A 72,089-nucleotide genomic window follows, 5' to 3' on the forward strand; every position below is an offset into this window, starting at 1 on the left:
TAGAAAATGTTTAATTCTGTGAGTTACAGTTCTTCCTAGAATTATGAAAGAAGACTCAAAAAAAAAAAAAAAGTGAGAACAGGTAATTCTATATAATTAGTTTTCGGGTAATAGTAATGGTAAGCTATCAAGAAGAGGGTCGAACTCAGTTAGAGAATTTTACAGTTAACTCTCTCTGTCTAGGCAATTTTCTTCAGGTTGGAAACTAAGACATGTATAGTAACACAGGCGTTAACAATATTTGTTAAAGGTTGGCAAAGTGATTTTGTTAGGAGGTGAACATACTAAATGTAATAACCAGTTTCGTGCATTAGAGAATGAAAGAAAATGAAACCTTGGGAAGACATTTCAAAATTAGGCTATCTGTTCTAAGGAACAATAATAAACAAAAATGTGGAAATACTGTGCAATGTATAGACAGACCTGAAAATACGAAAGAGAATAGAACTGATTAAATTCCAGTATTATTTTTGGATGCCATGAAACACGCTAGAGCTAAGCCTTTCATTTAACAAAAAAAATATAAAGTAGAAAATGCCATCGTTTGTCTCGCTACGAGCTACGACAACCTTAAAATATCACCAATCGAATACAGAGTTTATTGCAAGGCTTTTTTTAAGGTGTCGCAAGAATGTTTCTCCCTGTATTAAAGTAGGGCTAGAAACATTATGGGCGCGGCAGGAGGTCTGCTCCATGAGTAGTGTCTGAACTGTGAATGAACCTAAGAAAGATGGGTTTGAAGCATGACTGTGTATATAGATTGGGTAGGGCTTGAAGCCCTTCAACGCTTAACTCTTCCATATTAAAACAAAGATAAGAATCTAGTAGTATATAAGAGCTATTGAAAAAGAAACTTAAGACTGCGATTGAGAAGCAGGGTTCGAACCCTCTCAAACTGAAAGATGCACGCAAGTGGAACATGTCCAACCCAAAGTTGAATACATAAAATACCATAAAACTATACATTTATTTGAATGCTAAACAAAATGGATTACATAATCAAACGTTGGATGAGACCAAGAATTCTAGAAGAGGAAGCTACATCCAGATTTCCAGTACAGGCAAGTCCGCTATGCAGCAATCTTTTCAACATGAATAAAAAAAGGAGACCACTCTGTCTATAAACTCAATATACCTTCACGGTAAATACAGTACGATGGTAAAGAGGAAAAAATATGCCGCAAGCATAATGTGCACAGTTATGCATTAAGATAATACAACCACAATGTCCGAGCAGTGAAACTCAAGTGGGACGCCAAACTCAAGTAAATAAGTTATACATGCCATTCAATGGGAACCTGGAGCCCTCGAGGGGATGTAAATACCCTCCACTCCAATATTTAACAGAATATAAAAAGAAACTAGAAGGTCTACCCTCCATTGGACACAGGAAAACCTCCGAGACAAGCAGACGAGGCCTTGGCCGAAAGGCTTTTCCATACCTGGAACCCTGGACATGTTGAAGGAGGGTTTCCTTTAGGTGAGTCTAGGCCACCGCATGAGGGACAGGCGCCCAGCCTGCATAAGAGCAAGCCACACAACAAAAAGTTAGACAACTGTGGAAGGAATGTGGATTGCGGTAGAAATATAGAAGAAAACCATCTTCGTTCTTTGACAAGAATTTACCCGCTAAAGGATGCTTCAACCAACATATGAACAGCTCTCGTTCCGGCGTTGTAGGATGCCCTCAAATACCAAACCAACCTGCAGTTTGCATGAGCCATGAACGGGTCAAGGATTCTTTCAGTAAATCGAAGAAGCGCTTAGCCAAAAGAAATCAGAACAAACAAAACTCTGTATCATTTGATTACCTGAAGGGTTTGGGTGACAAATTCGTCGGTAATTGAGTAGGGTCTAAAGGGTTGGCTCTCTGGAGCTAAATGCATGGACTTAACTAGAATAGGCCCACAGAGAGTTGCCTATCCAAATGAGCACTGTCACCCAAAGAAACCGGTAGATTAGGTCAGAAAATTGCGAATGGCTGCCACTGTTGGATGGCAGAGGGTGATCTCCACCGTAGATGAGGTGGGAAATACCACGCAAGCCGAGACACTGGATAGCCTGCCAGCCTCGTACAGAACGGAGCAGAGCAGGATTAATTACACACGGTAACAGATAAGGAAAGCCATGTGATGGCGAAGGGACAAAAGGAAAAGTTACCAACTGTCCAATTGTCGCGCGGACAACATGCGAGATACCAAATTAGTGATTTAAATCATTTCTAAATCCAGTAAGTTAGTACATAAAACAAACCAATATTGCATGTCAAGGGGTGCATATGGTGATACTATGTGATTACCAATAGTTGAATGAGATTATAACTATAATGTGTAAACCACAGTAACCTTAGGACCATAGAATAAAAATTAAAAAAAATAAAAATAAAATAAATTGTTACTTAGCATTGGAGTCATGACATTTAATTATTTTATTTTTAAATTGATATAAAATTTTGTTATTTCATATTAATATTTAAATATTTTGTTTATGTTTGAGAGTGAGCATAAAACATTTTTACATCTTTTGAGTTCTAATGGTAACAACAAATTGGGAAAGCATAATTAGAATAAAATTATTGATATTTTGTAATGCATTTAATTTAAAATAACTAAATAAATATATTCATTTTTGTTTTTAATTATAGTTGATATTGGTTTTTATTTAGAAAATATTTTATTTTTGTTTTTATTTTATCTTTTATTTTTAATTACTTTTACCTTCTTTTTTTTAAAGTTGATACAAAATTAGTTATTTCACATGAATATTCCAATATTTTATTTATGGTTGAGAGTGAAAGTGAAATATTCATACCACAAACGGAGCAAGCTCAATAAGAGTGAGATTATTAATATTTTACAATATTCTTAATTAAAACTAATCACTAACCAAATAAGTATATTCACTTTTGTTTTTAATCAAGGTTAACACTATTTTTTATTCAGAAATATTTTATTCTTATTTTTATTTTAAAGGAAAAAAATTGTAGATTTCCCTAAATGTATAATGCAGTGCAATACTAACTTACAAAAATTCGGAAAAAAAAAAAAAAAAAACAAAAACAAAACAAAAAACAAACAAACATATTTTATAAAAAATAATATTGAAAACAATATTTCCTTGATAAATTTAAACATACAAAATTATTTAAATTAAATTTCCCAAATAATTATCAGTAATAATTACAAAATTAATAACAATCAAATTTGTAAGTACATTCATTTTTTTTAATCATAGTTAACACTGTTTTATTTAGAAAATATTTTTATTTTTATTTTAAAAGAAAATAAATTACAGATTTCCCTAAATATAAATGCAAGGCAACACTTATTTAAGTAAAATTGAGAAAAAAAATACAAATTTTATAAAGGTAATATCTTTGATAAATTTTAAACCTATGCATTATTTAAATAAAAATTCTAAAATAATTATCAATAATAATTACAACATTAATTAAATCTGTAAAAAATATTAATATTAATAATTTTATGATTATTTATTTTTTTCAATAAAAATTCAATATTAAAAATAAATTAATTGCCTTGCCTGTGAGTATCGTGAGTGAACCAACTCCTTCACGGTATATGTTAAATATTTCTTTACCTTATTACAATGCGTTACCTAACCATTTCGCTGTGCAATATTTATTCGTTTGCACAGGTTGCCGGTCACTGCAGCTGTGTACCTTAAATTGAATTCTAAAAACAAATTAAGTGACTTGCCTGTGAGTGTGGTGAGTGAACCAACTCCTTCGGCGAGCCATATTTCCCCTGCTATTGGGCCATAAATGAACGGCGGGTGTATATGCCCACCGTTTCGATTTCGGCCTTAGCCAAATCAAACGGTCGGCCTTAGCCAAATCGAACGGTGGGCATATACACCCGCCGTTCATTTATGGCCAGATAGCATGGGATTTATTGATGCCTTAAATATTTCTTTATCCGAATTACAATGCGTTACCTAATCATTTCGCTGTGAATTAACTATTTCGTTGTGCATTTATTATTTTGCACAGGTTGCCGGTCACTCCAGCTGTCTACCTTGAATTGAATTTTAAAAACAAGTAATTGACTCGCGTGTGAGTGTCGTGAGTGAACCAACCGTATAGGTTAAATATTTCTTTATCGAATTACAATGCGTTACCTAACGATTGCGGTGTGAATTAACTATTTAGGTATGGTCGTTAAGTTTCTAAAATTGTGAATTCATTATTTAGTTATGGTACTTAAGATTTTAAATTTTTAAAGGTTTTTGATGCTACTCATTCTTTCAGCAGGAGCTGCCAAATTTGTGTAGTGTTAAGTGAGAGATGGCGTCCAACGCTCTAGGATTTCTCAAGGACAAGAACATATTAGTGACTGGATCAACCGGTTTCCTAGGCAAAAGTATTTTTGGCGTTATTAATGTTAAATTGATCTTTACATATATTTGGATTTCAGATAACAAATTGTTAATTACTGTTTACTTGGTGCAGTTTTCGTGGAGAAAATCTTGCGTATACAGCCTGGGATTAGCTGCATTTATGTTTTGCTGAGGGCTGAAGATGTAGAGTCAGCCAAAAACCGATTTAAAAAAGAAGTAATAAATTTCATAGGGAAATTCATTGAGAATTATTTTTTATGTATAAATTTGATTCAAAAACGGATGAAAACTATAGATTTATGCTAGTGAAAGTTTAATCCATTGATTCTTGGGTTGTGGTCTTTCTAGATTGATGCAACATCTTAATCCATAGAAATTGTAGCTTTATGGTAGTATGAGTCTCACCAATGGACTTTTGGGTGGTGGTTCTTGCAATTATCTTTATTTAAATTGTAAATTTAGGGAATATCTCAGAATGTAATGCTTATGGAAAATGTCAAACAAGATTCTAAGATATTTGCAGAATCTGCAATCCTGGTAAAAGTGGCCCTAGTATGATCTAGAATATTAAGAATCAGAAAAATGAATAGATTCAACAAAAGGTTATGGGAAATGTCAAACAAGATTGTAAGATATTTGCTGAATCTGCAATCCTCGTAAAAGTGGCTCTTGTATGATCTAGAATATTAAGAATCAGAAAAATGAATAGATTCAACAAAAGATTCTGTATAATATTTTATCAATGACGTTTTAAGAGGCGAATTATCCAGCTAAATTTTATATATTTGACTGTTTGAATGCCTCTAATCGATCTCCTCATTGCTCAGAAATTAATCCTAGACCTACAAACCCCTTTGAATGACAGGTTATGAGGCTGGAGTTGTTCAAGATTCTGAGGGAGCAACACGGAGATAATTTTGAAAGCTTCATATTCCAGAAAGTCGTTCCTGTTGTTGGAGACGTTGCAGTGGATCATAATCTTGGAATTGATGAGGAGGCCACGAGAGAGCATCTCTGGGAAAATCTCGACGCCATTGTTAATAATGCAGCAAGCACAGCGTTTGACGACAGGTTTGCTTAGTTCTAGTTATACCTAGGAAAGGGCTCTGCTTTAAGTAGGTGTTTATCCTAGCTATACCTAGGAAAATGTATCTCGGTTGCAAAACCTAACTTATTCAAGCAAACGCTCTTGCAAAATGTAGATATGATACCTCTCTCAACGTCAACACAAATGGAGCGAAAAATATGGTGGAATTCGCCAAACGATGCCGGAAACTTCAAATCCTTCTGCATGTCTCAACAGGTAAGGGAAGATGCTTGTACTCCTAATAATAGGGAGTTGTTCATAATAATAGGGAGTTATACGTTTGAACATTTAATTTTAAAAATAATAATTTATAAATGGTGATTAAATTTGTTCAGTTCAGATTCGCAATTGTTTATATATTCAAATGTTTTGAAATTGTTAAATTAATTTTTCGAAATTATTAAATTAATTTTTAATTTTAAAATTTGAATTTCTATGTATTTAATTTATTTATTTTTTCCAGTTTTGTAATGTATATAAATATATAATTTATTTATATTAATAATCATTTAATTTATATAATTATTATAATATATTTATACTATAAAATTTATGACGTTAAAGGTACTATTAGCTAAGTTGCAAATTAAATTAAATCAAATAATGCACCTTGTCAACAAACTATAAAGTGTAAGTGAAAGTAAATAGGTAAAAATTTAATAAGAATTTTTAAAATTAAAATGAGTTGTCAGAAATCAATCATACTTAATTTTATAAGGGTAAAACATGAACGAATATGTTTTCATAATTTGGATATATGTTTTAAGTTTTCGAAATTAGTTAAAAATTTCTACGTTCCAAATTGTTGGGGATTTTTAATGGGAAAATCCCAAAAACAAAGAAATTAAACTCCACAGAGGCAATGCTCTGTTTCACCTCTACAGGATCTTTTACACAGCGGAGACAAAACAAAAAAAATATTTGCACCAGACAGAGTTTTCACACACCACACATTTCTATTCATTAATAAAAGCAACTGCTGTTACAATCTTCTTCCTCTCTCTCAGAGGGATTCACCGAGAACATTTAACAAAAAAAACTCTGTCTTCTCCTGAGATTTTACACTGCTGTGTGTAAAAATCTCTTTTACATTCACTACTGTAAAAACAGACTTGAACTATAGAAAAATTACTTTGACTGCTGTGTGGAAATTATACAGATTTTCTTCACGCTGCTGCGTGGGTTACAATACATCGCACTGCTGTGCCTCACTCTTCAATTTCATTACTTCGCACTGCTGTGTATTACCATACCTCCTCTACATTACAATACACAAAAAAAATTACATATATATTCATGGCAATAAAACAAAAGGACTTACATACGTTTTCCACTTGCCATGCTTCTGTAAAATAAAAAACAATAAAATTAAATGTTTTTACCAGCCTTTACTTGTGCCCATACTCCCGCTGAAACAAAATTAAAAACTTCATCAAAACTTACCAACCCACAGTAAATAGCATTTACTGTTTTACTGACATTTACTGGCGGTAAGTAAAAAACTTTTACTTCACGTATAATTCATTCAATGCTGGCCCATACTTCACCCTTTGACTTTAATTAGATCGCATCGCAAAATCCATTTGGTCGGAACACAAAATTGGGGCACACCCATATGTTGCGATCTGCGATATGCGATAGGATCGCATCGCATCATCATTCGTCATCGCAGCGCATGGGACAAGAAGTGGAGAGGGCAGCGATCTGCGATCTGCGATGGATCGCATCGCAAATAAACTCGGAGTTGAAATTATTATTTTAACACTCCCCTTTAATTTCAACTGCTGGGTTATCAATCATACCCAAACATTTCCTCAAAAATTCAAAGCTCTTCTGATCCAATGGCTTTGTCAAGATGTCTGCAACCTATTCTTGAGTTCTGCAATGTTCTAGGACAATTTCTCCATTGTTCACCAATTCTCTGATATAGTGAAACCTTGTATCAATGTGTTTCGTTCTCTTATGAAACACTGAATTCTTTGACAATGCAATAGCTGAGCTATTGTCACAAAAAATCACTGTCTCTTTTGCCTGCTCTTGGCCTAAGCTTCTCAACATTCTTCTCATCCATACTGCCTGACATGCTGCTGCTGTGACTGCCACATATTCGGCCTCTGCTGTAGATAATGCTACAATGGATTGCTTCTTAGAAGCCCATGAAATGGCTCCTGTGCCCATATGAAAAACATAACCGGAAGTGCTTTTCCGATCATCTACACTTCCAGCCCAATCACTATCTGTGTATCCAACCAAATCTGAATGTTCTGAGGCATTATATAAAATTCCAAACATTTTGGTACCTTTCACATAACTCAAAATTCTTTTTGCTGCCTGCCAATGTGCCTCCTTTGGCCTCTCCATGAATCTGGAAATTAAACTAACAGCATACATTAAATCAGGCCTAGTTGCTGTTAAATACATAAGGCTGCCCACAATGCTTTTATACAAGCTAGGATCAAAATCCTTGCTGTTGTCCTCTCTACTGAGTTTTAATCCCATTACTGTGGGAGTGATCGCTACCTTGCACTCTTGCATGTTAAATCTGTCCAAAACTTGATTTACATATCTTGCTTGAGATATAAAAATTCCTTTTTCATTTTGATCTACTTCTATGCCTAAGAAGTATCTCAACAAACCCATGTCAGTCATTTCAAATTCATCCTTCATGACTGATTTAAAATTCTCAATGAGCTGATCATCATTACCTGTGAAAATCACATCATCAACATACAAAACAACAATCAAAATTTTACCATCTTTTTCTTTGATGTAGACTGTGGGTTCTCCCTCACACTTGTCGAATTCATTATCCAATAGATATGAATCTATTCTGTTGTACCATGCTCTTGGCGCTTGCTTCAGCCCATAAAGAGCTTTCTTCAATTTGCACACTTTGTGCTCTTCACCTTTCTTCTCATAGCCGAGAGGCTGTTCAATGTACACCTCTTCTTTTAACACTCCATTTAGGAATGCTGACTTCACGTCCATTTGGTAGACTTTCCATTTGTTTTGTGCTGCTATGGACAGCACTGCTCTCACGGTTTCCATTCTTGCAACCGGTGCGAAAGTCTCCTCATAATCTCTCCCATATTGCTGCTTGTAGCCTTTGACAACCAGCCTTGCTTTATGCCTTTCAATCTTGCCTTCAGCATTGCTCTTGGTCTTGTAGACCCATTTCACACCAATGACTTCTTTGCCTTTTGGTAGCTCAACCAAATCCCATGTTTTGTTTCTCTCTATGGCATTCATCTCCTCATCCATAGCTTCTATCCATTTCTTATCTTTAATAGCATCTTCGAAATGAATAGGATCATCAACATGACAATACAAGGCAAATAAGGAATTCATTCCTTCATTATAAATGTCACTTAAGTTTCTGTATTTCTTACCTCTTTCATTTGGTGTGCAAGTGCTTGAAGATGCACTTGAATTTCCTCCTTGTGGTGTGCTTGGAGAAGCACTCTCATTTCTCCTCAAGGGTGTTCCTTGCTGTCCTTGTGTTGGCGCTGCTGTTTGGGGATGTATTTCTACCATTTCCTCATCATCTTCATCATGAGACAAACAGTTTTTAACATTCACTGTTTTCTCGATGCTTCCATCCCAAGCTTCCTCTTCAATGAATTGAACATCCCTGCTTACAAAAAACTTCTTGGTGGATGGGATATACAACCTGTATGCCTTGGATTCCTCACTGTATCCAATGAAGAGACATTTCTCCCCTTTGCTGTCCAACTTCCTCCTTAGCTGATCTGGTATGTGTGCATAGGCCACACATCCAAAAACTCTCATGTGGGTGACTCCTTGTTTTCTCCCACTCCATGCTTCTTCTGGCACTTTGTTCATGACTGCTTTTGTAGGACACCTGTTCAAAATATACACAGCACAATTTACAGCTTCAGCCCAATAATCATTTGGCAAATGCTTTGCCTTCAACATGCTCCTCGCCATATCCATGATGGTCCTGTTCTTCCTTTCAGCAACTTCATTTTGCTGCGGAGTGTACCTTGCTGTAAATTGTTTATGAATTCCATTTTCTCTACAAAAACTTAGGAATTCCTTGGAGATATACTCACCTCCTCTATCAGTTCTCAAAACTTTTATATGCAGCCCGCTTTGGTTCTCCACAAGTGCTTTGAAATTTTGGAATTTCTCAAACACTTCCGATTTGTTCTTCAAGAAATAAACCCAAGTCTTTCTTGTAAAATCATCAATGAATGTTAGAAAATATTGGCTGCCTGCTAAAGATGGGTTTTGCATCGGTCCACATAAATCTGAGTGGATGATCTCTAAGGGTGCTTTTGCCCTTATGCTTTTCCCTGATGGAAAACTTTCTCTATGTTGTTTCCCTAAAATGCAACCTTCACATAGGCTGTCCGGTTTCTCTATCAATGGTAATCCTTTTACCATTCCTTTTCTGCTTAACAAATTTAGGCCTCCAAAATTGAGATGTCCAAACCTCAAGTGCCACAACCAATTTTCATCCTTTGGCACGCTTTGGAAAGCCTCTTGGGTAACTGCTGCAATTACATTTTTGTTTTTCAAATCTGCTCTTATTCTGAGAGGGAACATCCTGTTCCTCGTCATTTTTACTTCAACAATGCATCGTTTGCTGGGTGCTATATCCATGATGGTGCATACATCATTTTTAAAGAAAACATTGTACCCCTTATGGACAAGCTGTCCAATACTCAAGAGGTTACATCTCATTCCGGGGACATAGTAGACATCTGCTATGGTTTTCCTTTCACCTTGCTTTGTAAATATTTTAACTTCTCCTTTACCCATAACAGAAATTTTGCTATCAGTCCCAAGTGTGACTTGTGACTTCACACTTTGATCTAAAGCAGAAAACAAAGCTATGTTTCCTGTCATATGGTTACTGCAACCGGAGTCTAGAAACCATATATCTTCACTATTTGTTTCAGCCATGTTACAAGCTAACAGCACATTACCTTGGCTGACATTTTCTCTAGTAATATTCACACTAGATTTATTATTCACATCATGCTGCTTCTCCCTACATTCACTGGCATAATGCCCATATTTTTTACAGTAATAACATTGGACATTAGATTTTTCATACCTTTGTCCTTGAGCATGATGTTGTCCACTTTGTTGGCTGCTGCCTTGACCTTGGTTCTGATTTGGATTGATGCCTCTTCCTTGAGAATTTGCAGGACTGTTCCTTCTACCTCTGTTTTGGCTTCTGCCTCTTCCTCTCTTGTTTCCTCTGCCTTGACCTCTTCCTCTTCCAAAGGACATCTGGGTCTTGAAAGCTTTCTCTAGAGATGAGTTTTCATTCCTACTCAACCTCTGCTCATGTGTTATCAGTGATGCATGTAGCTCATCAACTGAATAGTTTGAGAGATCCTTTGTCTCTTCAATGGTGGTGACTATGGCATCAAACCTTGAGGGTAAGACCCTCAATATTTTCTCCACAATCCTTCTATCTTCAATGGTTTCTCCATGGGTTCTCATTTGTGTGATTACACCAATCACATGAGTGAAGAATGAGTCAATGTTATCTGACTCCTTCATGCACAGATTCTCAAAATCCTTTCTCAGCAATTGTAGTTTTGCTGTCTTCACTCTCTCCATGCCTTGATAGGCTGTCTTAAGGGTTTCCCATGCTTCATTGGATGTCTTAGCTGCTGCTAACCTTGGAAACACACTCTGGTCTACTACTAGATACAACAACACACGGGCTTTTGAATCCTTCTTCCTATTGCTCTTCAGCAGATCCTTCTCTCCTGGAGTTAATCTATTAAACTCATTTTCATCTACTGGTTCTTCAAAACCATCTTCAACTATTTCCCATAAATCTTGAGAGGCAAAGAGGGCTTTCATAGTTATTGCCCAATAGTCATAGTTCTTCCCATTAAACTGTGGGAGCTGGGTGTTAAACATACCCATACCAGTGCTGGTGCTAGCCATTCCTTGACTGTGTATTTAAAACACTGACTGTCTCTTTAGCAACACAAAAAAAAGCTTTGTGAAATACCGGAGTATTTTCCTGACTGAGCCTTCACTCTGCTTGAGAAGTTTTACTGCTGCAACAAGCTCCTCCCTTTAGCTTCTTTGTCACCTTCAAAGAGCCTAAGCCTGCTCTGATACCACTGTTGGGGATTTTTAATGGGAAAATCCCAAAAACAAAGAAATTAAACTCCACAGAGGCAATGCTCTGTTTCACCTCTACAGGATCTTTTACACAGCGGAAACAAAACAAAAAAAATATTTGCACCAGACAGAGTTTTCACACACCACACATTTCTATTCATTAATAAAAGCAACTGCTGTTACAATCTTCTTCCTCTCTCTCAGAGGGATTCACCGAGAACATTTAACAAAAAAAACTCTGTCTTCTCCTGAGATTTTACACTGCTGTGTGTAAAAATCTCTTTTACATTCACTGCTGTAAAAACAGACTTGAACTATAGAAAAATTACTTTGACTGTTGTGTGGAAATTATACAGATTTTCTTCACGATGCTGCGTGGGTTACAATACATCGCACTGCTGTGCTTCACTCTTCAATTTCATTACTTCGCACTGCTGTGCATTACCATACCTCCTCTACATTACAATACACAAAAAAAAATTACATATATATTCATGGCAATAAAACAAAAGGACTTACATACGTTTTCCACTTGCCATGCTTCCGTAAAATAAAAAACAATAAAATTAAATGTTTTTACCAGCCTTTACTTGTGCCCATACTCCCGCTGAAACAAAATTAAAAACTTCATCAAAACTTACCAACCCACAGTAAATAGCATTTACTGTTTTACTGACATTTACTGGCGGTAAGTAAAAAACTTTTACTTCACGTATAATTCATTCAATGCTGGCCCATACTTCACCCTTTGACTTTAATTAGATCGCATCGCAAAATCCATTTGGTCGGAACACAAAATTGGGGCACACCCATATGTTGCGATCTGCGATATGCGATAGGATCGCATCGCATCATCATTCGTCATCGCAGCACATGGGACAAGAAGTGGAGAGGGCAGTGATCTGCGATCTGCGATGGATCGCATCGCAAATAAACTCGGAGTTGAAATTATTATTTTAACAAATGAACAAAATCAATATTATATCATGGTTAAATTTATAGTAAATATTTTTTTTAATATTTAAAAATGGACTAAAAAAAAAAAAAAATATAAATGATTAAAATATAAATATAAATTTTTAAATATTTGTTTTATTTTTATAAATTCGATCATATATATTTTAATAAAATTATAATTTTTTGAAGTGTATAAAAAGAAACTGTATAAATTTTTAAATTTGTATTTATCATCTTTATACATTTCAAACTTATTATTTTAATTAATTTCTCTAACAAAATTAACACAAACATTCTTTGAATTTTTTTACAATAACTCTTATTTAATTGAAAATCAAGATTAATATTTTAATATTAAATAAAATACACACTTAAACTTTTCATCAAAGATACATCTGCAAAATTTTACAATAACAACTGTAAATCAATACGTTTCCAATTAATTGCGTCATCACTCTTTATAGTTTATTGTATTTTTTAACAAGATACATGATATTGTGTCATCAACATTGATGATCAATAAACATAAAAGTGCATGACATAATATAGAACTTTAAATATAACGCCGGAGAGACAAGGAAAACCAGATTGTTACATTATTTAGATATATTACATAACTTATAATAAAATGAAGTCGAGGCTTTGTTAATTCGAATTGCTTAAGGCTTCCATAGCTTTCTTCCGAAGAATGTTTCCAACCTGGTATATCGTTGCTTCAGACGCTGATGGACTGTCGAGAGGACTGGCAATTATGTGGGATCCGACTCGGGTCAAAGCAAAAGCCTATAAATGTTGTGCGGGCGTCCTTCTTTCTGCTTTGGTCAGGGGCCGGCCCAAGATCTTAAATATTCTGAACATCTATGCACCGTATAGGAACAAATCATCATTTTGGGATCTGCTGTTTGCATCGGAGATCCTAGATATCCAATCTCTTTTGATAGCTGGGGATTTTAATATTTCTTTGAACTCTAACGAGTGTTGGGGAAACTGCAGGAAATCTGATCCTTTTGCTGATAGGCTACGTGCGGAATTCCTTAATAGGAACCTGGTCGATGTTATCCCTCAAAAGATGGCTCCGACATGGAACAATTGCAGAACCGGCTCGGGGTACATTGCCAAACGTCTTGATCGTTTTATTATCAATGCCTGTATAATTGAGCAATGGGGAATGCCGGTCGCATGTACAGGTTATGATTATACGTCTGATCACCGCCACATCTTCCTTGAATGGAGGGATTTGGAACATAAGCTGGGATATTCGTTCAAATTTAACAGGATCTATCTTAAAGATGAATCATTCAACGCTCTTATTACCACAAAATGGGAGGAATTAAAACAGTTGGAGCGGATATCCTTCTCCACCTTTCGCGATAAGATCCAAACGCTGAGAGAAACGGCTAAGGATTGGCTAATTAAAAAGAAGAGAATGGATAAAAAGGCGCTTGAAGACATAAAGAAAGATTTGAGGGTTTTAACGGACTCGGTCCCCTTTGAGTCTTTGTCTTTCGATCAAAAAATCCATTTCAGATCCCTGGAGAAGATGAAACAGGCGTTGCTGCTCAAAGAAGAATCATCTTGGAGGCTCAAAAGTAGAGCGATTTGGCTCAAGGAGGGCGATCGTAACACAAGATTTTTCCACAATTTTGCAAACGCGTGGAGGATAAGGAACTTGATATGGAGGATCAAGGATGAAAATGGAACCTTCGTTCATTCCCAGCAGGATATCGAGATGGAGGCATCGAAGTTTTTCCAGAAGCAATATAAGAGGCGGCCTAATGAGATTAATGATGTATTTGGGATGGTTGAACAGGTTCCTATAATGTTCGATGAAGCTGCCAATACAGATTTTCTTAAGGCCATCATGAAGGAGGAACTTCATGAAGTCATAAAAAAGTTTCAGAGGGACAAAAGTCCTGGGCCAGATGGATGCCCGATCGAATTCTTCTTACACTTCTATGACTTGTTCAAAGTCGATTTGCTGAGCATGGTTGATGCGTCCCGTATGTCGGGGAATATCAATAGCGCCCTCACTGCAACTTTTATAGCACTTATCCCGAAAAAGGAGCACACTGACTCATTTGTTGACTACAGGCCAATAGCATTATGCAACATCCTCTTCAAAATCATTTCAAAGATAATTGCTGAGAGAATGAAGTCGATCCTAAACTCGTTCATTTCCAAGGATCAACATGCGTTTTTAAAACACAGAAATACCCTGGATGCTGTCGCCTCGACTCAAGAGTGTCTGTTTTCTGTTTTATCAAAGAATCTTGATGCTGCTATTTTAAAGATTGATTTGGAAAAGGCGTATGACTATGTGGACTGGGGTTTCCTCCGCATCCTCCTTGCAAAAATTGGTCTGGGGTCTCAAGGAATTAATTGGGTGATGGCCTGCGTTGAGAACGTTCAATACTCAGTAATCATTAATGGTCTCCCAACAGCTCCCTTTAAGGCGGAAAGAGGACTTCGTCAAGGATGTCCTCTCTCTCCTCTCCTTTTTATCCTTGTCATGAGCACTCTCAGTTCGCAGATCAACAAAGCTGCTGCAGAGCATCGTTATGCCCTGATTAAGATTTGCAAGAACATCTTTCTTTCACACAATCTGTTTGTCGATGACATTCTTACTTTTGCTATGCTATGCAAATCCAGTTGGTTATGTCTCTCAGGCATCTTTCAGAAATTCCAATCCGCAACGGGCTTGGTCATCAACAGAGCCAAATCCACTTTATATCATAGCGGTTCAAATCTGGAACTTGCGCAATGGATTGCTGATCTATTTGGTGTCAATTTGGCAATAATCAACGACGGATTCAAATACTTGGGCTTTTTCCTCAAGCCAAAGGCATATGGAAATCAGGACTGGGCTTGGCTCATCAACCGTTTTTACAGGAAGATTTCAAGATGGGAGATGCGATTTTTATCTCTTGGAGGCAGATTAATTCTCGTTCAATCTGTTCTTTCCCAGCTTGCGGTCTATTGGGCTCACCTCTTTTATTTGCTTGCTGCTATTGTAAGGAAAATGGTCTCTTTATTAGCAAATTTTCTTTGGGGAGGGCGTTCTCATCATTCTAAGATCCACCTGGCAAAGATGGATATCATTTCCAGGCCCAAACGGTCAGGCGGTTGGGGTCTCCTTCATATGTGCTCATTTGGCAGGGCACTCCTCTGCAATTCTCTTCACAGGGGCGTCTTTGGTAACGGCATATGGAGTGCCATCATCAATCAAAAATACTTGAAAGGAAGGCCTATGGTTTATTGGTACAGGAATAAGATTCTTGGTTCAAAGAGAGGATCCGCTATTTGGCTTGGATTCAAAAAGGTACAGGACCTCTTCTTCGATTTTCTCAGGTGGCGTTTTTCCTCCGGCTCCAATATCATTATAGGCGTAGATGCAACTGTTTATGGTCTGGAAAAAAAGCTCTCCCCTGATTTGATTTCATTTCTACACACTCGGGGTTTGTTCACTTGGGACAAATTGATTCTGTCATGGTCATCCTCCTCGCCGATCTGGAAGGGTGCTGAGGATCTTGGTCTACCTCCTTTGCTGCAACAGTCTTGGGAACTGGCGAAAAAGTTCTTTGTAGACAAAGGCATCATTCAGACAGGTGATACTGATGAACTGATTTGGTCTAAGCCGAATTCAACACACCCAGTACGTGTACAAGATTTATATGATGCTGCCTCGACTTATCAACAGGTGCGGCCATCTCCAATCTTCCCTTACAAATTTTGGAAAGCTCATTGCCCGCTTAAGGCAATTTTATTCTCTTGGCTGCTTTTTTCTAATAGAAACCTCTCATGGGAGGTCCTTCAGCGAAAGGGATGGTCGGGTCCAAGCAGATGTGTTATGTGTCGTCAAGCGCCGGAAACGAATGTCCACATGTTTTTCCAGTGCCCAGCATTGGCCCAAATCTGGTATGAACTTTCATTATCTCATGGTTTTTCTCAGCAGGTTTTCGCTTCTGTGCAGGAGGGATTCAAGTGGTGGTCAGCTCAATGTCCAGAATGGCGATCTTTATTCATCATTTCCTGTTGGTGTCTCTGGAAGTGGAGGAATGCCTGCATTTTCCAGGACTCCAAGGAACCTATTCTCTCTTCTCTCATTCACATATCTGCGATGCTCAATCCAGCATGTCAATGATGTTTTTCTTTTCATGATGTCCAGCAAATGGTTTTGCTTGGCTTTTGCTTATATCTTCGGATTTTTCAGGATATGTTTTGTCATATTGGGTTTTCTCATGGACTTATCTCGGCTCCTCTGCTAGCGAGGCCTGCTAATATCTCCTGAATGTACAGAACTGCTAATATCTCTTGAATGTACAAAACTGCCGGCCATCTGCCTCCCGACATGTTTTTGGCTCTTATGTGTCTGCTTTATATTTTCTTAATATAAAATATGATGATTTTCACTCTGAAAAAAATTCGAATTGCTTAACTTATAATAAAATAAAGTGGAGGCTTTGTTAATTTAAATTGGTTAACTTATAATAAAATAAATTTGAGGCTTTGTTAATTTAAATTGGTTAAATTAATTGCGCATTATCTTTTCATTATTCCATCGCTATCCTTCATGGTTAAGGTTACGATAATTTCATATTCCAACCTCATCTTTCATGCCTTGATTGGATTACACTTTTGTCCAGCCAAGATTATTGTTTTCTTCTATATGTGCAATCATGTAGCATAACAGGTATGTCCACAAAGTTTTTTCACATCTAAAACAGAAAAGTATTTTAAAAAAATAAGTTAAAATGTGTAAATAAAGTGAGATTTACAGAATTTGTATTTTAAAAAAATAAGTTAAAATTTGTAAATAAAGTGAGATTTACAGAATTTGTAAATAAAGTGAGATTTTTGTAAATCTATGTCTAGAACTAAAATTTCAGAAAATTTAAGCGGGATATTTGTAAATTTATTCCAAATACCATCCATTTATTAAAAAAAAGAGAAGAAGAAGGAATTACCATCCTCATACATTCACAGACTTAGACTTATCTTTGTTTAATGTGGCAAAAGCTTACGTTATCGGACATGGAAAAGGAAGAATTATGGAGAAGCCTGTGAAGATGGGAGAAACTATAACGGCCGGCAATGGACCTAAGGACGAAGGCGGTCCACCTTTCGTAGACATTAAAGCGGAAATTGATTTGCTGGAGAAAACACTCACCGAGATACATATGAACTCGTCTACCCGCACAGGCCAAGGTTCTTTACAAGATGCAGATACCAAACGTCTAAAAGAATTGGGCTTAGAGAGGTTTGTCACCCTCAGAAGCCATTTACTCATACTTTGCATAGATGTATAATTCTGAAAATGGGAGTTAGGTTCATTCATGGAGGTCTTAACAGGGCTAGGAGATTTGGGTGGCCGAATACTTACACATTCACCAAAGCCATGGGAGACATGCTAGTAGAAAATCTGAGAGGAAATCTTCCAGTAGTGGTTCTTCGACCGAGTATTATTGAAAGCACTTGGGCAGAGCCCTTCCCTGGCTGGATGGAAGGCACCAGGTATTCGTAATCAACCATATTTTGCAATCCAGAAAAATTAGTTTCTTTTGTGACATTGTTATCAGTGAGTATAGATTTGAATTTATTAAATAACCTGAAATTGAGCATGAGGGTTTCAACTGACATACATGACCTCGTCATGGCAAAACAATATTCACAATATAGATTATTAATGATTGCTTTGTGTAAATAACCTTTATAGGTGACAGTAATCATCACACTTTTCACAATCTCAACTCAGTGATGCCTGGTTATAGGTGACAGTAATCATCACACTTTTCACAATCTCAACTCAGTGATGCCTGGTTTTATCCAATTTTCAGTAGTAATCATTAGCCTGGTTTTATCCAATTTTCAGTAGTAATCATTACAAGTATCATAGTATGTAGAGTACTTAAGGATTGCCATCTTTCCACATTAGTTGGACAACATTGGACAACATCTATTATTAGTGCTAATTGCTTCTTGCAATAAGCAAAACTATACACGGATAGGTTGAAAGTTGAAACCATAACCCTTTCTCAATTTGAATTTAGGGATACATGATTCCACTATTTTACAGAAGCAATCACTGCAAAGATGTATAATGATTGCTTCTTAAAATGAACCCAGCTATACACAGCTAAGTTGAACCATCACCCTTTCACAATTCAATCATAGAAATACCGGTTGGGGAGAACCTAGCCTTTGTATACAATTAACATCACATTATTAATACTGATGATATGCATTTTTTGGAATGTATAATTGCAGAACCATAGACACTCTGATAGTAGCATACGGAAAAGGACGAATTTCATCCTTCTTAGCCGATCCAAACCTCATCCTTGACGTGGTTAGTCACTTCCTTCCACCATTTATCTTCAATGGCTTGCCCCCATATTATTGTTCATAACTATAAAAATATGTTTGTTTATTAATGATATTATTTGAAGAGCAGATTCCAGCAGATATGGTTGTAAACGCGATGATAGTAGCTATGGCCACACATGCTTCCCAGAATGGTCTCTTTATTTATCACTCGGCATCATCTACTGGAAACCCGTTGCGTTCCTCTGTTGCAACGGACGCCGCTTATAATTACTTTTCGAAGAATCCTTGTGTTGGCAAAGATGGAAACATAGTTCACGTAAAACCGCCGCTGTTTCTGGAGAGCATGAGCAGCTTTCGGGGATACATGTTTACACGTTACAAAGCACCACTACAGGCAAGCATCTCCTCCACATTTATTTTCAACAAAGATTTAGAAATTGTAATAAAAAATTCAAATTATTGTAATGAAGTTTGGAAATTTTCCTTTATCATAATGAAGTTGACATGGATTTATGGAAAACGTGAAGTGACAGAAATCTGCCTTAATGGTTGCAGAACACTTAGCTAATTAGAACTGCTTGCATTGGTCATGTTGAACAGGTGCTTGGTCTTGTGGACAGTGTCTTCTGCAACATGTTCAGAGCACATTACACTCGTATGCTCCGAAATTACAACTTCGCCATGTATTTAGCAGAGTTGTATGAGCCCTACGTTTTCTTTCAGGGAAGGTAATGCCCGTGTCTACATTATCTTTTCTTTTGGTCAAACATTGTATACGATTTTTCTTTTTGATAGCCGAATCTGTGGCCTTTTATCAGGTTCGATACAACCAATACTGAAAACTTGTTCAGAGAGATTTCGGCGGAAGACAGAAAAACATTCAACTTCGACGTAAAATGCATTGATTGGACACATTACTTGTCAGAGGTTCATATTCCTGGAGTAGTCAAACACGTGCTCAGGTAAGATTGAAATGGCGGCCTGGAATCCTCGTCCGGAGCTGGAATAAACGAGAAAGGAAACTCGTAGGGAAGCTGTAAATCGGCTCGACCAATGCCGAATAATAAAATTCTGTCTGTTCTCCCGTTGTAAAGCTTCAACGGATCTTATTGGGTGTATTTTTAATTCAATTGAATCGTGTCAATGTCGAAGCTGACCAGCAAATTGATCGTGTACATGTGTTTTTCTATGATAAAATAAAATATCCGTGTGCTTCTCAGTCGTCAGCACTGAAGTTTTCTCAGTTGTGTTAGGTTATTGTTGGCTCTGACGTTGTTGGCTCGTCGTTATAAATTTTTAGTGGGTTATGGTTGGTTCTTAAGTCGTTGGAGACGTTGGATTCTTTATATATATATTTTGATTATAAAATTTATTATGGTATTTATTTTATTGTCAGAAATGTTTACAGTTATATTTTTCGAAAATTTACTTCGCTATGATTATTTTTACATTTAATTATCATTATAAATATTATTAATGATATATATATAATAGATTAGGATAAATATTAAAAGTATGAGGGTGGAGGAGAGTGGATATTGTAAAAGTATTGTAAAATTGTCTAGGAAAAAGTTTTTTTATTTAGCATAAATTAAGTATGGATGGTTATTAAAATAGTTACTTCATGATATATCTTATATTGTCAATATTTTAAAAAATCATAACTAGCATTTGTATCAGATGTTGCAAAGGAAACGTTGTAAGTGGCTAGCATATATGGAAGAAGAGCATAGATAAAAAGAAATAAAATGCACATAAATCCATGACCTCATTAAATCTTCCCTACCAATCACATAGTCTCAATTTATCAGCTGCTCAATGTTTTAACGCAGTATTAGTGGATTCTAGCAAAGTAATTAAAAGAATTAGTCAATGATTGAAATTTCCATGGTTTTCTACAAAACTATTACCTAAGAAAGAAGTTTCATAATAGAATCAATGTTTTAGTTAACAAATGAAAATAGTTGAACAAAGATACAAATTAGATTACTGCAACAAATTCACTCACTTGAGCAAAGGGCTGAAAGGAAGGGCGTGGTAGAACAGAGATAAAAATCAAGCTACTTTGAGATTTATATGCGTGAAGCAGGATGTATGGTAGATCCTTGGGTAGTTCTAATATAAGTCTCCTTGAGCTTTGGCTAGAAATTCATCACTGCATGTACATGGTTCTTATTAGTTGAGTAATGTGACTTAGTCCAGTGTAGTTATCCAAAGATTGCTTTTGCATTAATTGAAAATGGAAGACTTGTGTGTGAATGAACAGAAGAAATTTATTCTCAATATGTATATGTTAAGCAGACCTCCCTTCAAGAGGAAAAATTTGAGAAGAAAAACCTTGAATCCTAGACCTCAATTATTTAATACCAGTGATATGGAAATCGAAATAAGAAATGCAGTCATAGAACATGATAATTACAATGCCATAAATGAAAGAGACAATTCTGCCTCCTTTTCAAATGAAGAAAAGTTTATACAACAACACTTTATAGCCTCTGAGAGCATCAATCTCATGGATGTTTCTCCCACATAGCCATACGTTAAACTGAGTTGACTCTAACACACTAGAAATAATGAAATCAAAGACTTGTCTTTCACCTTTTGCAAATAAAGGTCCCCTGTGAAATTTCAAGTGCTACAAACTAGGTATGAGTATCTATATTACTATACCCCCAACCCTCGAAAACTGTTATGATGATAATTGTCTCTTGTCCTCTTAGCTTGTTGCAAAGATTTAATAAGCATTATTCCATCTGCAATCATCTTCCGAGTTTTTCCTTGGTCATCTGATATCAAAGGTAATAGTGCAAGAATATTTAGACTATGGACAATCCCTATAATAATACAAAAACCACTAATGTAGTTAATTTTTTTCTCTTTCAGGGATTACCTAACACACAATTCGTCAAAACCATAGACAATCAGTCCTGCAAAAAGAGATTAAAATATCAATAATATTATGAATTATTAAATAGAAAGTTAATCAACTAAAGCGTTAACAAGTCCAAAGAATTCGGAAAAATAGATGCATGCCCTCAAGTTCCCCCTAGGTTAGCTTTTTGTGTGCTCCCATCATCTTTGGAGCAAGACCAATCATGACCTTCATCACTCAGATTTGATCTATCAACTTTCCCACTTGTAAGAGGCTAAGTCTAAGGATCTCCTAGCCTTCAAATGTCACATTTCTAAAAGATCAAAAGGAAGTTTTAATGCCTTGACTAAGATCTAAGTGGCTCCCTCTTCAAAGATTTTCATTATCCAAAATAGAGATCTTTATCTCTTTTCGTGCTCTTTTCTAAGGGAGATTCTTAGTTATAGAATCTATAGATAAAAATCATTGGTGCTTCTCTCTATCTAGGATCCTCTAATCTCTTCTTCACCACCCCCTGTCTACTCGGTTGTTCTACTTTCAAGACACTTTCAAGGAACTCCCATCCTAGAGCTCAGGATAGACTTCATCAGATCATCAAATAGAGCAACTCTAAGAGGTCACAATGCCAGAGACAGAATACCTCAGCATAAAGTACCACTCTCCAAGCTCAACCAAGAAACTAGTCTTCTATTTATAGTTTCTTCCTCCTAGCCTTGTGTTAGCAAAGATGGGTCTCGTCAATCTAAGGCTCCTCTAAGGCTCCATCGTGGGATTACACATTCAAGCTCCATCAACCACAAGCACTCTCCTAATGACCCTCTCAAGAAATGCATCAGATCCTTCATAATGATTGAGGTCTCGCATGATGAGACTTCTCCCCTCCCCTCTCTTCCAGCCTCATCTTCTAGTTCCATAAACACTTGACATGTACGTATGGAGATTTCACTACATATTCATTGTTTGTCTCTGTTGTTCTCTTTCTTGGAATATCTTTACCTTTTTGTAGTTTTATTATTAGATCTTTTCATGTTGCTATTAGGGTAGCTATAGGAGTTGCCTTTGCATTTGCACTACGAATGACATTGAATGGACTCTTTTAGTGCCACTGACTTAATATTTGTGATCATTCATTGGAGAATGAGAAAATTATCTATCTTATATTATCATGGCATCATAGAAATGTTGGAAAAAGGATAATGTAAAGAGAACCCTACCATACTAGTATGCAAATAATTATTCTTTAAAAGTTTATTTTTCTTTTTGGGGAAGCCTATTATGGTGCCTAAAGATTGAATAAAGGAAAGTATATTTGCAATTATAGTGTGCACACATGTATATAAAAGTGGGGTGCATTCTAAAGACCCACTGGATATGTAGGTGCACACATGCATATAAAAGTGGGGTGCATTCTAAAACCTTACTGAATATGCAAGTGATTGATAACTATGTATGTATGACCATGTGCATGATAGGGCATTGGGTGAAAAATCAAATATCTTTATAGGGAGAGGAAGAGTGTTTTCAATTCATATCCTACTTGTACATTCACGAGACCTTTTTCAGTGTCATCTCAAGTGAGGATTGATTTGGGTTCATATTAAAGAAATGTTAAAATTAAGTATTGACATATTATCCTGTGTAAGATCTGATATATATGGAAGCATTTAGTTTATTTTTATCCATGCTCTCATACATGATTAATATTTTATTTTAATCCATGCATTTAGATTATCCCATGTCTAATTTAATAGCTCTCATGGTGTATTGTGGTTACCTATGCATTTATGTTGAATCTCTTTCACTTTAAGATGCACATTCTTCTGTACATATCCATTTATTTTCAGTACTACACATCTCTAAAATCTGGTCCCAAAGACTAAAAATTATTATTTTCACTCACCCTCACTCGACTATTTACAAACAAGTCAAGAGGGAGTCTGAACAGAGAGATCTTCTAACTGTGATAGGGGTTGATTGTTCAAGGGATGGTCTATACCCTATTAGGATCAAACCCATCTGCACCAGTCGATTCCAGTTCTGGTTTGGCAAGTTATAAAACAACAACTAAAATACGTGACACACTAACTTTAGAATTTTAGATTTGCGATCCAGGAGATCTATTATAGCTCCACATTGAAATGAGTAACTGAGGGGGTGTATATAGTACTTTGGGATTGCTAAGGTAAAAACTGAAAATGTTGTGGTATCACCTGAAAAACGGTTTCAGTGCAATATATTAGACAAGGGACCGACTCAGAGCAACATTTCAGACTCGATTTCCTCTGCAATTTTTGAAGATGGAAAGAATATGATCTTGAGAGATGATGGAATTTTGAGATTGGAAAACGTATTTTCATATATAAAATTTGAATTATTCCTCATGCCAATTTTATTGTACTTACAGAAAAAGGAAGGAAGTGAAACACATTTCTTGATGGAATTTCTCTTTTCAACAAATGTTTGTAGCTGCAAAAAGACAAGTATTCCTGATCCTTCTAGATTTATAAAACCTATTCTAGCAAACCTTCCTGGCTCGGAACATTAGTTCCACCAAAGTTGTAGTCCATTCAGATCATGTAGAGTTTACATTTTCATGAGTAATAGTCTCTATGTTTAGAGCCAAATTCACATGACTTGGACTTGACAACGAGTCAATAAACCCATCTAAGATTGAGAACTTGGCGACTTGGCAAAACTCTTTGGGCAATAATTCATGTTAAAAATGATAAAAAATTATAAACTATCTTAAAGTTCACAAGAAAAGGAAAAGGATTACCATTTCATGACAAATCCATCATATTGTGTTGTAGACCATAGACCTAGATTTATGTAAATACTAAATAACTTCAATTCTCATAATATATAGCACTTAACATTGAACAAAAATATTTCAAATAGTTAAAATGATCCACAGTCTAAATTTTGTATAGAAAATAGATCAAAACTCGAAATCACAAACTCCAAAGTGGGTGGTGCTTCTGTCAGAGTTTTATGAGTTCAGTAGTAGAGAACACGATAGGAAAAAGAAATAAGATAGCCAAGATCCTTGAAGATATTATTTCAACTTAGTGTCATGATACATAGATGTGGAAGATATACATTATGTGGACGTTACGTAACTCCCAATTCATAGCCCTTGAGTTCCAACACCTAGCTTGTCTTCATTTTACTATATCAACATAAAATAATTTTATAATACAATTTTTTCCCACTTTAAAGCTCCTAAGTATTAAATATGACTATTATAATTTATTTACTCTAATATCCTTCTTTAATGGTGATATTAGAGATAGTTTCTCATCACATAAGAAAACCAGTTTATGTGGGCCAAACAAGCCGGAAAATGTGTCTACATCCCACTTCTGTTTAGTGCCACCAAAAGGAACTTGAAGCAAATTGCATTCCATGTAACCAACATGTTTGATGCAGGCCAAATCATGTCACCAACCGTTTAACCATTGGCTCAACAATCGAATAAAAGTTAATGTTGGTTGAAAAATTCATCCCTCTACCACTAAATCAATGATGCAGAGTATGGTTTTTCCATCGAACACACCTCTTCCATAACTTGGTACTCTTGTTTTGATTTACTGTAGAAGTCTTATCCTGCTTCATTATAGAAGCCCATTTGCATTCACTCTCCTTGAGGGTATGATTGCATTCATCTTTTTCATATATATCAGTAGATAAAACAAAATAAACACGCTTCTTACCTTACCTTTTCTATTTAGACATAGATCTCTTGGTTGAGGAAAGCTCAGTCTAGTTTTTCCATCGGACACACCTCTTCCATAACTTGGTACTCTTGTTTTGCTTTAGTGTAGAAGTCCTATCCTGCTTCATTGTAGAAGACAATTTGTGCTCACTCTCCCTGAGGGTATTATTGCATTCATCTTTTTCATATATATAAGTAGATAAAACAAAATAAACACACTTCTTACCTTAGATTTTCTGTTTAGACATAGATCTCTTGGTTGAGGAAAGATCCTTTAGTTACATGTACTCTAGAGTTTTGTAGTATCACTTGGGACTCTTGTTTTATCTTCCTAAACCTAACCCTCAAATCTTATCATTCCTCTCCTAGAAGATATTCTACCTTTCTTAGAAAGAAAGTGAGCTCTATCTTTCAACCTCTTCTGGAAAGGGAATCATTTGGGTCACTCCACATCCACTCATTGATTTTTCCTTCATTAGTGACCCATAATATACTAGGTCTCCTCGCATCAGTGAAAGTCCGCAAATAATAAGGAGCCTTAGCTGAGGTGACAGTGGGCTAAGTCTCCATTTGTTTCCCTTGGCCTAGCATTTTCCCTTTAGGAATCCCCTTTAGATCCCCTACTAGTTTGAGTGGTAACAAGGCCCTTATAGACCTTTTCCAGGGACTACCAATCATGGTGCTAGGATCCATATATTGCCTTTGAAGGTTGTTTTGCAGCATAGAATATACCAATATTAATGTCTTTGTGAAAACCATTTCCACTTTTCTATGGAATGTTTGACATTCATGCTTTACTTAGAATTTAAACATAATCTCTATGTGCAGATTGGCAGGCTGGAAGACATACGGTCTCAAACACTTCATGGAATTATTGCAGTGCAAAAGTGTTTCAGAGGTTATCAGGTCCGCAGTTATTTCAAGGAACTAAAGAAAGCTACAATTTTGGTTCAATCATGTACGCCCTCCATCTTATGCTTTCTTTTATGTAGGTAAAAGGAAACTTATACTCAGTTTGACTTTAAGAAGTAGGCATAAATGCCAGGCAACCTATATATTGCATTGTAAGATAAGAATGTATGTGTTGATGCTTGATCAAGTTCTGTGCTTTAATACTGCACTTCTTTATATGTGCAGTGTTGAAGGGTAAAAGAGCGAGGAAGGAATATGGGGTGTTGAAGCATAGAAACAAGGCAGTTGTCACTATACAAAAGGAAGTGAAATGCATGATTGGCAGACAACAATACCTTACAACTTTGAGATCAACAATTGTAATCTAGGCATGTAAAATAGAGATATATCCATCTACTAAGATATCCTCCTTTTTTAAAGAGATGGATTTTATGAATTTTGTTCAGGGAGGGGTATACAATTGCATCATTTGAGGCTAGAAATATGTTGCAGCAATGCGTGGTTAGCTTGCTAGAAGGAACATCGTGGTCAGATAATAGTCACCAGAAAGAATATCTGCAGTAAATATCTTTGCAGAGAGATACTTTGGAGATTTACGTAAGAATGAAACAAAAATCGATGCCAAAGTTAAAGGAATGGAAAGGGTACCAGATCTACCAAAAGTAAGTCAAAATTTATAGGCCTTAGAAGTAAAGGAACCAGTTGGCTTTTTTGGTTACTACAAAAGTTCAATATATCTGGATTTCAAGCTCCAAGTAAGGTATACAATTTAATAGAAAACTCATAGTTTTGATATTTTCTTATCTATTTTTACATCTATTTTCTCATAGAAGTCCTCTAAGTATGATTTGGAAGACAAGAAGATATTCCAGGGTCAACCTTATTTCATTTCATATTTTTAAAGTTGTGTCCTGGCTGTAGAGACACTTTTGAAAGAAAAGGAACATGAAAACGCTATCTTATGCCAAAAAATACATCAATACGAAACTCGATGGTCAACGTATGATATCAAACTAGCCTGCATTGAGAAAACGTGGCAGAATAATATGACTTCATTACAACAAAGCCTTGCTTCAGTGAAAAAATGCTTGGCAGTTGATAGAATGGTTATCCAACAGGAAAAGGAAAAATATTGTGATTTAGATATTTAGCCTGGCGTGTCTCAAGAACATGTTAGAAGACATATTCCAGCACGTGATGATGACTTTGACTGGGATGAAGCTACTTCAGCTGAAACAAAGACTCCTGGTCCTCATCACACACCCCAGAGTCATCTTCAGTATTCAAAGTTTGGTCTTAGTTGAAAACTTGAGGTTTAAAGATAAGGCACAAGTTTTCAATGATGATGCAATTTTTTTGGTGGAGGTGAAGTCAGGGAAGGGTACGACAAATCTTGATCCTAACGTAGAACTTGAGAAGTTGAAACAGAGATTTGATATATGGGAAAAATACTTCAAAGATTGATTGCGTCACACTAAGATAATTCTGCAAAGGCAAGGGAGTGCAGATTCTGCTGTAGCAAGGGAAAAGAAGAAATGGTGGGGAGAGAGAAGAAGCTAGCATAGTTATGATGCTTGCTCAGAAGCATGGAATCTATTATCAATTTTCAAATAAAGAGGGAGCATGGGTGAGAAATTTTTCATGATATGTTGTACTGTTATTTGCCCTTTTGTTGTCTACCTCGTATAGTAGCAACTAGTGTGGATTCATCTATGACTTTGAGACAAGTTACCAATCTCCAATAAAAAATGAATTTCTCTACTGAACGCAGTTAAAAAGGTTATAATTTTGGATAATTAGCCCTAAATTCCGTTCAAACAAGGATGAAGCGCAGCACATGGATGAGAAATGCCTTAATATTGTGTTCTGTCAGCTTTTGTGTAACTCTATACACACTAGACTTAGTGTGGGTTTACTTGCATGTTAAAGAAATGAATCACATTTAGAAAATGACAAAGAAAATCACAATCAAAAGATGCTAACAGTCTTAAGAAAGAAGATTGTTCCAATTATATGGGTTCAGTGCCATCACAATAAAAACTTGAAGCTTGTAGATTTCTGTCTATGTAATTTTTCCAGTAAAATGTGGTGTATATTGGTCCAATTTCTTTTAGGTGTATGATGTTAAGCATGGAGGGAAGTGATACATATGCCTCTATCCAGAGAGTTTTGATTCATTTAAAAGAAAAATAATTGTTATTTCTTGTTTGAGATATTTTACTTGCAGTTTTGTTGTCTTCTTATGGAGCAATTGAGGATAATTTCTCATGGCTGAGGATCAGCAAGTTTCGTCTTGGCGCTTCTCATCAAGAAGTTTCTTTGGATGCTTATCTTGTATAACCTAAGAATTATTCTGATCACAAGTTTGTATATTATCACATCATTGAATTTGTATTCGGAAAATAGAGGATTTAGGAAAATTTCTTTAGGGAAACATCCTTATGAAAAATGACAATTAGTAAACTCTAATTTCAATGTATGATTTTGTTAAGAAAAGGAGAAGCCTGGGAAAAGTTCCCCTAATGCAATCCCCCAATAGAAAATGAATGGTCTTATTACTTTGTCTTTCTCATATGAACAATGAGAATAAGGAGTCATACTAGATGAAGCGAGAGAAATTAATTTGATCATTCTAGCCTGTAATGAAAGCTAGAAAATACTTTTATGTCAGGAAATGAATGGTCTTATTACTTTGTCTTTCTCATATGAACAATGAGAATAACGAGTCATTGTCCAGATGAAGAGAGAGAAATTAATTTGATCATTCTAGCCTTTAATGAAAGCTAGAAAATACTTTTATCCTGCATAAAAGTGCACATTTTCGGAGTATTTTCATTTCTATGATGCACTGAGGAAAATCCCTATAGATAGGCTACATATCTTCTCTTCAGAGCACACATAATTCTCAATTGTATATTTGAATTTCTAAAAGTGTTCAGGTAACAATAAAAATTCTTTTTTTTCCCTGCTAATGTTCTAGAAGAAAGAGGTAAAACTGTTGAAAATACAGATATAAAAAAATATATATATATAACTGAGCCTAGTGAGGCATATTTCTTTTCCTTTACTCATCATTTTACACAGAATTCAAGTAACTATATTACGCAATCGAATACGAAAATATAACGAGTTACAAAAATATTTCATAAAGGAACTGTAAGCGAATGTGTGTGCAGGATTCATGGTTTAGGCTTCCTATGGTGTAAACAGAAAATGATAACCACCAATGACACCCAAGTTATTTTTATACCTCCTATTAAATGATAGTTATTTGAAAAAAGACCAGATAAAACAACAAATTCTGCCTATAAAACAATAAATTCTGCCTAGTAACTTTGTTAGAGGAATACTCAAATTTTCAATTAAAATTTTCCTATTCAAAGAAAATGAGGCAGAGGACAATTAATTATTTAATATATAGAAAATAGAGAATTTAGGAAAAGTTCTTTTGGGAAACGTCCTTTTGAAAAATAACAATTAGTAAACTCTTATTTCAATGTATGATTTTGTTAAGAAAAAGAAAAGCCTTTGGAAAAGTTCTCCTAAGGCAATCCCCCAGCAGAAAATGAATGGTCCTATTACTTTGTCTTTCTCATATGAACAATGAGAATAACGAATCATTGTCCAAATGAAGCCATAGAAATGAATTTGATCATTCTAGCCTTTAATGAAAGCTAGAAAATACTTTTATCCTGCATGAAAGTGCATATTTTCTGAATATTTTCATTTCTATGACATTGAGGCAAATCCCCATAGGTAGCCTACATATATTCTCTTCAAAACAAGCAGAATTTTCAATTATATATTTGAATTTCTATGTAACAATAAAGAGTTTTTAGAGTTTTTTTTACCTGCTCATGCTCTGGAACGAAGAACGAAGAACGAAGAGGTAAAACTGTTGAAAATACAGATATAAAAAAAAAAAAAAACAAAAACAAAAACAAAAACAAAAGGGCTTGTTCTTTCGAGCATGGTGAGACTTGTTTTTTTTCCTTTACTCATCATTTTGCACAGAATTCAAGTAACTATTTAACACCGTCGAATTTAGAAATATAATGAGTTACAAAAATATTTCATAAAGGCCCTGCAGGCGACTGTCAAATTTCCACTTGCATTAGTAAATCAAGGAATATCCTTATCTAGTATATTCAAGGGAAAACATAATACCAAAATTAGAATTATATATAATAAATAAGGTAACTTTGTAGGAATTTAAAAGAAAGAGAAAAAAAAATTGCTTTGTCACTGTAATCTTATTAGCTAAAACCACACGGAGAATAGTTATGTGTTGAAATTTTATTTTTAACCCTACACTATAATTTAATTGAATATAATAGTTGGGCTGCGCAAGGCCAACAATTCATAACCAAGAGGCAAGCCCTTTAAAACCTAAAAATGACCAGTTTTGATCAATACGAGAACCCTTAACTGAAAGATTCAACCAAAAACGAGATGGTCAGTGGTCATCAGTTCGAATAATGGCTGATGCAACAGTGGAAACCACACTGTTTATTCCACAAATGTTGTGTCCTATGAACAACTTGTAGTAATCATCTTCACACCCCCCATGAATTCTTGATGATCCAAAATGGCTTGTCCTTGAACCTGCCAGGGGCATACCTTGCTGCACCATATCCCACAAGCAATATTCCGGGATTCAAATTTTGTTTTATGCAAATGTAAGGGAAAGAGACTCCAGCCACATATGTGTGCATAAAATCAACATTGATACCCATTGTAACAAACAACATCCATTGAATGATTCACAATCATTAAGGGCATAAAATATTAGAGGATTGAAATAATTAATGAAATAATATGTCAAAATGTTACATGATCTTACCAACTAAAGGCGTGTTCTTCACAAGATTGGCTGCAATTTTGTCTTCATCTGACACTCTGCTGAAGTTGAAAAGCATAGGTGCAACTTTTGTCCTATCAAACTTACAACACCCCTCAATCCCTTTGTATGGATAATCTTCCTCCTTTTGCAATCCACCAACTTTGAGAGCATACTGGTACATAGTTGTCATTAGGCCTCCGTTGCATCCCGAGTCACAGTCATCACGAACTCGCCATCATCTATTGGAAACCCGTTGCGTTCCTCTGTTGCAACGGACGCCGCTTATAATTACTTTTCGAAGAATCCTTGTGTTGGCAAAGATGGAAACATAGTTCACGTGAAACCGCCGCTGTTTCTGGAGATCATGAGCAGCTTTCGGGGATACATGTTTACACGTTACAAAGCACCACTACAGGCAAGCATCTCCCCCACATTTCTTTTCAACAAAGATTTAGAAATTGTAATAAAAAATTCAAATTATTGTAATGAAGTTTAGATGGATTTATGGAAAACGTGAAGCTACATATATCTGCTTAATGGTTGTAGAACACCTGTACAATTCTGTGACTGCAATTGGTGATGTTGAGCAGGTGCTTGGTTTAGTGGATAGTGTCTTCTGCAACATGTTCAGAGCACATTACACTCGTATGCTCCGAAATTACAACTTCGCTATGTAGTTAGCAGAATTGTATGAGCCTTACGTTTTCTTTCAGGGAAGGTAATGCCGGTATCTATATTATTTTTTCTTTTGATCAAACATTATATACTACGATTTTTCTATTTGATAGCCGAATCTGTGGCCTTTTTTCTCAGGTTCGATACAACCAACACTGAAAACTTGTTGAGAAAAGATTTCGGCGGAAGACAGAGAAGGATTCAACTTCGACGTAAAATGCATTGATTGGACAGAGTACTTGTCAGAGGTTCATATTCCTGGAGTAGTCAAACACGTACTGAGGTGAGATTGAAATGGCAGCCTGGAATCCTCGTCCGGAGGTGGTGTATTAGGCGGAATAAACGAGAAGGCAAAGTCGTAGAGAAGCCGTTAATCCACTCGACCGTTGCTGAATAATAAAATTCTGTCAACTGTTGTCATGTTGTAAATTGTTAGTGGGTTATTGTTCGTTATTGTTGGAGACGTCAGATTCTTTGTATATTTTTTTATATGGTTCCTTCCCCCTTTCCACTCTTCGTACAATATATTTTATATTTTTTACAATAAGTCTGCTCACCACAATCTTCACTTTCATATACATATAAATATAACTTTCATATACATATAACTAGCATTTGCACCAAATGTTGCAAAGGAAACGCAGTAAGGCATAAATTGAGGAACAATCAGGACATGGAATGGGAAAATCTAAATGAAATGTAGAGATGTAGTAGAAATGAAATTGATTTAGGGTGCCTTACACTATTTTTTATTAATTATTGAATTAATATTGCATATAAATTGTTGTTCATGACTATGAAGCTACCAAGTTGCTCAATGGGAAAGTTATAGCCAAAGGAGAGGAGAGGTAGGAAGAACACTATAAATTGTACATGTGAGTTAATTTGAATTTACTTTAAAATCATAGTAATTTAGTTTCAATTTGAATTTATTTATTTCTAAAGTCACCTTTTATTCATAAAAATTAATTAATGGTTGTGAAAGACATGAGCATCCTATTGATTGGTTGTATATAACTGAGAAAATAACTTGTAATCAGATATGCCAATCAAGAACAAAGAACTGGATGAAGGTTGAACACTTTCTCTGAGTGTGGACAACTGAAGAAGAACCTCGTGAGTAAGCCCCAACTGAATCATGGAATTCGAAAAGGATGAATAAAAAATAGCTGCCAGTTTTCCTCTTCTACCAAATCCCCCATTCTTATTATAGATGTCTCCGCAACTCCAATTTCTGACAGGACTTTGCAATTCCTTGAACTTACAACGAGTCTCGAGTTGGAGTGGTGGGTTAGCAGCAACAAACCAAATTTCTTCCATCAACTGGGAACCATCTCTCCAAACTTCATCCAAAAATAAAGCAAACCTCTAAGTTTGCAATCTCTGACTCAACCACATCTTTGCATATTCATCACCATCATTTCTATCTAATTCTATCTTTGTAAGCGTGGCTATTTGCATACACAGTTCATTTCTAAGATTGTAGAAGATGGATTATTGGAAACAATGAGCCAAAGCAATAAGTCATCTCTGAAGAGATTTCTCACCTTTGGACTTTGGAAGACTGATATGTTTGCTGAGGGTTCTTGTGGAAGAGTATTGAAATTACTTACGATTATATGAATCTTTTGGTAGATCTGACGAGAAGACAAGGGTTTCTAGTATTTTTGGTTTCTTCATAAAGGGTGTCGTTGGGTTTCAATTTGCAAGATTATTTTCCCTGGAAAAATGCTCGTAGCATGGATCTGTAGTTGTTCTCCATATTACTCAATCATCACGATGATTTTCCTCTGAAATACTCTTTGGTGAATTTGAATTTTCAGTGTTAGATTTTGCTGGTGATAAATCTAACAACACTGATGGTTATGGATGTTTGATTTGTCATTTCTGAAATCTAATCATCTTTGCCAAAATCTGAGGAACGAGTTTTTTTCAATGTCCTTCCACCATGAATCCTTCATCAGAGAATGAATTATATAGAGGCATAATAATTGAAATCGATTCCTGATTCCGTGATCTGAAATTGTTTGAAGCAGATTGTCCATTGAAACACCCATCTCCATCTTTTTCTATTGAATATCTCCAGCTCTTGTTTCTCAATAAGTCTGAGCATTATATTGACCTCAGAGCTCACTGTTTTAATATCACAAGTGGCTACTCATAGTGTACATTTCCCCTCAAAAAATAGAAAGGAAGCAATGTACAACTTTGTGTTGTCATGCCTCAGTAGCAAACTCAGAAGCACCATTACTTGAGAAGACCGAGCTTTTCTTTGGGTATCTGTGATATTTATGTTCATATTAGGAGGCTCTACCTGTTTCTTCTCTTCAAGTTGTGATCCTAGGTCTGAAGCTTCACCAATAGCACTAATAGCTAAAGACCTTGACACAGGACAGAAACCTTGTGTGACAAATCCTTGACGATTTGTTGATGCTGTAAGAGTAACACTCGTTGCATGACATTGACTTATGTGTGACTGTAACAATGATAGCAATGAGCATCCTATTGATTGTTTGTATATTGCATATTCATCACCCTCATTTCTACCTAATTCTATCTTTGTAAGCGTGGCTATTTGCATACACAGTTCATTTCTAAGATTGTGAAAGATGGATTATTGGAAACAGTGAGCCAAAGCAATAAGTCATCTTTGAAGAGATTTCTCACCTTTGGACTGTTGAAGACTGATATGTTTGCTGAGGATTCTTGTGGAAGAGTATTGAAATTACTTACGGTTATACGAATATTTTGGTAGATTTGACGAGAAGACAAGGGTTTCTGGTGTTTTTGGTTTCTTCATAGAGGGTGTCGTTGGGTTTCAATTTGCAAGGTTATTTTCCTTGGAAAAATGCTGGTAGCACGGACTGTTGAACATATATATATCGACCTCTCGCATAGGGACGCTCCATCAAGAATATGTGAGCATTACAAGCATCCTCAGTGTGCACTAATAAAATGGAACCCATGATATCATGAAGCTCCCTTAACCATTCAAAATGTTCAGCGTTGCCTGAGAGATGTGAACATTAATATAAGAACAAGAAAAATAGGCATTTTTCTGTTAATGGCAGATCTGAAAATTATGCTCTTACCCATTGGATACTGAGAATCAAAATGTTCAACATTGATACAGAGATGCGACTTTAATATAAGATTAGATGAAATGAACATTTTTATATTGATTTCAGATTTCATGTATCTCATTGATATGTAACAAAACTATGCTTATACCCATGAGATACAGAGAATCCATAATCAACCTAAACTCAATGAAATAAAACAATCCATAAGAGAAACACCAAGCCATGAAAATTTACAAAAATAAGATCAAATATCTAATGAACGCATACCATACGTGTGACAAGATAGAAATGTAAATTACATTTTTCTAAATATCAAGAGATTTGCATTTCAAAGTAATTTCAAAATAATGGTTGAGAAGCTCATTTTACAGTCGAGTCAAAATAATGATTGTGTTGGGTAAGAGATTGTCTTAAGAAGCTCATTTTATAGTGGAATATGAAAATTATTTGGGATTTCATCACTTTTTAAAACCGGTCTACATTTATCTAATTCTAAATCTATTATGAGCATACAATTTTACAACTCATAAATTTGATCCTCTGCAACCTAACCCTAATAAATCCAGATTGATTAGATTTATCTAATTCTAAATCTATTATGAGCATGCAACTTTACAACTCATAAATTTGATCTTTTGGTAGATTTGACGAGAAGACAAGGGTTTCTGGTGTTTTTGGTTTCTTCATAGAGGGTGTCGTTGGGTTTCAATTTGCAAGGTTATTTTCCTTGGAAAAATGCTGGTAGCACGGACTGTTGAACATATATATATCGACCTCTCGCATAGGGACGCTCCATCAAGAATATGTGAGCATTACAAGCATCCTCAGTGTGGACTAATAAAATGGAACCCATGATATCATGAAGCTCCCTTAACCATTCAAAATGTTCAGCGTTGCCTGAGAGATGTGAACATTAATATAAGAACAGGAAAAATAGGCATTTTTCTGTTAATGGCAGATCTGAAAATTATGCTCTTACCCATTGGATACTGAGAATCAAAATGTTCAACATTGATACAGAGATGCGACTTTAATATAAGATTAGATGAAATGAACATTTTTATATTGATTTCAGATTTCATGTATCTCATTGATATGTAACAAAACTATGCTTATACCCATGAGATACAGAGAATCCATAATCAACCTAAACTCAATGAAATAAAACAATCCATAAGAGAAACACCAAGCCATGAAAATTTACAAAAATAAGATCAAATATCTAATCATCGCATACCATACGTGTGACAAGATAGAAATGTAAATTACATTTTTCTAAATATCAAGAGATTTGCATTTCAAAGTAATTTCAAAATTATGGTTGAGAAGCTCATTTTACAGTCGAGTCAAAATAATGATTGTGTTGGGTAAGAGATTGTGTTAAGAAGCTCATTTTATAGTGGAATATGAAAATTATTTGGGATTTCATCACTTTTTAAAACCGGTCTACATTTATCTAATTCTAAATCTATTATGAGCATACAATTTTACAACTCATAAATTTGATCCTCTGCAACCTAACCCTAATAAATCCAGATTGATTAGATTTATCTAATTCTAAATCTATTATGAGCATGCAATTTTACAACTCATAAATTTGATCTTCTCGACCCTAACCCTAATAAATCTAGATTGATTATATTTGAAGTTAAGATAAACTTACGGATCTTTTAATACAAATCTTTGAAGTGAGTAGTAACAACGAACTTACCCAGAAAATAGGATTTTCACGTCTCATGATATCGATTGGGGTCCAGCAAGATTCATCGAGGCAGTCCATGAATTCGCCATCATCATTAAGTGGCGAGGCTGCGGTTATGGATGATGTGTAAATTACACGCCTCACAGACTTTGCCTGACTGCAAGTCCTCAAAATATCAAGAGTACCATTCACCTCAGCTTCGATAACATTCATCTGTGTCTGAAGAAAAAGTACATTAAAAGGGAAAATTTATATCCAAAAAAGGGGTCAAAATCCAGTAATAAATTCGTTGTTTCCGGAAGTTGTGCATTCAGGTGGTTGTTAAAAAATACCTATGCTTCAATGGCGAAATCCATTATAGTTGCCAAATGACAAATGTACTCACAACCCTCAACGGCAGCATGGAAGCTTCCCTCTTGGCGGAGGTCGGCTTTGAAGAGTCTGAGCCTCTCTTTTGCTCCTGGCAGGCACAGAATACGATGAGTTTTGCTATCGTTGCCTGCAGCATGTGAAAGACGGTTGACGGTTCGTATGGACTGTCGCGCCTGGCATTGCTCAATTCAAATCAACGGTTAATGATTACCGGATCATCTAACAACCAAATCGAATGGCACATATTTTGACACGACAACAGTTTGGAGAGTTCATTTCAGAGGGAAACGCCTTACGGCGTAAATATGTAAAGAAATAAATATGCTAGGCAATAAATATGTAAAGTAAAACTGAAAATAGAGCCGCGTGATGAGACACATCAAAAGGATGGATGGGAGGCTGAATTTTTATAAACAATACATACTCCATTTTTTATAAACAATTCATACTCCAATTTTTATTTTGTGTAAATATAGACATAGTGTGAAACAATTATCCACAATTATTTTCTCTAAATATCCTAATGGCAAAGGAAAAAAATATCACCTAGAAATTCCAAACTTATTATAGATTGATTAGTGGAACATTTGAAATAAGAAACTACACCTTGTTATCAATATATCAAAATATGGTTTCAAATCTCATGCCTCTCCTATCAGTTTTCATCGCATGCATAGAATCAAAGGATCCATGAATTGTGTAAGAACAAATCTAAATGCCATAGTTTAACTAGCTGAGGAATTGTCTGGATTGTTATGGAAATTTAGGTTATATTTAGAAAATATGTGGTAAAGATTTTTGTAAATCCAAGTTATAGTTGTTAAATTTCAAAATTTTAAGTGTCCTAGACGTTTTTGATGGTGCTGAATCTATTTCTACTGATGGTGCTGAATCTATTTCTACTATCAAAAATAAAATTCAAACACTGCATCTACAAGATTTTTTGAAATTATTTTGCCCAGATTCCTACCACTTTTGGCCATCCAAACAATTCCTCCGTATCCAATTCAAATGGACAAAGGCAAAGCAAGGCTATTTAAACAAAAGGATCAACAATTCTCGGAACAATGTAATAAAATCAGTTTTTCTTCAAAGAATGTAATAAAGTCAGTTTTTCTTCAAAGCAATTTGCATGCTTTTTCTTTGATTGCAGATTATCAGGAGGACAATCTTATTTTCTCTATATTATAAAATTTGTGACTGGTTTTTATATGTTCAACAGAACTGATAAATTATATATCTTTCATACACACAACTATGAACCTTTATAAGAGTTCTTATACCATATTATTATTTTGACATATCTCAGCTGGTACTACGGCCATATATACAACATAAACATGTTTTTAAGGTGGTAGGGTACTAATAACTGGGCAAAAATTATTGCATCTCGGGTTTTTTATACTTGTTTCAGTGGCTCAACATCAAAGATGTTCAGGTATTTGGGGATTTAAAAAGTTGCATTGATGGGATAAAAAGGCTCAATTGCTTTCGGCCTCCAGTGATGTCATATGGGATGAAACTGTGTTAGTTAAAGGTTGTTGCGAGATTCTCACAAATCTTATATTCTCAGGATAAAGAGTGAATATTTTATGACCATAGAAACCCAACCTATGTAAGTAGGTGATATAAGTTTGAGAATATAGATACTTTGGAGATGAGTTGTTAGTCTAGTATGATGCTAGAGCCACATAAAAGATTTGATCATGGACAGATTTGTGATCCAGTGAATTAGTTTCCCTAATAAATCAAATGTATTTTCTTCAATTCACTTACAACTTCATTCGTTGTTTGTATTTCATTCGGTTGTTGTTTTTCAATTCACTTATAACTTCATTAGTTGCCTGTTTTTCCTTGTGTTGGATTTTTATTCCCAGCATGGCCAACTCCGCCAGTTTCCACACTGTGCTCATATTGACCTATTTTACCACTTATTCATCCCAAAAGATTTCAATATTTACTAACAAAATCATTTATCTCCACGAGAGATAAAATTCAAAATCCAAAACACCATTACATTTCTAGTTCTCCAATATCTTCATACCCACAAATATGAATATATTTACATGAACAAAGCTTACATACGAGAGGATATGACTATTTTTCCTCAGCTCAGAGACATTTGTATCCACCAGTTCTCTCCCAGATATTATAGATACTCTAATTCATGGCTTGCATTCAATGGAATGTCGAGTCTTGTTTTTGAGTCGGTCACTTCTATAAAACATTTGGTCCTGTTCAATAACAAGATTGTTAGTTAAAACGAGTGGACATATAGTGATTTAGAAATTGTTTTTTCATATCAAACACAAGGTTGGACATAATAGAGCATCACAGGGAAGTTTACCATGGACATATAATGGTAAATCAATATTTATAATTCTCCTTCACCGCAATATGCCACAAACGACACACAAATTTATGGTGGAATTTCGAACGCAAAGAAACTTATATTATACCTTGTTTTTCCCACGTGTCACTGTTTTGTTTTCACACATTTCTCCAAAACTGCCCAAAGAGAGATCAGAGCATTTAATTTTTATGACAAAATTTTTATTTTTAATGACAATTTTATATATGAAAACATGAGACCTTAATCAATCAAGCAATTATATATACCTCTCAAGCAATAATATATGCCTCTGTTGAGGGTTCCTGCTCTCCTAGTATGTTTTTGACAGTACTTAGATGGCATAGAGACATGCATGGCGTAGACGCTCAAATAATTTGCGTTACGAAGCCACCGGCTATTTTCTCGATTTCAACTAAATTTTATGCATTGGGATGATGCTAAGTCATAATTTTTAGCTCAATCACTACGGGAATCGTTACAAAAGTTTCAAAATCACTTACAAAGTATTTTTGACTGAGACACTTCAGCCCCTCACTACTTCGTGGCAAAACTTAGGGCTCGATTCCAACAATCTGAGGGTGAGCTATCTCTGTTCTCCAATATCTTCATACCCACAAATATGAATATATTTACATGATTACATACGAGAGGATATGATTATTTTTCCTCAGCTCAGAGACATTTGTATCCACCAGTTCTCTCCCAGATATTATAGATACTCTAATTCATGGCTTGCATTCAATTGAATGTCGAGTCTTGTTTTTGAGTCGGTCACTTCTATAAAACATTTGGTCCTGTTCAATAACAAGATTGTTAGTTAAAACGAGTGGACATCAAATTGGACCATCACAGGGAAGTTTACCATGGACATATAATGGTAAATCAATATTTATAATTCTCCTTCACCGCAATATGTTTATGGTGGAATTTCGAACGCAAAGAAACTTATATTATACACGTGTCACTATTTCTCCAAAACTGCCCAAAGAGAGATCAGAGCATTTAATTTTTATGACAAAATTTTTTTTGACATTTTAAATGACAATTTATATATGCATGAGACCTTAATCAATCAAGCAATTATATATACCTCTCAAGCAATAATATATGCCTCTGTTGAGGGTTCCTGCTCTCCTAGTTTCGATGTTTTTGACAGTACTTAGATGGCATAGAGACATGCATGGCGTAGACGCTCAAATCCTCCTCTGCCAATTTGCGTTACGAATCAAATGCATTGGGATGATTTCATGCACAATTTTCAGCGGGAATATTGTAAGATGTCGTTACAAAAGTTTCAAAATCACTTACAAAGTATTTTTGACTGAGACACAGACCAAAGGAAAGCACGGTTCAGCCCCTCACTACTTCGTGGCAAAACTTAGGGCTCGATTCCAACAATCTGAGGGTGAGCAACGAGGCAACGGCTCCTCCTAAAGAATGGCCCGTCAATACAATCTTGTTCCCTTGTATTAACTGGCGCCTAAGATACTTCAATGGGATGCTCTTGGCTCTGTCAAGAAACCCTGTATGAGCAGCTCCCGCTCCCAGGCTCAAGGACCTCTGCATTATGTTGAGATCCATTAGCGCATCCATAAACCCCGTGGTGCCTCTGCAGGTGATGATCATGTGATATTTGGCCAGGCTTTTAACGACCAGAAGAACCTGCTTTCGGCCGATCTCGAAGCCTTCTTTTCGCAGCTTGTCTTCTTCCAGAAATTTATAGATCGCCGTTTCCGGCAAGCCGAATGTGGTATTCATAAACAGAACTGATAAATTATATATCTTTCATACACACAACTATGAACCTTTATAAGAGTTCTTATACCATATTATTATTTTGACATATCTCAGCTGGTACTACGGCCATATATACAACATAAACATGTTCTTAAGGTGGTAGGGTACTAATAACTGGGCAAAAATTATTGCATCTCGGGTTTTTTATACTTGTTTCAGTGGCTCAACATCAAAGATGTTCAGGTATTTGGGGATTTAAAAAGTTGCATTGATGGGATAAAAAGGCTCAATTGCTTTCGGCCTCCAGTGATTTCATACGGGATGAAACTGTGTTAGTTAAAGGTTGTTGCGAGATTCTCACAAATCTTATATTCTCAGGATAAAGAGTGAATATTTTATGACCATAGAAACCCAACCTATGTAAGTAGGTGATATAAGTTTGAGAATATAGATACTTTGGAGATGAGTTGTTAGTCTAGTATGATGCTAGAGCCACATAAAAGATTTGATCATGGACAGATTTGTGATCCAGTGAATTAGTTTCCCTAATAAATCAAATGTCTTTTCTTCAATTCACTTACAACTTCATTCGTTGTTTGTATTTCATTCGGTTGTTGTTTTTCAATTCACTTATAACTTCATTAGTTGCCTGTTTTTCCTTGTGTTGGATTTTTATTCCCAGCATGGCCAACTCCGCCAGTTTCCACACTGTGCTCATATTGACCTATTTTACCACTTATTCACCCCAAAAGATTTCAATATTTACTAACAAAATCATTTATCTCCCCGAGAGATAAAATTCAAAATCCAAAACACCATTACATTTCTAGTTCTCCAATATCTTCATACCCACAAATATGAATATATTTACATGAACAAAGCTTACATATGAGAGGATATGACTATTTTTCCTCAGCTCAGAGACATTTGTATCCACCAGTTCTCTCCCAGATATTATAGATACTCTAATTCATGGCTTGCATTCAATGGAATGTCGAGTCTTGTTTTTGAGTCGGTCACTTCTATAAAACATTTGGTCCTATTCAATAACAAGATTGTTAGTTAAAACGAATGGACATATAGTGATTTAGAAATTGTTTTCTCATATCAAACACAAGGTTGGACATAATAGAGCATCACAGGGAAGTTTACCATGGACATATAATGGTAAATCAATATTTATAATTCTCCTTCACCGCAATATGCCACAAACGACACACGAACTTATGGTGGAATTTCGAACGCAAAGAAACTTATATTATACCTTGTTTTTCCCACGTGTCACTGTTTTGTTTTCACACATTTCTCCAAAACTGCCCAAAGAGAGATCAGAGCATTTAATTTTTATGACAAAACTTTTTTTGACATTTTATTTTTAATGACAATTTTTTGTTTTTTTATATATGAAAACATGAGACCTTAATCAATCAAGCAATTATATATACCTCTCAAGCAATAATATATGCCTCTGTTGAGGGTTCCTGCTCTCCTAGTTTCGATGTTTTTGACAGTACTTAGATGGCATAGAGACATGCATGGCGTAGACGCTCAAATCCTCCTCTGCCAATTTGCGTTACGAAGCCACCGATTATTTTCTCGATTTCAACTAAATTTTATGCATTGGGATGATGCTAAGTCATGCGCAATTTTCAGCTCAATCAAATGAATTTTAGCTACGGGAATATTGTAAGATGTCATTACAAAAGTTTCAAAATCACTTACAAAATATTTTTGACTGAGACACAGACCAAAGGAAAGCACGGTTCAGCCCCTCACTACTTCGTGGCGAAACTTAGGGCTCGATTCCAACAATCTGAGGGTGAGCAACGAGGCAACGGCTCCTCCTAAAGAATGGCCCGTCAATACAATTTTGTTCCCTTGTATTAACTGGCGCCTAAGATACTTCAATGGGATGCTCTTGGCTCTGTCAAGAAACCCTGCATGAGCAGCTCCCGCTCCCAGGCTCAAGGACCTCTGCATTATGTTGAGATCCGTTAGCGCATCCATAAACCCCGTGGTGCCTCTGCAGGTGATGATCATGTGATATTTGGCCAGGCTTTTAACGACCAGAAGAACCTGCTTTCGGCCGATCTCGAAGCCTTCTTTTCGCAGCTTGTCTTCTTCCAGAAATTCATAGATCGCCGTTTCCGGCAAGCCGAATGTGGTATTCATAAACAGAACTGATAAATTATATATCTTTCATACACACAACTATGAACCTTTATAAGAGTTCTTATACCATATTATTATTTTTACATATCTCAGCTGGTACTACGGCCATATATACAACATAAACATGTTTTTAAGGTGGTAGGGTACTAATAACTGGGCAAAAATTATTGCATCTCGGGTTTTTTATACTTGTTTCAGTGGCTCAACATCAAAGATGTTCAGGTATTTGGGGATTTAAAAAGTTGCATTGATGGGATAAAAAGGCTCAATTGCTTTCGGCCTCCAGTGATGTCATACGGGATGAAACTGTGTTAGTTAAAGGTTGTTGCGAGATTCTCACAAATCTTATATTCTCAGGATAAAGAGTGAATATTTTATGACCATAGAAACCCAACCTATGTAAGTAGGTGATATAAGTTTGAGAATATAGATACTTTGGAGATGAGTTGTTAGTCTAGTATGATGCTAGAGCCACATAAAAGATTTGATCATGGACAGATTTGTGATCCAGTGAATTAGTTTCCCTAATAAATCAAATGTCTTTTCTTCAATTCACTTACAACTTCATTTGTTGTTTGTATTTCATTCGGTTGTTGTTTTTCAATTGACTTATAACTTCATTAGTTGCCTGTTTTTCCTTGTGTTGGATTTTTATTCCCAGCATGGCCAACTCCGCCAGTTTCCACACTGTGCTCATATTGACCTATTTTACCACTTATTCATCCCAAAAGATTTCAATATTTACTAACAAAATCATTTATCTCCCTGAGAGATAAAATTCAAAATCCAAAACACCATTACATTTCTAGTTCTCCAATATCTTCATACCCACAAATATGAATATATTTACATGAACAAAGCTTACATACGAGAGGATATGACTATTTTTCCTCAGCTCAGAGACATTTGTATCCACCAGTTCTCTCCCAGATATTATAGATACTCTAATTCATGGCTTGCATTCAATGGAATGTCGAGTCTTGTTTTTGAGTCGGTCACTTCTATAAAACATTTGGTCCTGTTCAATAACAAGATTGTTAGTTAAAACGAGTGGACATATAGTGATTTAGAAATTGTTTTTTCATATCAAACACAAGGTTGGACATAATAGAGCATCACAGGGAAGTTTACCATGGCCATATAATGGTAAATCAATATTTATAATTCTCCTTCACCGCAATATGCCACAAACGACACACGAATTTATGGTGGAATTTCGAACGCAAAGAAACTTATATTATACCTTGTTTTTCCCACGTGTCACTGTTTTGTTTTCACACATTTCTCCAAAACTGCCCAAAGAGAGATCAGAGCATTTAATTTTTATGACAAATTTTTTTTTGACATTTTATTTTTAATGACAATTTTTTGTTTTTTATATATGAAAACATGAGACCTTAATCAATCAAGCAATTATATATACCTCTCAAGCAATAATATATGCCTCTGTTGAGGGTTCCTGCTCTCCTAGTTTCGATGTTTTTGACAGTACTTAGATGGCATAGAGACATGCATGGCGTAGACGCTCAAATCCTCCTCTGCCAATTTGCGTTACGAAGCCACCGGTTATTTTCTCGATTTCAACTAAATTTTATGCATTGGGATGATGCTAAGTCATGCACAATTTTCAGCTCAATCAAATGAATTTTAGCTACGGGAATATTGTAAGATGTCGTTACAAAAGTTTCAAAATCACTTACAAAGTATTTTTGACTGAGACACAGACCAAAGGAAAGCACGGTTCAGCCCCTCACTACTTCGTGGCAAAACTTAGGGATCAATTCCAACAATCTGAGGGTGAGCTATCTCCCCGAGAGATAAAATTCAAAATCCAAAACACCATTACATTTCTAGTTCTCCAATATCTTCATACCCACAAATATGAATATATTTACATGAACAAAGCTTACATACGAGAGGATATGACTATTTTTCCTCAGCTCAGAGACATTTGTATCCACCAGTTCTCTCCCAGATATTATAGATACTCTAATTCATGGCTTGCATTCAATGGAATGTCGAGTCTTGTTTTTGAGTCGGTCACTTCTATAAAACATTTGGTCCTGTTCAATAACAAGATTGTTAGTTAAAACGAGTGGACATATAGTGATTTAGAAATTGTTTTTTCATATCAAACACAAGGTTGGACATAATAGAGCATCACAGGGAAGTTTACCATGGACATATAATGGTAAATCAATATTTATAATTCTCCTTCACCGCATAGTGGACATATAGTGATTTAGAAATTGTTTTTTCATATCAAACACAAGGTTGGACATAATAGAGCATCACAGGGAAGTTTACCATGGACATATAATGGTAAATCAATATTTATAATTCTCCTTCACCGCAATATGCCACAAACGACACACGAATTTATGGTGGAATTTCGAATGCAAAGAAACTTATATTATACCTTGTTTTTCCCACGTGTCACTGTTTTGTTTTCACACATTTCTCCAAAACTGCCCAAAGAGAGATGAGAGCATTTAATTTTTATGACAAAAATTTTTTTGACATTTTATTTTTAATGACAATTTTTTGTTTTTTATATATGAAAACATGAGACCTTAATCAATCAAGCAATTATATATACCTCTCAAGCAATAATATATGCCTCTGTTGAGGGTTCCTGCTCTCCTAGTTTCGATGTTTTTGACAGTACTTAGATGGCATAGTGACATGCATGGCGTAGACGCTCAAATCCTCCTCTGCCAATTTGCGTTACGAAGCCACCGGTTATTTTCTCGATTTCAACTAAATTTTATGCATTGGGATGATGCTAAGTCATGTGAAATTTTCAGCTCAATCAAATGAATTTTAGCTACGGGAATATTGTAAGATGTCGTTACAAAAGTTTCAAAATCACTTACAAAGTATTTTTGACTGAGACACAGACCAAAGGAAAGCATGGTTCAGCCCCTCACTACTTCGTGGCAAAACTTAGGGCTCGATTCCAACAATCTGAGGGTGAGCAACGAGGCAACGGCTCCTCTTAAAGAATGGCCCATCAATACAATTTTGTTCCCTTGTATTAACTGGCGCCTAAGATACTTCAATGGGATGCTCTTGGCTCTGTCAAGAAACCCCGCATGAGCATCTCCTGCTCCCAGGCTCAAGGACCTCTGCATTATGTTGAGATCCGTTAGCGCATCCATAAACCTCGTGGTGCCTCTGCAGGTGATGATCATGTGATATTTGGCCAGGCTTTTGACGACCAGAAGAACCTGCTTTCGGCCGATCTCGAAGCCTTCTTTTCGCAGCTTGTCTTCTTCCAGAAATTCATAGATCGCCGTTTTCGGCAAGCCGAATGTGGTATTCAGTGTTTCGAGTTCCTGCCGAGGATTGTCGCTGTATGCAACGGCTGAAAGAATCAGCGTATCGGCAAGCCAGACGGGATGACGGTCTTGCTTGATTATTTGGCTGAGCGTGGCCATCGATTTTGTGGTTCTGCGAATACTAATGTCTCTCCCTCCACACCACCACGATGTCTTGCCTCCCCAGGCGCCTCACCTTCTCGTCTGTGCTCACCGCAACGTATCTTGTTGAAAGACGGTTGACGGTTCGTATGGAGCATTGTGCAATTCGAATCAACGGTTAAGGATTACTCGATCGTCTAACAATCAAATCGAATGGCACATATTTTGACACGACAGCAGTTTGGAGAGTTTATTTCAGAGGGAAACGCCTTACGGCGTAAATATAACTAGCATTTGCACCTTATGTTGCAAAAGAAACGCCGTAAGGCATAGAATGGGGAAGAATAGGTAATCAAATTCGTCAAAATTAAGATTAAATTGATCTATTAATTTTTCATTTACATACACTGAAATCGTATGCAGCATGGGATAAGAATCTCAAGAATCTCAAGTTATCATTCAGATAAATTTCTATAGTCCATGCTCTATTTTAAATATTTTACTCTTTTGTCATAATTGGAAGAATCTCAAGTTATCATTGAGATAAATAAATCTCCATAGTACATACTCGTTATATATATATATATATATATATATATATATATATATATATATATATATATATATATATATATGAATGAAGATTTCTGCTATGATTTATATTAATGTGGCAATGCCATTTTTCTCTCGCAAAGTTGCATCCATTGGTTTTATTAAGACATTAAAAGAATCTAGCTGCTATGGTTTGTTATGATCGATGGGTTATCTTTCAGATTATACTGTAGATGATGTTAGATACATTAAATCATTTTGAAATAAACACGGAAAAGAACTCGAAACCTGCTAAATAAATAAATATGTTACATCTTTGTAGTTGCATATTTAAAATGATAAAATAAATATCTTACATCTTCATAGTTGCATATTTGAAATGATAAATGAGAATTCGAAAATATCGAGGGCATTGCCCACACTTCAAAAGATAACAACAATTAAAATTGCCTCTGGGGAAAATTTTATTAACTTGTCGTATGCTTAGGGCCAATGATCTTCACATTCAATCTTGCTTAAAATGAACCAAATTTTGATATACATCATGGCCTAAAATTATGGTTTAAAACCCTATGTATAAGGAGGATAACTTTTACATATGAATTGAGAAATGGTGCAAATGCATAGTTGGATCTTGTCACATTTTTCCCTATTATATTGGTTCCTTTTGTTACAAAAGGAAGCTTCACTGAAATATTTTGAACTTAGTATCCATATCACTTTTCTAATAAGACCTCCTTCTAGAGTGAGTTAATATGTATAAAAAAGTAACATGTCTTATCCTTTCTTCGAAAAGAGATTCTTACAACGCATTACTATTATGTCAGTACAATATCATACCAGCTATAACATCAACCAAAACCATGCCTGAAAGAAATTCTGGGTAGAAAGGAGCATGTGGAACTTCAACCCATTTCATGATATTTCTAATAGCCAAATGAAACATTTCTACCATGGTAGGTCATGGTAGGTCATAGGGAGTGGGATTATTCACATGATTAGAATCCAATTTATTTTTATTTGTAGTAGATATCCTTGTAGGCTAATAAGGACTGTGTAGAAATCCATTCACCAAATTAGTGCTCATCATGTGGGGTTGATTCCATCATGGTTACTCTTCGAGTGCCTCTTAAAAATATGTAGGTACTTGACTTCAATTGAGGATATGAAAGTGGGAACATGCCAAGCCATTTCAATCAATTAGATAACCTCCCTTCGTGGTAACTAAAACTCTAAAATTATTTCCGTTGACTTGAACAAACCCAATGTTACCTCTGCTTTCAAGAACAATTGTCACAGTGTTTGGTTTCATTTCATCAAAAGATACCATATTAATTTAAAGTATCCATGAAAATAAACGCATAACCAAAAATTTTCTACATCAATCATCAACAAATTTACTCATTTAATGATTGCATAATATCATTTCAGTAGGAAGCCCACAAACCAACATTACTGAAAAGACAATAAACATTACCGATGTATACTTTAGCTTGCACAAAACTATACTAATAGAAGGATCCTTTAGGCAAAATTTGCAAGTTTTTCTCTGTTCAAGAGTGGAAAATGTGCCAATTAAGTCTACAATTGGATTCTAGAAATAAAAACAAGGTAGGGTCAGTAGGTGACAACATCATGGTAGTTTCCTTTTCACCTGAGTGAATGAAGCTAGACGAGGCCAATGTTTACATTTATCCTTGTTGATATTTATGTTATAAAGCAAGGAATCATTGAGAAATAGCCACAAATATCAAGGAACACCAAGATTTTGCAAAAGTACTGATATTGATATTTTCCCACCTTTGTTTGCACTAACTGAAATGTGTGATCCATGTTACATTTCCTATTTTTTTGTGATTGATTGCTTGTACTGGTTACTACTAGTGTACACTTTTTTTGGGGGATGAAACTCAATGCTCACAATGATGACTACTCTACATTTCTTGGGACTCATTTATTGCAACTATTGGGTATCGTGTTCCCTAGATTTGTTAAATTTGCAAATTTGAGTAGTACACAAGTTTTATTTCTTATAAAATTAATGTAAAATTTAATCTTTTCGACTTGAAATAAATCTTTATACTCAAATATTCATATGATATCACATAAGGATTAAATTTTCTAAAAGTTTGGTTTGGAGACTATTGAACACAATTATCTAAAGTTTTGTTTGGAGACTATTGAACACAATTATCTAGATCTCTCTCCTAATTGCACACATATTCCTGGATAAATGTTAACCTTAAGCCGTGACATGATTTTTCCAAACAAGGTCAAAAGTAAAGTGTACTCACCCACCATGCTACTTAGTTTAAAGAAAATGAGAAGGTCACGATCATAAAGTCACTCCATTGAATGGTCCATGTTAATGAAAGTGAGGATTTTGTAGTCTTTTCGCATGGCTAATTACCTTGAAGATTGTCTTGACTTGTATGTGGTTGGGAAAAGATGGGGAAAATAATTAGGTACAATCAACCAATGCAATATTAGAAGGCACTCACACAGGAGAAAATGCATTTCTGTTTGGTGAAATGTATTTCCATATATGCTACGGCTAGAAATGTTTTGGTTCCATATAATATACGATTGAGCTCATCTAGTAAGTTCGTTCATGACTGCCCAGAAGACTTAGAACAAAGCAATTGTGTCAAGAACATGTGTACACAAAAGAGGTATGGGTGCCTCTGAAGGTAACTTTGGAAGATGCGGAATAGGGGAATGCATCTTCTTAAAATCATTGCATTCTATTACTGTTGTCGGGTCCTGACTGTTTAGGAAGAACTATCAACCTCCTTCGCATATCAATTGAAAACGAAGTTGGAAGACTCCACGTTTATGAAAACTCAAATATTACTGTGAACATGCTTAATGGAAAATCTGCTTTGCGAAGAATTCAATCTGTTATGGATCACATTCTAGAAATGAAGACCAGATTACATTCCATCTCCTTTACTCATATTTTCCATGAGCCCAACTCCCAGGCAGATTCCTTATCCAAAGGTGGAGTGGACCTAAAACCCTATGTATAAGGAGGATACCTTCTACATATGAATTGAGAAATGTTGCAAATGCATAATTGGATCTCGTCACAATTTTCCTTATTATATTGGTTCCTTTTGTCACAAAAGGAAGCTTCACTTAAATATTTTGAACTTAGTATTCATATTACTTTTCTAATAAGATCTCCTTCTAGAGTGAGTTAATATTTATAAAAAGGTAACATGTCTTATTCTTTCTTGGAAAAGAGATTCTTACAAAGCATTACTATTATGTCAGTACAATATCATACCAGCTATAACATCAACCAAAACCATGCCTGAAAGAAATTCTAGGTAGAAAGGAGCATGTGGAACTTCAACCCATTTCATGATATTTCTAATAGCCAAATGAAACATTTCTACCATGGTAGGTCATGGTAGGTCATAGGGAGTGGGATTATTCACATGATTAGAAGCCAATTTATTTTTGTTTGTAGTAGATATCCTTGTAGGCTAATAAGGATTGTGTAGAAATCCAATCACCAGATTAGTGCTCATCATGTGGGGTTGATTCTGAAGATCTTGCTTAACCTTATTATAGTTGGGTGGTTCTATTCATTTTTCATGAATGAGAATGTTCGTTTGTAGATCCTATTATGATTCTTATTTTGTGTTGGCAAAGCTTCGAGGTCCAATTGTATCTCATTCCCACCTTAGCTTGGGAGGTCGACACCACTCACTTCCAAATTTTTAACGTCGTAGTCTATCCCATTTTTTCATGCCATTTATGTCCATGAAATTGTGGTTTTGTAGATTAATCCCATGCAACCTTCAATGCAATTTAGCTAAGTTGAGTCATTCCAAATTTGATCTCCTCAATTTACTCCAGACACACCTCTCATAGAAGCACTATCTCACATCATTGCAAATTTATTCCTTGTAGAGACAATGATTGATTCCATTGACTATTGCTTGCTAGAAGAAAGCATTATCTCACATCATTGCAAATTTATTCCTTGTAGAGATAATGATTGATTCCATTGACTATTGCTTGCTAGAGAAACATTTGCAATTGCTTTTGAATATTAGTCTGAGTCTGATCACACTCCAAGGTCTCCTATATGGTATATCTTGCTATTTTGTAATCCCTGATTTCATGTAGATACATAAACATCTTGATGACTTTTCTTATAACTATTTGTAAGAAAATTATGGCTTTATTTAGATGTCATTCTAATTTGTGTTTTAATGATGGTTTCTTAGTAATAGATATATGTAAAAGTTTAATGGTAGCTTTTGTTGAAGATGATGTCATTCTAATTTGTGTTTTAATGATGGTTCCTTAGTAATAGATATATTTAATGGAAAATCTGATTTGTGAAAATTCAGTCTGTTATGGATCACATTCTAGAAATGAAGACCAGATTACATTCCATCTCCTTTACTCATATTTTCCATGAGCCCAACTCCCAGGAAGATTCCTTATCCAAAGGTGGAGTGTACCTGAAGGTTGGTATGATCGAGATCTCTAAGTCAATGATGGAGTATTAATCGATAATCCTTTCCCTTTTTCTTAAGACTACTAGTCTTTGTATTATTCAAGTTCTTGTTAGTGTTCTGCTATTTTAGAAGTTCTATATGGACAGTAAGTGCTTCAAGGATTCGTTCACGACAATCGAAAATGCAGAAAAAGGATAATACTAGCAATTGTCCCAAAAGGTACAAAGAGAGGCCGATAGGATTATTAAATTAGAATTGTTGAATTTTTCTAGAAGAGATGTTGGTTCAAGCCTAACGGATGAGAAACTTGAGCTGGCTGAAGACTTTCTAATTGTTTTTTATTATGGTAAAATTATATTGATAAGTCATTGGTTTTACTTTCAAAAGCTTGAAGGAATTTGAAGAGCAGGTATAGATTACTTTGTGGGATTTGATCCCAAAATCATTGATTTGTAAATACATACTCAATGAAATGTTAATTGGTTGAAACCCTGCACAAATGTTTGATATAAGCAAATAAGCCGAAAAGGTTGAAAGGCTTAATTGGTTTGTAGAAAACCTTGTTTTCTTGGACTGGATCATTGTGCAATTACTTTTCTTTAGATGTTTTGTTTATATCTATATTACAAGGAACACATTGAATGTCTTATTTCATTTTAGAGTAAGTTAATTACCCAAAATCAAGAGGTTAAGTTAATTACCCAAAATCAAGAAACCTCTATAGATGGCCAAGCATATACAAGAATATACGAAGCTTGCTAAGGCAATAACCACCATGACTATTCTCTACCAATATATTTCATTGAAAACCATAATTGTATTGTCCAATTACTTTTCTTTAGATGTTTTGTTTATATCTATATTACAAGGAACACATTGAATGTCTTATTTCATTTTAGAGTAAGTTAATTACCCAAAATCAAGAGGTTAAGTTAATTACCCAAAATCAAGAAACCTCTATAGATGGCCAAGCATATACAAGAATATACGAAGCTTGCTAAGGCAATAACCACCATGACTATTCTGTACCAATATATTTCATTGAAAACCATAATTGTATATTGCATTTAGAAAGTCAAAACATAATATTAGAAAACATGTTGATATATTGCTATTAAAAAGTTAATTCCATTAGAAACCATGATATTATTATTATATTTTATAAAGAATAATATACATATATAGAATGATACTACATTGAAAACCATAATTGTATATTGCGATTAGAAAGTCAAAATATAATATTCGAAACCATGCTAAATATGACATTACAAACCTTGAATGTCAAAGGGAGAACTTAGAAGTTGGAAATTAAATGACCACGGCCATTCTGAACACCATGTCTATAGAGACGTTAAAAAACCATGGTCAATGCCAAATTAGGAGGCACCATGGTCAATGCCAAATTAGGAGGTCGGAAGGCAAAAAAAAAATAAGAAAATACCAAATCGTTGCTAACATTACATGTAGCAAGAATAATAGAAGCACTTCTTCCCCATGGATGCCTTCCTGATTGTGATCTCACGCTGGCCTGAAGACGGCCATGCCTGAAGACGACCATCTAAACATGATCTCACGCTGCCCTGAAGACGACCATGCCTGAAGACGACCATCTAAACATGAACACACACGCTCGCCTTAAAATAACCATGCCTGAAGACGACCATCTAAACATGAACACGCACGCTTGAAAGGAGGAACAACACACCAGACACTATTCAGATCAGCTAATGAAGTGAAGCAGTGATATATTGGAAAGTCTCAAAGATGCCGACTTGAACAACGTTTCATGAAGGACAACATAAAACCGATATCCCAACTCATTCATTTCATTATCCCAACTGATTCATCTCATGATAAAACGAGAAAATCTAAACATCTTTTAACAAATATAACACCTCAATTGGAGGAGAAAGGAGCTGCTAACATTGTCACTAAAATCAATGGTTTCAACATTTCCCATTTAGCAAAGTTTTTTGGTGTTTATGCTCCTTTTCTCTTTGACATTTCATAGACATAGCTATGTAACTAATGACATTATTTTTCATTCTTGACCAACAATATTGATTTCTTATGATTGCAATAGTCTTCTAGTAACTACTATGTCGAACATATGGAACATTACACATTTTTTTAATGCTAGCTTCCTTAATTAATAAAAATTAGGAACATACACTTTTTTTGGTATACATAAGCATTCCATCTACTTTATCTTTATCTTGTACTATCTATATTTATGTCAGATTTTCCATATTTTCACAAACATTGTGGTAACAATCTCCAAATCAACACTGCAATAGTCTATCTTCTAGTAACTAGTATGTCCACGCATGAAACATTACAAATTTTTTTAATACTAACTTCCTTAATTAATTAAAATTAGAAACATACACTTTATTCTATACATAAGCATTTCATCTTCCAGAGGTTTTGATAGAAAAATGCCAAATAATTTTTCAATAAAATGTTTGATAATTTCTCAGCAAATTTAAACTGAAACGAACAGAAGCTCTGAGCTCTCTAGTTTTTACGCGATAAAGTTAGGTTTCAAAAGAAAAGTGCAGGATAGATTTCAAGAATTTAAACTATAGGAAGAAAAACCTGCAGGCTCTCGTAAGTTAAAATAAATAAATAAATAAAATTGTTCCATAAATCATTGAGAATTTAAAAGGTAAGGAAGGAACATCTGTATTCAAAGTAGATTCTAAAGGAGGAGTGCCGGATAGATGTTGCAGAAAAATTGCCGCTCTCAAATTTTCAAGAACTTAAACTAAAACGAACGATCTCCTGTGTTCTCAACATAAACGGAAAAAAAGGAAGCTCTAACCCCGGTTTTAAAAGAAAATGTGGTATAAGTTTTCAAGAATTTGAGCTTAAACGAACGATGTGAAATCTGCATAAAAATAACATGTCAGATAAATTCTCGAGAATTTCAATTAAAATTGCGATATCTGGGCTTTGAGGAGCACGGGCGACCGCAGTCATAAAAGAAAATATCTGGGCTTTGAGGAGCACGAGCACATTAAATTTAACTAAAAATCGTTCTAATCTTCATGTCGATCAAGATTTCGAATCTTGCGATAAAGATTGCAAGGATCTGCAAAAGAAAGAACTTAGACACCCTGTACTTGTGCAATCTGGTGCGGAAGCGTTGATATTACAGGCCGCAGGGAGCGAGAAGGCGAGGGTTCGATTTATTTGAAAGTCGAGGTAATCGCTGCTACGGAAAAGCTGGCAAAGGCAGTCAGACCTGGCGAGGATGGCAGCGATCGATAAACATCAGTCATTGGTTGGCTGTGCGCTGGTGTTATTATTTCCAGTAATGTAGTCTACACATGGTAATATACTTATGAGGGGGTTGTGTAGTCGGGAGAGGAACAGGGCGGCTGTGAAGCGGGTTCGCCGACGCTGCTTCCTGCTGCTGCCATGAAGGCCACCACGCCCATGACTACCATTAAGAACTGGCAATTTCTGCCACCCAGCGTCACAGTGATGATAATATCGACCGTCTATTCTCTAAAACAAATCGAATAAATCGGTTGCGAGGCGGAAATTTGGGGCTGTAAAGATTTAAAGGTTACCGGACTACTAACTACAACAGAGGGCCTTGCGTTGTTATTCACAAGATCCAGCGCTATTTCCATGGCAGAGTTACCGCATCCGACGACGAGAACTTTCTTGCCTTCGAATTCTTTTCTGCTTTTGTAATCAATCGAATGGATAACAGTTCCTGCAAAGCCTTCCAGCCCGGAAACGTGGCACGCATTTTTCACCGTTTTCGCCCGTCGCCACAACAAGAAACCTGCTGAGATACTCCTTCTTGCCAGATGCGATGCGCAGCGAAGGATAATGAATCGGTAACATAAATAATATACCCAGATGTCAATTTGACAGCAGAATATATTTCCATTGTGTAACATACAGAATGGACAGCAGAAAACCTTACAGAATAACTTATTTCAGTTTTATTTTAGTTTTAGATCAACGATCAAAATTTCTTCAATCGTCTAACATCATAAATCTAGGGTGAACAGTCTAACATCATAAATCTAGGGTGAACAATAAGACACGGAGGCAGCTGGGTAATTTATCTCAAAAGGAAACGCCTTACGGCGTAAAAATGAGATGAGATGAAATATTATACGAAACATAAAACAGGTTAAGTTTTTCCATATCCAGTCTCCCTAACCATTATATTTATTTTTTTACTCTTTTTCTTTTTCTTATTCTATATATATATATATATATATATATATATATATATAAAATAATTGCACTCAAACAATTTTTCAAAATAACATTTTTAACAATAAAATAAATCCATATAAAACACAAAACATATTTTATTTTGCACAATATATGTTTTAAGTTTGGCACAACATTTCCAATCACCTCAACTTTTATATATATGACGTTGAATTTCCAAAATGTCACCTACACCTTCACTCAAAATTTATTAGGCAAAATACAATATGTTTTATATTGTGCGCAATATTTTCTCTCACTTTCGCCTTAGCCCTGAGATATGATAAAAATTGTGATGTATATATTATATATATGACGTTGAATTTCCAAAATGTCACCTACACCTTCACTCAAAATTTATTAGGCAAAATACAATATGTTTTGTATTGTGCGCAATATTTTCTCTCACTTTCGCCTTAGCCCTGAAATATGATAAAAATTGTGATGTATATAAGTTAATATTAATGTATTTTTTAAACATTTAATAGAATAAGAAAAAATTACTATTATTTTTATTATTACGAATTATATATATATATATATATATATATATATATATATATATAATTATTTTTAATTTTAAAGATATTATGCGCAATATTTTCTCACTTTCGCCTTAGCCCTAAAATATGATAAAATTGTGACGTATATAAGTTAATATTAATGTATTTTTTAAACATTTAATATAATAATAAAAAAATTATTATTATTTTTATTATTATGAATTAATTATATCTATATATATATATATATATATATTTTTAATTTTAAAGTTACAGTTAAGTGAGACATAAAATGGTTTACAAGGTATTTTTCTTTATGATCATAGTGTATCTTTTTTAGTGTTCAATAGAAGATACATGTAATTGAGAGTTCGGATCTGAGTATTTTCCATTTAAATTTTCCACATTATGTATTTGTAAGTCAACAAAGTTATATCTGCCTTTTTTATTGAAACTTTCAAGTTTTCAGCTACTTAGTATTTAGGTTATTCTTTTTGAGTGCAAAACCTGCTTATCATTGTTGATGAAAATAAAGGGATATATATATATATATATATATATATATATATATATATATATATATATATATATATATATATATAGGGTAAAAAAAATGTTAATGTTAAAATGTATTGGTAGGGGGTAAAATAAAGTTATTTTTAAAGACATTTCCAATATGTAGTTAAATTAAGGGTATTGTTTAGTATGCTAGGGACCCACGTGCTATGTCAGAGGTTCATTGAGTAAAGCTTAGTGGGCACAACCTAACTAAATGCCTCTTACTCCCCACAAATCCAATTTTGTTCCCTGAAATACCGATACGAATCCAATTTTGTTACCTGAAATACGAAGGCATACATGCTTTACCCCCTCTGGTTTTGACTTTTTAGGAGGAAACATATGCTCTTAACTAAAGACAATTTTCAATTGACATGTGTTTTTTTATAAAATATAAAAAATAATGAAAATAGAAAAAGCTCTTATTTACACTGAGATGAAATTGGTTTCTAGGATCACATAGAGTATTTTATAATTTTATTTTTGTGATAAAAGAGCATTAAGAGAAGTGGTCCAAGATTTACTGGTCCTGATGATGAAGTACACGGGTGGTTCGAAAAGCATCGACCCAACAATTTGAATGTGATTTTTACCAAAAGACTTTACTAAATACAATATGGATCATTTTTGTATATTAATTGAAATATCAGCCTTACTGTATTCCTCTCATAATGCAATGCCCTCTACAAATAATGATAATAGTACAAATAAATACATGAGGAAGTTTGTCTCAAGATAGTATGTCTATCTTGGACACTATGGTTGAGCAAATATCTCAACCAAACACTAATCTAGGAGCCTAACTAGTTGGAGAGAATCTCTCAACCAACTAGGCCTAAACTGACTCCTAACCATGAGGAACAAATTCAATCTAGAAAGGTAGGATTAAATCCAACTTTCTTGATTTTAATTAATTTAATTGTTTTGGACTTATAATTGTTTTCATCACATGAGAGTGAGGCTAACATTTCCCCCCTCAATGATAAGTCCAAAATAAGAACCAGGAACCATCTTCCAAGTTCTCATGCTGAAACTGTTGATCCTCAAAAACACTGCCTGAAAAACCGCCAAAGTTGGATGCTGAAAAAACTCCAATTAGAAGAGAACATGAATCAGCTGCAAGTCTAATTCATCTCTGAATTTTGCTTGACGACTCCATCACATGCCAAGCTGCAAAAGGATCCATCTGTCCTTTGCTTGCAATCAGCATCCTTTGTCCACTAACAAAATATTGAGAACGCCCACTGGCTACTTTGATGTTGACCACCCACTAGCTGCTTTGATGTTGATGAATGCCCACTAGCTGATCTGACGATGCCCACTAGCTGATTTGTTGATGATGCCCATTGGTTGATTTGTAGATGCCTATTGGCCAATTTGAAGATGCCCATTGGCTGCTTTTGATGATGTTGTCAAGACTTTTAGTTTGACAACCACCCTTAATTCCCCTCTTCGTCAGCTGAAAGGAGAGACAATCATCTGCATTTGATTTCTGAATTTTGAACTCCCCTTCAGGTGTAGGAGAGTTTCACTGTTGTACTCCCACTTTCAAGCGCATGAGAGTACCATCTTCATTTGCCTGTTGGATGCAATAGGTGAGATTGAATTCTGTTGTAAAACTTATACAATCATTTTACTATTGGTGACCATTCCCAAGGACCAATCCATGCATAATTGATCTTTAATCTGGTAGGTTGGTATTGTTTGTAGCATTTCTCTTATGAGTGATTCTGCTTGCCACAATGGTGATAAGGATGGAGAACAAAATAATGATCTTCCATGTGACCTTTTCTTTGACAATGTTTGCATGTGGGTTTGTATTCAACTTTATCATGGCTTGTTGATGTTATTTGATCAAGAAATCCTGCACTGATGAACTTGATCAGCTTAGAATAATCAGAGATATGCAAGTTGTTTTCATCTTTGTCATATCCTAATCCTCCTCGATTTTTGTTACTTTGGAGTTCTTCCCATGGCTTAATGATTGGTTTGGAAGAAGCAAGTTCAAGTTGATCATGGACAACTTTTACACTTGAAGTTGTTTGGATCAATGCTTTATCTTCATCTGTGTGGTTAAAAGACTTGGAAGCATCACTCCTCTGTTGCAACTCATCTCTTTGTAGTTGCGACTCCAGTTGAAGGAACTCAATTGTTTCATGTGCCTGTTGTAGACTAATTGAAATATCAGCAAGAGTTTCTTTGTTGATTTGCACCATGTCTTCAACAGTTGAGAGGATCAAATTATTAATAATCTTTAACAACCGAATGCTTTTCGCCATGTGTACTTGTTGGAACTCACACTTGCTTGCTTTTAATACTTGCTAGATTTTTAGAACTCGCTCGCTTGATGCTTTCTTCAACCAGTTGCAGGGTCACTTTAATGTTGTGAACTTTTCACTTTCTTGAACTCACACTCTTGATTGATCAAAAGAATGGTGTCGAATACTATCGAAAATGCCACCAAGAGAAATTCTTACAATGATTTGAATGACTCAGTTAAAAAATTAATGGATTCACTTGATTTAATTGATTCCCTATCAATTCAAAGCTTGGGTGTTGTGTTCAACCGAGAATGCACCCTTACAATTCAACTCAATTTGTCTTTGATTACAGGTTGACTTACAAAAAAATTATTTGCAAGTTATACAATGAATAATTGTTGTTGAATGTTGATGTAGAATTTTCCTTGGAATGCTTGAGTTTTCAACTTTATTAACTTGATTTTCCTTAAGTGAATTTGCTTGTTGATGTAGAAAGCTAATGTTGCCAACTTTGATTATGTGTTATAGTTGTGCAAATGCATGTGATTGTTTGTAGCTTGATTGAATGCTAGTTGCAGCTTCTTAATTTCTTGTGCTTTGATGAATGTGATTGTTTCATTCAATTTCTTTAGACTCCTTGTGTGTGTTATATAAGATAATTGTAGTGTCAAAACTAGACACAAAACATGCAAAATCAATCACTACACAATGTGTACCTAAGATCCCCTTATTCGATTTCGGGCGAATCTAGGACACTTCAACACCACAAAATTATGTATTTATTAAGTATTGAGTACATCAACCTTTCATATTTACAACATCTACATTGAAACTTCTCAAGCACAAAGTTTGAGAACTCCTTGGAGGCAATTTTTCTTCAAAAAACTGGATGTTCATTGACTCAATCTTTCTCAAAGTAAAAAATTACTTTGAATTACAACAATGACTTTTTGTTTTTAAAAAATATTCCCTTATCACTCCAAATTTACAAAATATGCACCTTATGACTCCACAAAATCACTTATTACTCCATTACATACAGAATTACAAATAGTCCTTATCTCTCCAAAATGTACAAAGTCATTTCTTACTTCTCACTCCAAAATCTAACGTTATCACTACAAAAAATTACAAAAATCACAGCATTCAACATATCACTCCAAATACAAAACACTTATAACTCCAAAATTAAAAAAAATAATGTCACCTTATTACTCCACAACATCACACCTTATCTCTCCTAAATAAAATTTCACATTCCAATAATGAGCTTTATCTTTCAATATTTTTAAACTCCCATTTAAAATAGTTTCATGAAGTCCCTTTTAAAGAAGTGAATTAAAAAGTGAACTTTATGGATTCACTTTAAAAATGAAAGATCTCCTTTAACAAAGTCAAATCACACTTTTAAAAAAATTCATTTGGAGAAGTTACATAGAGCAACATAAAAGATTTGAACACAAATCATTTTGTTCATTTTTCCTTTGGCGTAGAGAAAAATTACCAATTTGAAATTGCAGGTGAAGACTGCCTTTTAAGCTGGCTCAACGCACTGAAAACCTCCAAGCTGGCTCAACATTTGGATTGAATCCAAGCCCAAAACCAACCATCTCAAAAGTTTCAGGTTTCCTACAGTCTTTTATCAGCCAGATCCACATCCTCTGCACTTGTTTCAAATTTCTCCAGACCTCATTTGGCTTCTTCCTTACACTGGAATCATTGCATGCTGCATAGGTCACTATCTTGACTTTCATCGGCTCCTTGCTTTAGCACACGCAGGTTGGTCCTTTATTTTATGCACAGGTCAGTCTCCTTTTCACACAGATGGATCACTCAATGAAAGTTCCTCCAAGCACTAGTTGCTCCATGCCAATGAAGATCTTTCCCTCACAGTTCACACCGACTAAAAGCAGAGCTTCAACAACTGAATAATTTCATAAAAGTGTGCACACCATACTCATCATAAGATGAATTTTTTGTCTCACTTATAGCAATATGAAACAACTTATAACCAAAATCCATGCTTTTGTTCCGCCAATAAGTTAACAAAAATTCAATTACTTCATTCAAATCAACTGTTGAATGTGAGTTAATTCAAAACACATCCAAAATTCAATTACTCCATCCAGTAATTAAACACAAATTCAATGAATTGTTGTTCATGCTAGAGTGCCTCCTTATTATAACCAATAATGAAATGTATATAACACAACAAAAATAACAAACACTCCCTTAAAAAATCTAATTTTAGACCTCATGGATTTGAGAGAGATTGTCCTCAAAATGAGATTTGGCTTCTGTATGATAAATCAAAAAAAGGAACTAGTGCATGATGGGAAATAGAGACTGATAATTACCCAGTAAAATGTAGATCCACGTTGCTCAAAAATTGGATCCACCTAAAGTTAAAAAATAACCATAAGAAAAAACATACCAAATGTTATCCTTTTTACCAAATCTCCACCAAGAAATGTTTTCCCCTTATTCTACACCTTTAATACATAGGTTTCAACACCCACAGGTTGTGGACTTGTTGCAAGTCTTTACTCAGACATGGTGGCCCTTAGCTTTGTGAAGCTCCACACTTCTTCACCTAAGTGTTGGATCCTTCTCAATCTTGCAACACAGTCTCAACAACACACACAGCTTTTTGTTGCGTGCTCTTCACTGCAAGGTATACATAGCTCTTCCATAATGCTAAACACAATCCTTTTATTACAAATTCGCTCAACTTGGCTTGGCTCCTTACAAATGTCATGGCAGATATAACAAAAAAAGGATCGATATTATCTTCTTATCCTCAACAGATATGTGCATTTCTTTTTCCATGCAGTAACTGCAATTCATGACCACAAAATTGGGCACAATTTTCTACCAGTCAGTGAATCAATCTCTTTAAATTATACTAGTTGATTTCACAATCTCTCTCTTTAATGTCTAGTGCAGGTCACCACTTAGCTACAATGCTCAGACATCACGAAAAACACAGATTTCACAATATCACATTCCCTCTCGCCTAGGGCTATTTGGCTCTGATACCATATGTAGGATATTCAATAAAATTAACACACATAAAAAATACTAGAAACATAGAAAAGACAGAAATGGCAGAAAAGGCCTCAGCCTTTCTGTATTTCTCTCATAATGTAATGCCGTCTACAAATAATGATAATTTTACAAATAAATACATGAGGAAGTATGTCTCAAGATAATGTGTCTATCTTGGACACTATGGTTGAGAAAATATCTCAACCGAACACTAATCTAGGAGCCTAACTAGTTGGAGAGAATCGCTTAACCAACTAAGCCCAAACTGACTCCTAACCATGAGGAACAAATTCAATCTATAAAGGTAGGATTAAATCCAACTTTCTTGATTTTAATTAATTTAATTGTTTTGGACTTATAATTGTTTTCATCACATGAGAGTGAGGCTAACAATTTTAAATTTAGATATTATTGTTTTGTTAAGTTAAGAGGTTATGAACATTGTTTGTGTAACAAATCTTGACATTTTAAGAATTTTCAACCTTATTATTGTGTTTTGAGAATTTACCAATGCCTAATTTCATATGAGAATTAATTATTGTTTTAGAAAAGTTTATTTTCATCTTTACACCCCTCTAAATAGAGATATATCTTTGACCATATAGAATATGGTTGATAACCTCTTTATAATATCTTAATTTTCTTTCTCCCTGTAACTCTCTCTAATGCCACAATTTTCTCATTAAATTCTAATGAGATATTATTTTTAATATTATTCTTATTTTGTAAAATAATATCTTAAGAATGATCATCCTTATATTATCATAGTCAAAAGTAATTTGAAAAAATTAGAACCATTTTAGAAAGCTTCTTAGCTTTTATATTGTGTAATTTTTATTTTATAACCATTTCATAATTTATTTAAAACATAGATTTGAATTTTTTTAAAGTCAAAAGCAAAGATCTATATATATATATATATATATCTATAATTAAAAAACAAATTTCTAAATTATAAATAATGTGGGTGCAGTTAGGGGAAGAACTTTGGTCCATATCTATAATACTACTTGAAACAATATAAGGGTTGACAATGAATGATTGGTGAGGGACCATAAAAGAATAATTAAAAGCCTAACTAATAGAAAGAATCAAAGAACTTCAGAACCAACTCCTGATAATGGAAACTAAGCAAAATCATATAGGCGGGGAGAGGATAATATCCTTGAGAAAAGTATTACACAAGAATCTGAAGGTGGTAAAAAAATATAGAAAGATGAATCTGAAAATATTTCTCAAGGGAAAATGTGTAAATGGGTGAAAAGACAAAGAACGAAGCTAAGGGGGAATTTAAGAAAATTAAAACCCTAACATTTGATGGTGAATCTGAGGAAATAGAAAAAGCATGGTTAGTAAATATTAACAGGTATTTTCAGATTTATGAATATGGAAGTAACTTGAAGGCTTTCCTAGCACTCTATCAACTCCTGGGAAAAACAAATTTATGGTAATAATAAATCAACGCGGTTCATGGAATTGCTGAACAAGGGGTAATGTGGGAAAATTTTCAGCAACATTTCAGGAATAAATATCATACTAAGCAATTTTATGATGAGAAATCCAAGGAATTTCATGACCTTAGATTGGGTCCGCTGTCTATGGAAAAATATGTTACAAATTTTACTTCCTTGATGATGTATGTTCCCTATATATGGGAAGAAAATACCAAAGTACAATGCTTCATAAGTAGTTTTCCAATAACCATGAAAGCATGCTTGGAGTTTGATAACCCCAAGACCATGGATGAAGTTGTCCATAAAGCACGAATTTGGAATCAATAGCTGAAACAAAAAGGAGAGAATAGCAAACTATGGTCAGGTATGAAAGGAAAAAAATACCCTTCCTAAGAATACAAAAAACCAGTGAGAGTACAAAAACAATAGTTCCTAAGAATTTTAATAGAGGTTAGCGATGTAAATTTATTAGAAAAGGTCAACAAAATCCCCAACCTTAGAATGGATTGGAACAATTAGAATTTTCTACTAAAATTGATTTTGGCAAGGCACAGAAACCGTCAATACAATGTTAGGGTTGTGCGAGTAGAGAAGACCTCAGAGACTTCCCTTACTATGCAATAACAGAATAAGCAACAAATATTCAATAGGCATCTACTGTAGAAGAGGTGGTGAGAAGTTTCCTCAGGATCAATGTTGCCTTGGAGGACTGACAGGTCGAGCATCAATCCATAATGATCGAATTTAAAGGTAAAAACATGTAATCTTTTTGTGTCAATTTTAATATACCGTGGGAAATTTTTAGCTATTTTAGCCCTAATATAGTGGAATTATTGGGTCTATGCATGAATTTGGGTTACAAATTTTGGCAAGAAAGGGGGTGTTTTGGTTGAAAAAAAATAGCTCAATCGGGCCATTTTAAGTGCTTGATCGAGCAATCTTTCAACCTTTGATCAATTTATTTGAGGGACTAAATATAGCTCGATCAAGCCATGTTATGATCCATGTTTTGAAATTTCCCACCAATACATCTTAGGCATGGAATTTATAGAGTGGCTTGATCAAGCCTTCAAGCTTGATTGAGCTATGCACTTGATCGAGCCTTAAAGCTAGATAGAGTTATAATCTCGATAGAGCCTTAAAGATATATCAAGCCTCTTTTTAACAACATTAAGCGCTCAATCAATGGTTTCTTAAACCTTTGATTGAGCTATTTTAATTTTATAATTCAAGTGCTCAATGGATCTCCCTATGTCCTAAAAATCACAGTTTTAGCACCCCTTCTACACATTTGTATGCAACACCAATTTCCTACCCTAGTGGACTTAGGGAGTAATTTATCCATATGTGGTGGCTTTGATTGCGTTGGATTCATCAAGTAATCCTATATCCAATGGCATACGAATTTGACATTTTCGAATTTAAATGATATTTTCCATCTAATTTCTTTTAAACATAATTTTTGAAATGTTTTTGGACAGTTTGAAAGGGGTTGAATAAAAAACCAATAACATAAAATATACACAATGAAAAAATTCAAAAAACACTAGTATCTTCATTTATTAGTCCTCTTCAAAAGGGTACTTTTGGTTTTTAATTTATTTAAATAGTTAAAAAAAATTTACATGAACACATGTGTCTGCAAAATGAAATTGAAATATTACTTTGCCAACTTTGAAAAATAATAAAAAATTTATTTTTTCATTAAAAAAAATTATGAAAAACTTAGTTCTTTCCATGTAGATCATTCTCATATATATATATATATATATATATATCAACTTGAAGCTCTGATACCACTTGTAACACATAACACATACACAAAGGTGAACTCCAAAATTTGCAAAGGTAAAATAAAATAAAAAAATTGCTTGTAAGATAATCCATTAACAACTTTGTGGCACAGGTTTATTACCTACATCATATTATGAGTCCCATTCACAATAGAATTGAAGAAATAGTAGATATGAATACACTTGGGTTAAATGTTTTCTATTAACAAGTTCAAACTCCTATAGCAACCATTAAGCGATCTATTAGTTAACATTATAATCCTGATCCTTACCTCAGAGGTTTATAGTTCATTTACATAGAACTAATAGTGGATGGTTCTCAAACCCATCCATTGTACCCACTCTCCAGGTGTTTGTGGCTGAACCAGCCACACGACATCTCTCTCACAATTGATATTTGGCACAAAAATCCAACGGTTCAGATCATTTCAGGTAGGGTTAGGGTAAGGGCTTCTCGGATTTCCATCATCGTCGGTCATTTTCTTTGTAATTCATTCGGAGTAGGAACTCTGCAACCCCATTCTTTTCTAGTGTTTATGGTAGGAGAGATATCTTTGCAACTCAACATTTGTAACTGGTAAATAGACATGTAGATTCTTAGCATTATTCTTCTCTTTGAAATTCGATCCCTCTTGAGTTTTGAGGGTACTAAGACTTATAAAGTATATTTTTCCATTCTTCTGCTTATTGAGTCACCATCTAACCCTAGATCCATCTTTCAGGAGATTCTATACTAAGGGTTCCAAGGCTACGAAAAATTGCAGCATTTTAGCAACGGTTGAAGCACCTTACCAGAGAATCTAAATTCATCATATGGAGACTATTATTTCTAGGCCAACCTAGGTAATACTATGCTAGGATTCCAATACTTTTCTACGGTTTATCCCTTTATTTTTTTTGCAGTGAACTTACTCTTATGATCCATTCGTTTTCCCATTTTCTCTAGATCGACGAGCAATATTCCAGTCCAAGTTCGAGGGTGACCTATTCTTGGAATCCAGAGGTGCCCTGGTGCTCCCTCTCATACAGGTTGGTAAAATGCACACTGGCATATGGCTCATCCTATGTCCTTTTTCTTTTGTCTCTACTACCATTGAATGTAAATAAATTTAGTTCATAACTCATCCTCCTGATATTTCTGAGATGGAGGTTTTCTTAATTGATTAGGGTTGTTATAACCAAAGTTTGGCGGTTAAATGAGTTTTAAATTGTTGTATACTACTGATACTCGTCAATATTGAATTGGGTTTTGAATCCCTCGTCTCGGGCTTCCTTGACATATATATTTATGTTGTAAATTCTAAGGTGCTAAGCTAGAACATCAAGTTTATTGTTTTTGGTTGAAGCAATGAAATACAATTTTCGTACTATCTCTAGGTTCTTGACATTATAGCTCAAAGTTACCCTTCCTGTTTAATTTCATTTTATTTGCTTTTGGATGTAAGAAAGAGAATTTACCTTGTTGATAATCATAGTGCTTGAGTTTAATTTGTAGGCCTTTCTGAATTTGTTCCTCTAATAGCATTGTCTCTACCGAAGAGATTCTCATACATTTTTTTGAAATTATCCCATTATCTATATGGTTTTCCCCAAGCAAACGAGGTCTGGCTAGCCCAGACCCAGTTACCCATGGGTATGATGGTTTATTAAGTTAACAGACCACGACCAGGGACCGTTCTACTAACACTACTATTGGTTCCCTAGAGCTAACCATTCCCGGTTGAGAAAGTTGTAACTTCTTCCACTATACCCTGTTTCTGGCAGTAATTACAGATTTTCTATATACTAGGTCTAACTTACAGTTAAGCATATTCAATGACCATTACATGGGTATTTCTTCCTATGGTGACAGAACTTGACTGACATTGTTTTCTTCTTTTTACTCTCTCTTCCAATTGTACTCATTACCCCTTATTCTCATGCTACAATTTTCTTTAGTAGTACTGAGTTCCAAGAACAATTTAGGTACTACTAAAATCAGAGTAATTAACAAGAAATGGTGTACATAACTTAGCAATGCTAGAATTATTTGTAAGAACTGAATTCGATAATCGTCCCACATTTCTATGAATCAAACATACTACTTAGTTTTGACTAAATTAGTTAAACAAAACTCATAACTCAAACATATTGTTTCTACTTATGTGGTGGATCCACAATTAGCAGGGAAAGTGAATTTTGGATGAGACTACACCTCCCTTCCAATGGAACTGGAAATTACATCCAAATTCCCCCCTGAGCTCTCACTTTCCAGCAAAGTTCTTTATTACAACATTCAAAGGCTAGTTCTCAGGCCTCAAGACACCCTTGGCCAACCTAGAACCTTTATATTTTTCCATTTGACAGGGAGGTTTCCACTGGCCTTAGACCAACTCAAGACAATTCTCCCCAGGCAACTTCCTACACAAACTTTCACTCTTTTGCTCTCCAAGGTGATACTGATTCCTCTTGGTTGTTAACCCTTCCTTGTCCCTTCTAACATCTTTTATCTCAAGGAATATGAGAGGAGATAACTACCCCAACTATCTGGAAGTTGAAATTCATTATTGGGTCTTTTCATCTGAATTCCACATCCCTCAACATTTTTTAATTAAAGTTAACAAAATGATATAAACCTTTATCATTAAAAGTTTTACAAGGTTGTTTCCTCCGATCCAACAGTAAAAGTAAATGAGAGTAATTGTGAAAATTATTTCAATGGCTAACGGTGTTACACTATCATTTATATAGAGAGAGGAGAGAAGAATAAAATAGATGAATTGGTCTCCATGATCACATCAATTTTTTTACAATTTTATTTTTGTGATAAAAGAGCATTGAGAGAAGTGGTGAAAGACTATTATTGTTTTGTTAAGTTAAAAAAGAAAGGAGCATTAAGAGAAGTGGTGCAAGACTATTATTATTTTATTAAGTTAAAAGGTATGAAGGTTTATTGTGTGAGAAATCTTGGAATTTAAGAGAAAGTATTGTCTTTCATTTCTTCATTTTCAACCTTATTATTGTGTTTTAAGAATTGACCAATGCATAGTTTCAAAATGGAAATTATGAGAATTAATTATATTTTAATAAATTTTATTTTCATATTTACACTCCTTGTAACATGCATTCATAAAACAAAAATTACCAAATACAACAAAAAAATCTCTGAAGTACATCTACACATTTTTTTTCCACTACTCAAGTGCTTGTGGTGAATTCACAATGTGTATGTACTAGACAAACTATAATACAAGGAATGAATTAGATGTTTAGCACATGTCGCATCACATACTCGACTTCTACAACCCCTAAGTTTGATTTGGTTGCATTGGGAATTTAATATAGAGATATTAATATTACAAGAGGGGTTCACTCTCATATTTGTTTTCTTATCTTTCTTTTATGACATTACAAATTAATTGTAATCTCTATGATTTTAATAAGGCAATGTATAGTATGGGATGATGATCAATACCATTCACCTCCGTGTGATGTCAAAGATCCACCTGTCCATCGAACCCTCTCGAACCTTGATTGATTGTCGAACTTCTCTAAGTCCTAGATCTGTTTAGGGTTTTGATCTAATGACCCAGCCTTTTCTCACAAGCTTGATGGTAACCACCCAATTTTATCATTCATCCAGCTTGTTATTGTTTTTTCGTCATTTTTTGTGGAAGCTCTAGACCGACTTTGCATGTTGGAGGGTTTTTGCCGAATTCCTCACAAGTAATCTCTATATCTTGCAGGAAACTCGATCTCAAAGGTTTTTCTATATCACTCATAGCTTACGTAAACCTTTTATTTATGACTACAGGTACAATGGTTGAGGGGGTTTCCGAATGGTACTTCGCCTTGCCTTCAACACACAGTTCTAGGTATATTTATGATAAGCCCTATTACCTATTGAACCATTACTTAGTTGATGCACTAGGCTTAATCTCATTCGTTTTTTTTGTTTCTACTACTAAGGTTGATTCGAACTAGAGGTTGCGGCTTTGATATCTCTATTCCAGGTAGCTCTCTCACTATTCTAGGCCCATTGTTGCTACTATAGTTCCTCTTAACATTCACTACAGAAAGATACATGTATATATTTTGTTTTTCTTCTTTCCTTTGGTGACTTATGTTATGGCTATGGTTGCAACAGGTGAGTAATTCTCATCTCGTTTCCAAGTTGGAAGTCAGTAATTACTTTACAGGGTTTCCCACCGACGATTCTTAACGATGTGGGGTTCACTTCAAGGTTTCTTCCCACCGCAACCTCAACTCCCTTAGGTTTTTCTTGCAATGTTTCATTCTCTTTCATTCTTGATGGTATAGTCGAGTATTGAAACTACCCTAAGCAGAGCTTGTCTTCTAAATTTGTTAAAGACCCATTAAGGGCATATAATCTTAAGACATGTTTTTCTCTAAAACCCTAATTAACGGTATGGTTGTATATATATATATATATATATATATATATATATATATATATCTATATCTATATCTATATATATATGTTATATCTAAGAATATATGTTATTGTAAAACGCCAACAATTATCTCTTGTTATGGGTTAATTTGAACTAATTTTTACTGGCATACATATGAGGCTACAAAGATTTTATTCTATTCTTGTGTTTCTGCGAAATTTCATTTTCAAGGATTATATTAAATGGTATTTTCCAAAGTTTAATTTTAATGTTCTCAGATGTATCCATATATGCAAAGATATTGTATGATTCTTTCTGAGGGTTTAGGATTGGAATGGTCCCAGGATGCTAGCTTGATCTAACTCGACTTGGAACTAAAATGGTTCCCTACAAATGGTAACCTTTTTGGCATTATCTTTATTTTTTTATTATGTTAAGTACACTTATTATGTAACATTATAACTGTTAACACTCATGTTTTTATATTTATCTTTTTTTTTTTTAAATTAACTTACATTTCATTTCCCTGTGTGAGTAACAACCTAGTTAACAACACACCTTCCTTGTCGATACAGGTAGACAAGCCCTTATCCATGGTTACATCTGATACTGCATACTTGATGTATGCCCCTTCCCACTGATAGAACCACAGGAACACCAGCCTTGGTCTTTCGACTCATAACAGACTTCGCCCTATTGGTTTAAAAACTTACTCATCTTCCAACTGGTCTCTACAGTTGTTTTGTTTAGATTGTCAGTTTCTATACTTTTTCATTCAGGAGAATAACGCAAAATGTTCACTTTCTTATTTTCCCTAACACTTGTACTTTTGGCCTCCCCAGACCTTACCCACAGGTATTATTATTATTATACATTCATTTGAACCCTAGTTTCATTTACACAACAATTACCCTTAAGAACTCATAGGCCTAGGTTCTTATATGTTTACTTAGACAGTCACTTTCACAGAATAAGGTTCCAAAATGCATAATTTCCAGTATTTATTAATCATTTAATCACTTAATTCTATTGTCTAATATTCCAAATCACAGAGATTTAAAGACTTAGCTATTCACTTTGTCAATCAATGTTACTGACTAAATAATCCAGAACACAGAGATTTAAAGATTTATCTGTTTACTTAGAAAGTCAAGAAATCCCACTAAGAGACCTCTCTTCCCAACCATGAGAATGAAAATTACATCTGATACCCCCCGAGATTTCAAAATCCAGTACAATAGATGGATGGTGCCTCCCCCTAGGACCAGTTCCTTGGCACATACCTCCTGTCTAGCCAAGAATTTTCAATCACTTTGAGGCCTCCACTGGTTCACAACCTAGCTCAATATTTCTCTTAGCACCATCTTGCCTGATCTTATGTTTCTCTCCCTTTCTCCGGATATCTCTAGCACTTTTTCCCTTGCTATCCTTGGCATCATTTTCCCCTCTGAGATGTTTTATCTCTAGGGGGAGAGAGAGTCACTAACTATTTATAAATATTTGGTATATGAAAATCTCATTCATTTTGGGTATCTTTCTAGGAATTTCCATGACTTGTAAATTGATTTTTTTAAAAACAAAATAGAATAATAAAAATAACTTCTTGTTTTTATCAAATTTTCCCTAAACCATTATGTACTGATTCCACATAGTAAAAGTAAATTCGAATATTTACAATACGTTGAGGTGTTACACTTCTCTAAACAAAGAGATTTTTTATCATATAGAATATGCTTAATAACCTTTTTATAATATTTCAATTTTCTTTTTCCTTCTTATTTTCTCAAGCACAATATTTTTCTGATTAATTTTTAATGAAATATTAATCTTGATATTATTCTATATTGCAAAATACTATGTGCACATCCTTGTATCATCACAATAAAAAGTAATGTGATAGAAATTAAATCAAATTTTGCACCTTGCCAAAAATCAGGACAAATAGGTAATGATTTATAAGAATTTTAAAAACTAAAGGAGTTGTCGGAAATAAATCAAACGTAATTTTAATGCGATTTGTAGAAAAGTAATTATAACTCATCAACAAATATATTTCCATGTTTTTGATATATGTTTTTGGAGTAGAATATAGTGTAACTTT

At 34.8% G+C, this 72,089-nt stretch overlaps 1 protein-coding gene across 1 annotated transcript; it reads left to right on the plus strand.

Moving 5' to 3' along the window:
• The first annotated feature begins 4,265 nt into the window (after positions 1–4,265).
• Positions 4,266–32,087, plus strand: LOC149239741 (putative fatty acyl-CoA reductase 4). Its single transcript, XM_089369958.1, has 14 exons — positions 4,266–4,382; positions 4,472–4,575; positions 5,225–5,430; positions 5,562–5,662; positions 17,537–17,777; positions 17,870–18,031; positions 18,785–18,866; positions 18,972–19,238; positions 19,445–19,572; positions 19,663–19,806; positions 26,260–26,329; positions 31,380–31,601; positions 31,777–31,859; positions 32,000–32,087. The coding sequence occupies exons 1-14, from the start codon at positions 4,307–4,309 to the stop codon at positions 32,085–32,087; spliced, it is 1,974 nt and encodes a 657-aa protein (XP_089226084.1). The 5' UTR covers positions 4,266–4,306.
• Positions 32,088–72,089: the final 40,002 nt, after the last annotated feature.

The sequence above is a fragment of the Pinus tabuliformis genome, chromosome 8 (assembly GCF_031772625.1).
Source record: "Pinus tabuliformis cultivar Carrire ecotype Pingquan chromosome 8, CPIR1, whole genome shotgun sequence".
NCBI classification, from domain to species: domain Eukaryota; kingdom Viridiplantae; phylum Streptophyta; class Pinopsida; order Pinales; family Pinaceae; genus Pinus; species Pinus tabuliformis.

Coding starts and splice junctions, on each gene's coding strand:
- LOC149239741 (XM_089369958.1), top strand. CDS start 4,307: ATGGCGTCCAACGCTCTAGGATTTCTCAAGGACAAGAACATATTAGTG. Junction 4,576..5,224: donor AAAACCGATTTAAAAAAGAA/GTAATAAATTTC, acceptor TTTGAATGACAG/GTTATGAGGCTGGAGTTGTT. Junction 18,867..18,971: donor CAAACCTCATCCTTGACGTG/GTTAGTCACTTC, acceptor TTTGAAGAGCAG/ATTCCAGCAGATATGGTTGT.